This window comes from Coenobita brevimanus, chromosome 96, assembly GCF_032717465.1.
Source record: "Coenobita brevimanus isolate Jiangsu-jjx chromosome 96, ASM3271746v2, whole genome shotgun sequence".
In the NCBI taxonomy this organism is placed as follows: domain Eukaryota; kingdom Metazoa; phylum Arthropoda; class Malacostraca; order Decapoda; family Coenobitidae; genus Coenobita; species Coenobita brevimanus.
The window spans coordinates 15,320,991-15,393,079 of record NC_137049.1 but is presented as its reverse complement, the minus strand read 5'-3'; the positions used below and the strand labels follow the sequence as shown (position 1 = coordinate 15,393,079).

Below are 72,089 nucleotides of genomic sequence, written 5' to 3'. Positions count from 1 at the left end.
AAAAATGCGCATTTGGGAGGTACATGGAGTTCAAAAGAATAACTGAGAGAGAGAGAGAGAGAGAGAGAGAGAGAGAGAGAGAGAGAGAGAGAGAGACGAAATAACTATACAAACAGACACAAAAAACAGACAGAACACCCATCCATCCATCCATCCATCCATCCAAACAGACTGACAGACAGACAGACAGACCTCGAAAAAGAGAGAGAAAATTGACAAGTATTTCTGACACAATAAGAGGAACACCACACGAGAAATGGACAAGGAAGGGGGAAAGGAGGAAAGGAGGAAAGGAAGAGAGAAAAGGAATATATATGAGAGAAGAAACGTGTCAGAACATCGGAAAATTGACAGGAAAAAAAGAGTAAAAGCAAAAATATTAGAAAAAAAGAGAGGAGGAAGAAGAGAGAGGTTGAAAAGAGAGAAGGAAGAAGAGAGAGGTTGAAAAGAGAGTAGGAAGAAGAGAGAGGTTGAAAAGAGAGTAGGAAGAAGAGAGAGGTTGAAAAGAGAGAAGGAAGAAGAGAGAGGTTGAAAAGAGAGAAGGAAGAAGAGAGAGGCTGAAAAGAGAGAAGGAAGAAGAGAGAGGTTGAAAAGAGAGTAGGAAGAAGAGAGAGGTTGAAAAGAGAGTAGGAAGAAGAGAGAGGTTGAAAAGAGAGAGCATGAAAAGAGAGTAGGAAGAAGAAAGAAAGTGAAAAGAGAAGAGGCTGAAGAGAGATTAAAAAGAGAGAAGGAAGAAGAGAGAGGCTGAAAGAAATATATATAAAAACGAGGAAACAGAGCAACGGTAGGCAGAATAAAAATGCTATTAGAAAATCAGGAAAATAAAAATAGAGAAAAAAAAACAAAAAAGTAAAAATTAATGTCAGAAAATAGGGGATCAAAGAATGAGGCAGTACAACACATTATCTTGAGAGAGAGAGAGAGAGAGAGAGAGAGAGAGAGAGAGAGCGCAAAGGAGTGGTGGTGAGGGTATGTGAGGAATGCTGTTATTTGGCGTGTAAAGGAGAGTATGGAGGAATAACGCTCCTATGAGGGAGTAGGGCGTAGAGGGAGGGAAGAAGACGGGGACAAAGGGAGGGAGGGAGGGAGGGATGATTACATAGGGAGAGATAGGAGGGAGAGAGGGAGGAAGGGATAAGGGAAGGAGGGAGGGAGGGTTATATAAAGGGATGGAAGGATGATTACATATTAAGAAGGAAGGCTACGTAGAGGATAATATAGTTACACAGATGGAGGAGATGATTAACTATCAGAGAGAGAGAGAGAGAGAGAGAGAGAGAATTTCGCTGGCAATGCAATTCTTAGCGAAAATCTTAATGTAGTAACTGGACATATTATGGCTACTACAAAAACATTTATTTATTTATTCATTTATTTATTTTGTGTTCCTCTGACGTCATTGTGTCTTTCTCACTCTTTCCCATACTCTCCTATTTTTTTCTTTCCTTTTTTCCAACTATCCTTTTTATCACCTCTCTCTCTCTCTGTCTAAACTTTCCTTTCCTCTCATCCTCTCCTCCACTTTTACTTCTTCCATTCCTTCCTCCTTCCTCACACTTTCTCCTTCACTCTCCTTCACACTCCACAGATTCCTCCATCACCCCCTCACCCTCTCTCTCACACATTTGCTCCCCCCCTCCCTTCCACTCCCAGTCCTTCACATTCTTTTTCATTCACCCTCTCACCTTGCTTCCCTCTCCCTCCTTCACGCTCCCTTACTCTCCTTCCCTTCTCTAGTTCCTCTCCCTCTCCTTCACAGTCTCTCCTTCCCCCTCCCTCCCTTCCTCCTTCCACTCCCTCATTTTTACATTCTTTCTCTTATTCACATTCTCTCCCTCTCCTTCTCTTCCCTCCTCCACATTCTCTCTCTCTCCCTCCCTCCCCTCCTTCTCCATCTTCTTCACATTCGCTCCCTCATCCACCCACTTTACTCCTCACTCCCTCCTTCACATTCTCTCTCGCTCTCCTTCACATTCTCTCCCTCCTTCGATCATTCTAAAGTGCTCTCACTCTCACTCAACACCCTCTCTCACGCCTTGGGTATCTCATCTCTCTCTCTCTCTCTCTCTCTCTCTCTCTCTCTCTCATCTGATCTGTCATTAGCCTCATCTCTATCACTATTAGGCCAGTCAATAGAGGAGGAAAAAAGGCTGCAAAAGGAAAAAAATCATGGAAAGCTGCAATAAGCTTTATTGTCTTCGTAATAGGGTACTTAATAACATGTTAATTTTGCACCCCTCTACCGCCCCGGATTTGGTCGCCATCTTGAAAAAATGGCGGCGAAAAACAGTTTTATGCAAATATCTCGCTTGGGACTCACTTTAGCGGAAAATGTGTCGATACATAAAATAATCTACATAAAATTGTCTACAAAAACTCTTCTATTCATTTTTGTGATACATTGCACCGTTTTGGTGCCAGAGGTGCAAAAATGTTCGCATCTCATTTAAATATCACTTGGTAATTTTTCTTGCATGTAATATTAAAAAATGCTTTAAGTTCCTAAGTCAACTGCAGTTTTTCTTTTGTTTCAGGACTATGAAAAGAGACAGTTAACCTATCAGTGATTCCTATATTGTGGAAAAATGTCTTCATTGAGGAAATGCTTCATTTGTGAAGGACAGCTTTCTGAGGGTGTGACTCGAGAAGTTAAAGAGAAAGGTGTGAAGACACTGATAGACTACAGCATTAAGTGGAAAGATGGAAAACAATCTCAGTTAGAAGGACTGAAAAGTGTGAAAGTATATGAAAAATGTAGGAAGGTGTATACGAAAGAAAGGAGTGCTGAAACTTTCCAGTCAAGACAGGAAACCTCTCAAGTGCCTACAACGTCTCTGAGAAATCTAGTGTCAGATTTTGATTTTCTTCATGATTCCCTTTTTTGTGGAAAAGAAGCATCATATGAGTTTTTGAAAAAACAAAGCAAAAAACTTTCAAGTGAGCGTGAATCTGTGCATCGTGTAGAGACTCTTCATGTTAAGGACACTATTTTGAAAGCGGGTGAAATGAGAAATGATGAGTGGGGCAAAACAGTATGTACTCGCATGTGTAATGTAGTTGATTTAGTTGCTGCTGAGGCAAGATACCATTCAACCTGCATGAAAAAATTCTACCAAACATCTTCTGGGATGAAACGTGGTCGTCCCAAAAGTTCTACAGTTTAAGAGGCAATGACTCATGCTTTTAACTACCCGGAGGAAAATCGAGAAGAATGACAATTTACTTTAAGTGAGATTTTTGAGGGATATGAGGGTGAGCTACCAACTGAAAAAACAATAAAATCTGAACTGAAAGAAAGATATGGACAAGACATTGTTGTTTCTGTGAACAAAAACAGAAAACCTGTGGTGTGTTTCCGTGACACAGGGAACAAAATTCTGACTGATGCTTGGTATGAAAAACAAAGAAGTAATGACGAGAAAGAAGAGCGGCTTCGGATAGTAAATACAGCCGCCAAAATAAATGCTGAAGATATAAGGTCACAGATGTATGAAACTGATCAGTATCCACCACCAGATTATTTCCTAACTGACTTGGATTCTCTTATACCAGATACCCTCAACTGCCTTGTTAAAACTATTGTCTTGAAGAACAAGAAAGGAGATAAAAGTAAATGGGATAAGAAGTGTACAGCAATTTCACATGCTATCCTAACAGCAGCCAGACCAAGTTCTTTCATATCCCCTCTACAAATAAGCCTTGCTGTTCATCTCAGTCAAAAGTATGGTTCTAAGCATCTACTGAATGTACTCTCTACCTTGGGATTATGTGCTTCCTATGCTGAGGCAGCACTCTTTCAAGTATCAGCTTTGCAACATCCAGCTAGGGAACCTCAGACTGACTCATTTACACAGTTTGTATTCGACAACGCTGATATGAACATATGTACCATTGATGGATTCAACACTTTCCACAGTATGGGAGGGATTCAGTGTGTCACTCCTCCAAGTGATCCTACTTCAGATCAGCCAATCACAAGACTAGAGAAGATCCCCTGTGCATCCTCTGTTGGACAGTTTGGTCGTGTTCCCATTAAAGCAGTTGAATATAAAAGTGCAGGAGGACTGCTGCATATAGAAGTCAGGGATTTAGCAAATATCAATCCAGTTTCCACCACTGTGTCAGCACTTTGTAGAGTGGTTCTCATCCCACCCACCATTTCCAGATTTTGATAGCATTATGTCGATCAGCACAGGAGTAACAGGAGATGTAGAAACAAATCCTCATATGCGTATGATGTTGGAGTTTGTTCAATGTCAAATATTGTTGGCAGCAACTTTGCCAAAGTCAAGTTTGAACGAAAGAAAAGGGTCAAACCCTTGGGAGCTGCCATGACAGGAGTAAAAATACGAGATGTTGCATGTCCAGTTGAGCCTGAGATGTTATTTAGAAGAATTTCATTCACCAAGAACTCACACGAACTATTCAAACTTAACTTTGAGTATGAACTAGCCCCATACCCCATGTCACTTTTTGATGAATTAGGAATGCGTAAAACCAAGAAATCCACGATGTATGAAGTATTTGCACCTCTTAGTGACACAGGAATTGTTGGAGATACTGTGTGGGTGAAGGCAGGATTTATCACTATCACAACTATTATATTTCTTTTTCGAGCAGCCCGCTTGCTAGACACATTTATCTTACTTCTAGAAACAAAAACAAAAAATACTCATATCAATTACACCAAATACTCCTGAAAAACATTAAACAACATGAAAATAAAATAAAATAAATAAATAAATAAATAAGAATCTCACTTAAAATCTACCTAAAATCAAAAATAAAATTGCTCACTAAAAATAATCAAGGTAACTTACCTCAAACAAGAGGTAAAAAGAAAACGTAAAAATGGAACAGAATATGGGTAACTACGATAATACTAAATCACTCTCCTACGCTTGTCCACGGAGAAATTTAGTCTTGATACTCAGAAAAGAGAGAAAAAAAAGATAGAAGAAAAGAGGAAGACTGAAAGGAGTGAAGAAAGAATGAAAGAAAGGATGAGAAAGAAAGGAAGAAAGAAAAAGTGAAAGAAAATTGAATGGAAGAAAGGAAGAAAGAAAAAGCAAGAAAGGAAAAGGAAAAGAGAAAGAAAGGAAGAAAGAAAAAAGAAGAAAGAAGAATGAAAAAAGAAACAAAGAAAGAAAAAGGGAAAACGGAAGGAAGGAAGGAAGCCTCAGGGGAAAAGGAGAGTGCAAGACCCGAGAAAAAGCGTGAGGACCCCCGGGGAAGATACTAAAACACCTGGCCGAGCTGGAGCCATCTGTTGCGCGGGAAACCCAGAAAAGAAGGTAAAAGTAAATAAATAAATTGCAGAAAGCAATTAAGAACATCAACCCCGTAATCACTCCCTTGATGATAGGAAGGGAGGATAATTACACTTTAGCATCAGAAAAAATAAAAATAAAAATAAACCGAGAAAATAATAAAATAAAAATAAACCGAGGAAAAAATAAAAAACCGAGGAAAAAAAATAAACCGAGGAAAAAATAAAAATAAACCGAGGAAAAAATAAAAATAAACCGAGGAAACAATAAAAATAAACCGAGGAAACAATAAAAATAAAAATAAACCGAGGAAACAATAAAAATAAAAATAAACCGAGGAAAAATAAAAATAAAAATAAACCGAGGAAAAATAAAAAAAATAAACCGAGGAAAAAAAAATAAACTGATGAAAAAAAAATAAACCGAGGAAAAAATAAAAATAAAAATAAACCCAGAAAAATTAAAATAAAAATAAATCGTGGAAAAATAAAAATAAACCGAATAAAAATAAAAATAAATAAACCGAGGAAACAATAGAGAAAAAAATAAATAAAAATGAAAATAAAGCAACGAAATTAATAAAACTAAATAATAAAGCGAGGAAAAAATGGAGTGAAGATTCCAGGAAAGATAAAATATTGGACAGAATTGAGCAGCATCTGTTGGACAAATAAATAACTATTCTATCTCTCTCTCTTCGGGAAATCTAGAGAGAGAGAGAGAGAGAGAGAGAGAGAGAATAATGAAAAAGCTGAGAACAAGCTAGCAAGAACAAATGTGTGTGTGTGTGTGTGTGTGTGTGTGTGTGTGTGTGTGTGTGTGTGTGTGTGTGTGTGTGTGTGTGTGTGTGTGTGTGTGTGTGAGAGAGAGAGAGAGAGAGAGAGAGAGAGAGAGAGAGAGAAGGGGTGATGAGAAAGTGAGAGAGTGAGTGAGTGAGAGCAGCTGCTAACAAGGCTGTGCGACTTAAGCCTCCAGCGGTGGACAAATTGGCAGCTGAATACTCTCTCTCTCTCTCTCTCTCTCTCTCTCTCTCTCTCTCTCTCTCTCTCATTCATTTCCTTGCTAGCTTGTTCTTTTTTTTTTTTCACTTGTCATTGTCTCTCTCTCTCTCTCTCTCTCTCTCTCTCTCTCTCTCTCTCTCTCTCTCAGGAGGAGGGAAAAGGGTGATACACGGAAGAAAGGAGTAAACATAGAAGGGAAAAAGAGAGGAAATAGTAGAAATGAAGGAGGGAGAAAGAAAAAAAAATGTAAAGAGAAAAGAGGAAGACAGAAAGAGGAGAATGAGAGATGGAAGGAAGTAGGGAGAAATGAGTGGAGGAGAGAGAGAGAGAGAGAGAGAGAGAGAGAGAGAGAGAGAGAGAGAGGGAAGAGGTGGGAAAGGGGGAAATGAAGAAACGGAAGGAATTGAAGAGAGAAGGAACGAGAGGGGAAGAGAAAGAAGGAGTAGGATAAGGAAAGGAAGGAAAAGACAGGAGGAAAGAGAGAAGGGGAGAGAAAATAGACTGGAGGAAGGGAAAAGTTAGGGATGGAGGAAAAGAATGGAAGCAAGGGAATAAAAAGAGCGAGAAAAATGGAGAGATGGAAGGTGACAACGATGGAATGAAAGAAGGATGAAGGAAAGTGAAAAGTGGAGGGAGGAAAAGATGGAAGGAAAGAAGGATGAAGGAAAGTGAGAAGTGGAGGGAGGAAAAGATGGAAGGAAAGAAGGATGAAGGAAAGTGAGTGGAGGGAGGAAAAGATGGAAGGAAAGAAGGATGAAGGAAAGTGAGTGGAGGGAGGAAAAGATGGAAGGAAAGAAGGATGAAGGAAAGTGAAAAGTGGAGGGAGGAAAAGATGGAAGGAAAGAAGGATGAAGGAAAGTGAAAAGTGGAGGGAGGAAAGGATGGAAGGAAAGAAGGATGAAGGAAAGTGAAAAGTGGAGGGAGGAAAGGATGGAAGGAAAGAAGGATGAAGGAAAGTGAAAAGTGGAGGGAGGAAAGGATGGAAGGAAAGAAGAATGAAGGGAAAAGTGGAGGGAGGAAAGAGGCAGAGGAGGGAGGAGAGGAAAGGAAGGAAAGAAGGGGAAGGGAGAGGAGGTTTGGAAAAATGGTGGTGGGAGGGGAGTAAAAATTTGGTTAGGATAATTAATTTGGAATAAGTTTTTAAATCACCCAACATCATTAATTTACTATTAGATGGAAACCCATTAAAGAGACACATTATCTTCATTCATTCATTCATTCACTCATTCATTCATTCCCACATTCATCCATTCATTCATTTACTCACTCATTTATTCCCTCATCTATTCATTTATTCTTTCCTTCATTCATTCAGTCACTCATTCATTCATTCATTCATTCACTCATTCCCTCATCTATTCATTCATTCTTTCCTTCATTCATTCAGTCACTCATGCATTCATTCATTCCATCATTCATTCATTCATTCATCCACTCATTCATTCATTCATGTATTTTCTCGCTCATTCATTTCCTCTCCCTCTTTTGCTTCACTGCCATCCACTATTTAGTCTTTTTTTTTCATTATTCATCCATTCTTTACTCCATCTTTCCTTCTTATGTCCGTTCATTCATTCATTTATTCTTTCGTACCTTCATTCATTTACTCATTCTTTCATACATGGACTCTCATTCATTCTGTTAATTCATTTCCTTCCTTCCTTCACTGAGCCCATTCTTCCTTCCTTCCTTCAGCCATTCTTTCATTCCTTTCGTCCTCCTTCCTTCCATTCTTCCCTTATTTATTTATTTATTCATTCATTCATTCATTCATCCTTTCCTTCCTTCTTTCCCTCTGTCTCTCATCTCTTTTATTATTATTATTATTATTATTATTATTATTTGACACAAGGAATTAACTACGGTAGATAGGGAAAGAGGGAGGGAGTGTGGGAGGGAGAGAAGGAAAGAGCGAGAGAGGGAGGGAGAGAGGGAGGAAAGAAGGAACGTGTGAAGGAGGGAGGGAGAGATGGTAAGGGGGGCAAAGAAAGGAAGAGAAGGAGGTAGGAGGGAAGGGAGGGTTAAGAAAAGGAAGGAGGACGGGAGGAGTGTGAGAGGGAAAGAATAAAGGAGGTAGGAAGGAATGTGTGTGTGTGTGTGTGTGTGTGTGTGTGTGTGTGTGTGTGTGAGAGAGAGAGAGAGAGAGAGAGAGAGAGAGAGAGAGAGAGAGAGAGAGACCAATATATTATGCACAGGAAATTTTCAGTGGACATTTCGGTTAATTTTTGCGCATTTTTTTAAACTCATCCCGTTGCACTTTTCACGTCCCTATTTAATCCCCTGGCTGGTATAATTCCCTGTCATTGAATAAAATCGTCTGGCATTTGTCTGAACAAATGAGAAAAGTGTGTTCATAATGGAGACAATGTTATTATTTACCTCAATAATAATAATATAATAATAATAATAATAATAATAATGTGATAATGATAATAATAATAATGAAAACAGAAGGGAAGGAGGAGGAGGAGGAGGAGAGTAAACGCATTAATAACAGCACCCTAATAATAATAACAATAATCATATTAATAACAATAATATTAATGACAATTTACAATAATAATCATCATCATCATCATTATCCTCTTCTTCCTCCTCCTCCTCATCATCATCACCATAATAATAGTAGTAGTAGTAGTAGTCGTAATAGTAGTAGTAATAATAGTAATCATCATCATCATCATCATCATACCAATCACAATAATCATACAGCCAATTACAGCATCATAATCAGCTATTCGCACCCAGATCCCTTGTGTTTATAGGTACTCGTCCTATTATCATTGCCTCGCCCAGGTCATTATAATTAATTACCTTCATTGGTACACACTAATTAACAACATACACGAGCTAGGTATGTACAAGATTATGGGGATTTGTTATTATTATTATTATTGTTAGTAGTAGTTGTAGTAGTAGTAGTAGTAGTAGTAGTATATAGTAGTAGTAGTAGTTGCTGTTGTTGTTGTTGTTGTTTTATTACCGTATCATTATATTATTATTACTATTATTATTATTATTATTATTACTCATCCTTACACCCTAACATACAAAAATACACTGCCCCTAAAACCACGACTTCAAGGGATCTACGCTCTGCTACTTAACTCAGAAAATTAGGTAAGGTTGGTCAGTCACACTTCCCTGAGTTGCATTATGGAAGCAACAAACCCCCCAAACCAACCCTTGGACTCAAACCCTCACGGACCACATCTTACTGGATAGACTAAACCCACTAGACTATCAGGAACCGTAAGATCCCTAACACCTCCTCTTCAGCGATTTATTTTGCTTATTATACTTCCCTGTCCTCTCCTGTGTTACATAAATCCTTCCAGCATCGCCATACTCTGCACGGATAACGCACAAAAGGATATTAACCAGCCACACCCAAAAAAAAAATCGCTAGGGAAGAGGTGTTAGGGAGCTTTAACTGGTGATAATACGAACCCTGGACCAGTATTTGCCTCGATTAAGACATCTCCCTATCAACTCTTCCTCAGAGATTTATTTTGCTTATTATATGTTACTGTTGTCATCTGTCTAGCATAAATCATTCTACTATCGCCATTCTCTGTATAAGTTAAGAACAATATTAACCAGCCGAATCCAAAAATAAATCGCTAAGGAAGAGGTGTTAGGGAGCCTCTTTAACAGACATATTATGAAAAAAATGCATCTTACTACACTAATCTCTCTCTCTCTCTCTCTCTCTCTCTCCCTCTCTCGTGGTTCAGTGTCAGGAATTACCTCATCTGCCTAATAACCTGTAATAATCCTTAATTCCTTTTTCAACACCTGGACAATTACATATATAACGATGAACATTTCAATTATGCTGTTTTACCTGTATTTTTTTTTTTTTTTTTTAGGTTTTATCTGGCCAAGATTTGAGCTTAGACACACACACACACACACACACACACACACACACACACACACACACACAGCCTCACCTGCTGTAATTTCGCTCGTTTGTTGAGTAAAGTTTTTTCACCTTCTTTCCCCGTTTCTCTTATTGCATCGTAACTCATGTTGAGGAAAGTTGACAGCTTTAGTTCATATAAGTTTGAGAGAGAGAGAGAGAGAGAGAGAGAGAGAGAGAGAGAGAGAGAGAGACTGTACTTAGGCTACGTGTTCATAAAAATATCCTTGTTCAAAAAAAAATCCTTGTGAACGGATTTTGTGTGTGTGTGTGTGTGTGTGTGTGAGAGAGAGAGAGAGAGAGAGAGAGAGAGAGAGAGAGAGAGAGAGAGAGAATTACCAAAATAAACCAGCGTCCTCAACACATACATACTGGTGCGTGCGAGAGCACTGAATCGCTGTATCCCATACACTTTCACGTCCGCAACCGCCCGCCTCCAATGGGTCAAGATGCATTAAGTTATAGTGATGCAAAACTCGCTCGCACCAGCACGTATTTAGTGTGGACGCGCTTTACCTTGAAATATATATAAATTAGTAAAGTACGCAGAATGGTGCAACTCCGACCAGTGTGAACATTGTTTATATATATATATATATATATATATATATATATATATATATATATATATATATATATATATATATATATATATATATATATATATATATATATATATATATATATATATATAATGAGTTTATGGGAAATCTAGTTACATAAAGTCAAACCCAAAATTAACTTGTAAAAAAAAGGCATGTTTTATCACGTAAAAAAAAATCCATAAATTCAGTGGCAAAAAATATATTCTCATCTGAGGTGTAAAAATTCAAATCCAAAAATTAAATTCTAATGTCAAATTTTTATAAGCGAATTCCTAAGAGTGTAAAAATCAAATTCCAAAATCATGATAAGAAAATCACGTCGAAATTGCAGGTAACTTTGGGAAAATTAGCCCTAAATTAAATGATAAAATATACAGTGAATAAACAGGCGTGAAAACCAATCCTTAAACTAATTGTGGAAACTAACTTCTCAGATGAATCGCTAGCTACCACAACTACCATCACCCTCACCACCACCATCATCATACCTACCGCCACCATCACAACCACCACCACCACCACCATCACAAATACCATCACCACCATCACTACTACCCCCATTACCTTCACAACTACCACCACCACCACCACCATCCATGAATCACCACCACAACCCCTACCACAACTACCACCACCACAGCTTATCATAAACGAAATTGAAAAAAAAAGAAAAAATCTGGTCCCAAGCCACGCCCCTGTGTAACTGATATCCGGACTCCTATACCTCTCTCTCTCTCTCTCTCTCTCTCCTTGTATCCCCTTCACCTAAACTCTCATCCTTCTCCTCCTCCCCTCAATTCGCATACTTTTATTCCTCTATTTTTCTCCTACCTCCCCTCACCTTCCCTCTTTCACTTCCCTTTTCCTCCCTCCCTTCCCTTTTCCTCTCTCCCGAACCTACGTCTCTCCCTCTTCCCCTCATCCTTCTATTCCCCCGTCAATCATTTCTCTCCTTTTCCCTCCATTTCCACTCTAATTTCTTCTCTCCCTTCCCCTCAACTTTCCCCTCTCATCCCCTCCCCTTACTCCCCTTCCCCTTACTTCCCGTCCACTCTATTTCCTTCCTATATCCTTCTTTCCATCCTTGTCGCGGTGGCAGAGTGGTTAGCGTCCTGGGTTCAAAATTGCAGGTCAGAATCCACCCGAGTTCGATTCCTGGCAACTATAAGGGTTCGTATTCTCGTCGGTTAAGGATGCTCCCTAATACCTATTCCTCAGCGATTTACTTTTGGAAACGGCTGGTTATTATCAACTTGTATGCTATTTCTGATGAGCAATGTGGCACCTGAATGATCTGAATAACACGGAAAAGGGCTGTCAAGAGTAATAAGCAAAATAAATCGCTTGGGAAAAGGCGTTAGGGAGCTTCTTACACGGCAAGAGTGGGTAACAGGATGGGTAACTGTGGTAACCTGTGGCCTTGTGTCCCAGAAAATAACCCACTACAGACTCAAAGGCCGGAGATTAACACCACTGATACGGTACCACTTCACGGCTTGTCCCCCTCCTCTTCCTCTTCCTCCTCCTCTTCCTCTTTTACATTTTATCAGTCCTCTCTTCTTTCTCTCTTCCTTCTTTCCTCTCCTGTTTCCCTCTTTCTCCTCTCCGCCCCTTCTCTTCCCTTCCTTTTCCTATTCCCACAGTGGTTTTTCTTTCTTTCCTTTCTGTCCTTTCCATAGCACTTCTTCATGACTAGCAACACATTCCTGCCTTACTCCCTTGTTACAACTCAGCATTTATGATGGAGAGGATGCAATATTAGACCAATTTAATGTAAAAAGAGTATAGGAAAAGACGCCACAGTACAGGAATTCAGGCTAGGGCAGTAAAAAACCTCGCTATCACAGAAAACGGAGGAGGACGTTTGTTTTTATTTGAAGGGGGACTTCGGTAAACAGAGGCATAATTAACCCTATTGTGAGCAGAGGCGCGGAGGAGACGAAAAAAGGAGAATAAAGAAATCAGGAGTCGAGTTTTAGGAAAGTGTGATGAGGAAGTGCAATGGGGGAGGAAAAATGATGGGGGAAAGGAAGAGGGGGGGTAGGGAAGCGTGTGTGTGTTTGTGTGTGTGTGTGTGTGTGTGTGTGTGTGTGTGTGTGTGTGTGTGTCTCTCTCTCTCTCTCTCTCTCTCTCTCTCTCTCTCTCACACACACACACACACACACACACACACACAATCTTACCCTTTTTAAGAACACAATTTTCCTTAGGTCAATAGTCTTCCTGTGTCTGGCTTACCTGAGAAAATACCTGCTCTCTCCAAGCTCAGTATTATGTTAGATGTTATTCTTATTTTTGCCTGGTAAAGTTCAACAGCATAGAGAAGGGAACAAGGAGGTGGGGGAGGTGGGGAGAGAAGGGGATAGGGGGGAGGAAGAATAAGGGAGGGGGAGAGGAAGTTTGGGCAGTCTAAGGAGAGGGGAAGGGTGTTGAAGGAGAGGGAGGGGGTAGGGTGTTGAGGAGGGGGGAGTGGAGAGTGAGAAAATGATAATCAACCCTTTCGTTGCGATGGAGGCTGATACCAGACGATTTTGCTCTCTCTCTCTCTCTCTCTCTCTGTTCCATTTTTCTCACCCCACCCTTCATCCTTCCTTCCTTCCACCCAATTTTTTTCTCTCCTTCAGTGCCCTATACGTATTCCAAAAATCTCTCTTTCCCTTCCCTCCTCCTCCTTCTCTCTCTCTCTCTCTCCTTCCCTTCCCTTCCCTTCCTTTTTGCTATCTCCCTTTTTGTCTTTTTTCCTCCCTCTGTTTCCTCTCTTTCCCCTTCCGTTTTACCTCCTCCCCTCGCTCTCCTTATCTCTTTTTCCTCCCTCTCGTCCCCTCCTTTCTTTTTCCCCTTTTAACCCTTCCTCCACTTCCTCTTCCTTTTTTCTTCCCTCGTCATCCTCTATTCTCTCTTTCCCCCTCTCCCTTTTCTCTTTTTTTCTTTTTTTCCCTCTCTCTCTCTCTCTCTCATCTCCTTTTCCTCTCTTTCTTCTCCCTCTCCCACTCATCCCCCCCCCCTTCTTGCCTCTCCTACCCTTTTCCCCTCTCTCTTCCTCCTCCCTCCCTAAGTCTCCCTCACTCTCATCTCCTCCTCCCTTTCACCCCTCTCATTTTCTCCACCTCCTTTGCGTCCTCTCTCTCCTCTTTCCTCCCTCTCATCTCTCCTCCCTACTCCACGTCTCTCCCAGGCCTCCTCTTCCTCCTCCCCCTCCTTCTCTCCTTCCCCCATCTTCATTTCTCTTTCTCTCTCTTCTCCTCCTCCTCCCCACTTCACGTCTTCCCCGTATCTCCGCTTCTTCTTCCCACACACCTTCATTCTTCCACCCTCCTTCCCTCCCCTCACGTTGTCTCCCCTTCTTTATTTCTCTCTCCCTCTCCTGCTCCTCCCCACTCCACGTCTTCCCCAGGCCTCTTCTCCCCCTCTCTCCCCTTCCTTCCCTCTCCCTCTTGCTCTCCCCCCGTAAATATCCTAGGTGCTTGAGGGGCGTTCAAACACACACACACACACACACACATAGAAACAGGCGAAAGCATGGATAAAAAGAGAGTAATGAGAAGCATTACAGAGATATAAAATGAATGGATAAATCTCTCTCTCTCTCTCTCACACACACACACACACACACACACACACACAAGCACCGAAATACACAAGTCGACAAAACTACAGGTGGAAAAAGGAAAAATCCAAGAAATACACTTCATATACCAGTAAATTCAAACACAGCCAAGCAAACATATAGCCTACAAACAAGCACCGGCAAAACACGAGTAGATTATAGGGGTAGGAAAGTAGATTAAACAGGTTGCTACCGGTAGAATCACAGGCACGAAAGAAAAACACTATGCATTACTAAAAAGCCTCCACAAACACAATAAAACACACAAACAAGAGGTAAACGGGAGTAATGCTGAAGTTCATTTCCTTTTTCTCATTTCTCTTCTCCCTCATCAGCCTCGCCTCATCTCCACCAAAACCATAACCCCCACCACCATCACTATCTCCACCACCACTATCATTATCACCACCACCACCACTATCACAATCACCATCACTATCACCACCAAAATGACCATTCAACATTAACATCATTTTCACCACCTCCTTCATTACACCATTTTCAGTGCTACCATATCCATCACCAACGTCACTGCAACTACTCATCAAAATCATCACTTTCACCATCACTCATCACTGGCACCACAAAAACAAATAATTAACAAAATCACCATCGTAACCACCCCCACACCACCTCCTTTACCACCGTTCTTCACCACACACCACATCCACAACCACCACAACAAACCATTCATCACACCCACAACCACCACAACAGCCATTCATCACACCTACCACCACCACCTCAGCCTCTCAAACGTTACCTGTATAGAACCAGGTTAATAAAGGTTAAGCCGAGATAAGCAGTTTTGATGGATGAGGTCAACAACAAAGCAAAGACGAAGCAGAGGTGGTAAGAGGAGGCAATTGTGAGTAAGGGTTCTAAAGAGTTGGCAATGATGGAAGAGGACAGGGAAGTGTTGGCAATGATGGAAGAGAATAGGGTAATGATGGCAATGATGGAAAAGGACAGGCAAGAGTAGGCAATGGTGGAAGAGGATAGCGAAGTGTTGGCAATGATGGAAGAGGATAGGAAAGTGCTGGCAATGGTGGAAGACGATAGGGAAATGTTGGCAATGATGGAAAAGGATAGGGAAATGATGGCAATGATGGAAGAGAACAGGCAAGAGTAGGCAATGATGGAAGACGATGGGGAAGTGTTGGCAATGATGGAAAACAGTATGAGAGAGTACACAATGATGGAAGAGGATAGGGAAGTGTAGGCAAGGATGGAAGTGGCTAGGACAACAGTAAACAATGATGGAAATGGGTAGGCGTTGGCAATGATGAAAAACGGTACCGCAGGAAACAACAGACAACGATGGAAAAAGCAAGGACAACAGTAGGATATGAAGGGAAAGCGACGAAGGATACAGTAAGCGAGACTGATGGAAACCTGGTTAGGTTAGGTTAGGGCAAAGAAGGTAGGAATACGTTAAGGCAAGACAGGAAAACTAGAAAGAATTTGCAAGACAATGTAGAGAAAATAACCTCACTTGGGTATCTGAGTGTATTGCTTTTCCATAGATCCCCCAAATCCCACAATTCTCAATATTTTCCCTAATTTCCTTGTCCTAAAGTCCCCTTTAAATCCCACAATCCCTAACTTCCTTGTCCCAGAATCCCCGCTAAAACCCCATAATCCTCAGTCTGCCCTAATTTCCTTGTCTTAAATCCCAAAATCCCACAATCCTCAACGTCTTCCCCAATTTCCTTGTCCTAAGGCCCCTAAAATCCCACAATCCTCAGTGTCTTCCCTAATTTCCTTGTCCTAAATCCCCCTAAATCCCACAATCCTCAATATTTTCCCCAATTTCCTTGCCCGATTCCCCCTAAAATCCCACAATCCTCAAATTCTTCCCTAATTTCCCTAAACACAGCACTTTCACTACACTCCAAGACGCAGCAGGAGCAGCGGAGTATGACTGAGGACGGTGCTTGCATCTGCTTGGCATAAATTAGCAGAAAGGGAGCCGAGTTTTACAAGCATACCAAAGCAGTTGAGGGAGGAGGGAGGGGAGACACAAAAAATTACTCCTTACGCACACACAAAAGCGCTTTCTCGCCTGTATTAAGAGACGTAGTCAAACACAGTGTATTGCTGAACAGGATGTATTTAACTTGTCTTCGTTTTATTTCGCCTCTCTTCTCGCTTTATTTCGCTTTTCTCGTTTTATTTCGCATTTTCCGTTCTGCTTATTTCCAGTGGTATTTATGAAAGGAAATATATTTTAGAATGAGAATACCTTTCTTGTTTTCTCCATCTGTACATTCCGAAAGTGGATGAAATTGTGAAACCACATTCCATTAACCTTTTATTCGTATGTAAGCCTGAAAATTTAACTACGGTACCGAAATACGGCACAAACACACACACACAAAAAAGGAGTCAGAAATATTTGTCCCCCCGCAAAAAAAAAAAAAAAAAAAAAATGAAATGGCGCTCAATGAAAAAATCACCGATCACCTGGATAGGGATATATTTTCGAGGCACTGTACAGTTCTTGTGGTTTCATGAGCAGGGGCGTACCTAGAGATTTGGGGGCCCGGGGGGCTAGGTTCTTTGCGAGGGTCCCCCTCCTGGAGGGGGGGCCCCCGCAAAGAACCTAGCCCCCCTCATTCTCAAAACTTATCTAATACCTCAGCCGGGATTGTCGGGATGATAAATATATATATTTTTAAATATTAATAAACAAGCTTATAAATTTTTAAGCCTTTGGGGGGCCCCCCCTCAATTGGGGGCCCGGGGGGCAGTTTCAAACAGCGCCCCCCCCCCCTCAGGTACGCCACTGTTCATGAGTGTCACTTTGACGGGAGTGTTAAGGGGTGAGTCTGGCATGTGTCTAGAGTGTGCCTCTGAGGTGCATGTGGTGTACAATCGCCTCCATTTTTAAGCACAACAAATGGTGCTGTGCTGGGGTTCTAATAAGGCTCAAGTGTAATGGTTTACGTCTTTCGTCTGTTGTGTACTGACTACCGATAAAGTATCTTAAAAGCTGCAAAATAAATGTACCTGAATTACTATCAGGTAAAAGAAAAAAAAATCAAAACCCAGGAGGCTAAGCGGACTGGTCACAGTATATTTTGAATAACAATATCATAAAGGAAGAGAATACAAATAAAATTGAAAAGAAGCGACATAGTTTTCTTACAGAGAGAGAAAAAAAAAGTGCACATACCCCATCTGACGTTACAGTATGACGAGCTACCCTATTTATCAACTTTCCTAGGCTTAAGCTGTATAAGACTGACTATATACTTCTTGCCTTCGCCCATACAGTTACAAAGGACTTCACAATTATATACAGTAAATATTTAAGCGACAGGAAAAACAAAATTTATATCAATAATCAGCTAGGGGACTTGCTTACTCTCCACGAAATGGTTAGGATACACTACAAATATGACCCAGACTCCGCTCAGTATTCTCAGGACCTTCAAAATTTAAGAATATCAAAGAATAAAGAAGAAAAACAATCTCAACAACAGCGCAGACAATACGGTACAGCCTACTAAATGAAAGAGGGGCCACCTATCAAATATTAAGATGAAAAAATCTAAGTGCTTTTTTTCAGACAATTTACGATGGTGTAAACTACATTTCTGAGAATGAGGCTAATCCGTCTCAAAACACAGTAGATACATAAGTTACTATTAGCACTTATACGGGTTGCCTTAAGAAATTTTGTTGATTCCAGCATATCCATGAAACAGAAAGCTCAAGATGGACGGCGATGGAGGGGAAAAAATAAGGGTGTTCCCCTGTCTCCTTAACGATCACTTTTAATAACGAATTAAATAACTAAAATAGGAAATAAACTTCAACAACCGAATTACTAAAAAGTTAATTATACTTCCGCACAGCAAGAGCAGTCCCTCTCCTGAACACCCTGTTCCAGCATCTTCGCAACCAGGCTTTTTTCCCCAACATTATCACATTTATCTTTTTTCAGTTGTTTCTCTAACATGTCATTTATTTTCCGACAATATCACACTTACGATATTCCTGTGTTCCCCATTTTCCCGTTAATCTGTCTGTGAGCTACACATATGTCCGCATGTCCCAGTCACCGCGGAAGAGCTCGTGGCATTATAATTTCTAACAATAAGGCTACTGATGCATGTAGAAACTACATGGGCATAGTTAATTAGAGAGATAAACAGACGCGCATGAGTGAAGTTATCAATAACAATTAAAGGCATTTGGGTACGGAGTTAAAAGGTGAATGAATGGATTTCAATGGACAATGTAAACAATGGAGAACGTGAATAAGCTCAGGTCTCTAAGGATTTACTGAATAAATAGTACCTCTTCGTGTTTTCGTTTCATCTCCTGGTGTGCTGGGGATATTGAAGAGTGCCTAGCTGACGTTCAATATCACTGATGATGAAGGGGGGGGGGGATGCAACACAAATAATTCCGTACGCCTACAGCACTCCATCTTCGACGACGCCGATCTTGTCACTGTTGCCAAATCAGTGAGTTGGTCTCTAATAGGCCTCCATAGCTTATGCTACATTAAACATATTTAGGTCAGTGGACGAGTGGTTGGGCAAACAAAAAATTGACAAACATGACCGAGAAGTAATTAGTGTAATCAAAGTCATGAAAGGCTAGAAACTTACGAAAATAATTTCTCATGTTTCCCACAATGATAAAACGCTACTCGGTTGAAGTAAATTTTACGTCTACGATTTTCGATGTCCTGGCATGAATAACAACGTGTCTTATATATGAGCACTTATATTTAAATGTCAGGAACATGTTAGGAGCAAAAACTCAGCATTACATACGCACAGGGCTGCGAAAGAATGGATAAAAGTTATGATCCCATGTATGTCTGATAGCTTCTCCCTGTTGGTGCTCCAACAACCAGAATGTTGCCAACTTGTCTCGATTGCAATAATTTTATTATGTCCAAATATCACCACTCTCGTGTTGCTAATATTTTCCTTAAATTCATTCAATCGGCTTAGAATGTCCACAATGAGTACCTATGTGCATCCCATCACAAGATAAAGATAATTCTTAACGCAGTTGCACACACAGTAGCCCTTACCCCCAACCACTAACGATCTCCACTACCTCCTATACCCTTTTTACACCAGTTTGGCCTAAAATTCTCATCTGCCTTGGGTTCTGAGCTGTAACACGGATTAACACTAGAATACGGTGCCATTCACGAAGATGGGTTAAGTAAAGGTTACTGTTGGCTTTTTACAACAAAACTTCGTGGGGGAAAAAAAAAAAAAAACTGCAAAAAGACGAAAATCGGGCCCAAGCTGGTGATTCCTATGACATTAGAATACGGGTGATCACATTGAGGATGTCACATCAGAATGCTGATCGGTGTTTTGCAAGAAGGTTACTCCGAGGGTAACCACTGGACTGCTGTAATGCATTTCAACATTTCTAGGTCATGCACGCACTTCCCTGAGGTGCAGAAATCTTTGAGAAACATGATTTAAAATGAGAAAGGAGGCTTCAACTTCCCTCTGATCTCACTGGGGGACGGGGGCTTATGAATCAGAGGAGAAAGAAGCTTCTGAAACCCTCTTACTTTCTAAGGGAGCATCCACCTGAGGAGAAAAGAAGCTTCAGGAACCCTCTGATCTCCTTGTGGGACATAATCAGTGAGAGGAAGCTTTAGGTATTCCATAATCTCTTTGGGGATATGAATCAAGGAGGAGAATGGAAGCTTCTGGTTTCTCTGATCTCTTTGAAGGACAAGAATCCAAGATGAAAGCAATTTCTTGGTACAATGAGGTACAGAAGTTCGGCTGCCATTCCACTGTCTACATAACATTTTGTGCAAGTCCATTACTTTTCCTCCTAATCCATCATATCAGCAAGAAGCATCTATGAACATGGAATATCAAGCCCCGCAACTTACTAGTACAGTACAAGACATGACATATGAGTTCAACATTTGAATCGGAGTGTACAATTCAACCCTCGTGTTAGCTCTTATGACATCTCTGCCACAAGAGTTAAGTTGGATTTAACCCATGTGCTAGACACTAGAACTACCACATCCCAATGTAAATTTATTTAATAAAAAACAAGCTTTCTCATTCTGTACACATCACATCAACTCCTTAACTATAACAGATTTACCCCCCAAAAAAAGGAAAAAAAATCTCTCAGACATATAGAAAAAAAAATGTAGAGAGGATTTTTGGAGATTGTTTCTGACATCTTCAACAGGAGGAGCCATGTTGATACTGAAAGAATAACATGATTGTACATAATTCCTGATAAAGAGTTAAGGGATTTAGAAAACAGGATATGGCTGGAGAGAAAACTTACACCCCTTATTCAAGCTTGATAATTTAATAAGGCCAAATGCTCTTATAATACAGGAACAAATACAAGAGGTACAAAACACAGACATACAGCATGTTTGCTAATTCATCACTAAACAAAATTTAATAGGCTTTACAACTTATAAGTGATGATACTGTACAGTACTGCACGGTATTTAACCCCTCCGATCCAAGTGACCAATTCTTATTTCGTTCTTGCTACCTTCAAATTTATTCAGAGTAAAACAGACCCGCAATAATGACAGGGTCACTGAAATCTACATACAACTCCACCAGTTCCCAAATTTTCATGGACTTGAGGAGAATGATGTAGCTTTCATTAACTCCTTCAGTATGAGGCATTTCCCAAGCTAAATAAAGGCATCTTGAAGTACCACAAATAAGAAAGGCAGTATCGGAGTGAAGGGATTAACAACCTCAGATGAACAAAGCCACACCATATGGCAAGGTGACACTAAGGGTCATTAACACGGGATTTTTGTAACACCTCTTCCTCACCAAGTAATTTTAACTGTTGCACCTTAACCCTCAGACCGCAAAATTACTTTCTGTTACCATGCTCTGTATTCTGGGTAACACAGACAATTTCAGTACTCTGGAGAGTAGTAAAAGGGACCAAAACTATTATAAGGTTTCATTATTAAGGATTTAGTTGAGAATAAAAGGCTATGTTATTGAAGCTCACAAAAGATGATTTATTCAACTCAGAAACTTCCCATAGCCAAAGAGTCGTTATCTTTATCTGTCAATAACAGAATGATATAAACAGAATGAAGAACATAAAAGGACATATATGTAAAATTTATCCCTAATGAAAAAGTTAGCCATAAATAACATACAAAAGCATGTATAGGTGTAATTTGCAAAACTTATAGCAGAGGAAGAAGAGCTACAAAATCTCCCATGACACTGAAAATATGACCCTATGAACACAAGTGATGATGTAATGAATGATAAATGAACTATCTGCAGATACAAAGAACAAAATGCATCAAAAAGTCTGCTGAAGTGATGAGGAACATTGTGTAATATTTCTCACAGCTTATATCATTATGGCAGGTGTGTTGATACCTCACATAAATAACCCAGTAACCCCTTGTACCCAGTGATGTAATATTTAGCTCATTCTTGCTACTTCCAGATGATTCTGTTTAACTTAGAACAGACCTCCGATAAAGAAGGGGTTGATGAATGCTACATCTTAATTCTCCAATTCAAAAAGTCTTTCTACAGCCAAATAAAATCATCTGGTGATACCAATAATGAGACATAATATACATCATAAGCTTGAAGGGCTAAATCACTGGCTCGTATACTCATCAGCTGAGAAAGCTCCCTACTATCTCTTTTTTTACCAGTTTAATTCTGTACAAGGCACATTAATGACTTCTTGTTTGTTATTTATGCAATCTATGTCAATATCTAAAAAGACATAAATGACAGACGAGTCCATAGCAATGTGTAATATACAAAATAAATCGCTAAGAGATGTTAAAAAGCCTCCTAAATTGACAAGAATACTGCCTTGTATCTCTCATAAATAATCCATCCTATTTGAGCTACATAACTACAAAATATAAATCTGTATATCTCTGACTTTGTACACCTTGACTACCCGGACTCAAAACTACAAATCAAACTCTGCTACAAATGCATCTACCATCTTTCAACACGATGGATTAGTACTTTGCATGAGAATTCACAGTACATGTAGTCCTTGTTATAAACCACCTTCTTTAATACTTTTCTTTATACTGATTATGCTCGGCTATTATTTTTCCTCATTCTTACTATACATTTGGAGATTATTATTATTTGGCTAAGCAGGGACTGACTCAAATGAACGGGTTAGACGCAGCCTTCATTACACCTTTCCCTGCCTGCATGCTTGCCTAATGCTGAATAAAGCCATCTGGTGGTGGCTACAACAAAACCAAAAGTATATCACCAGACTGAAGAGGGTAAACTCCACAGTATATTACAGAACTGATGTCCCATTACAATTTTTAAAGCTGATTTGCCGTTCACACTACTTAAGTACCAGTTGTATGGAAAAACATTACATATTTTGGAAAACGTCCCAACACAGTGAGGATTGGTCCAAGCAAGCATTATTATAAGCACAGGATGTATTCTAAAAAATCAAAATATTCTCCATACACCCAATACTGTAATTTGGGGGAAAACTGGCAAATTAGCTTTATATATAATAATGGAACTTCAATTGGCAATTCTTCTGTAATTTATTGTGGCCCTAAACCCATCAGTCTGACAATGGGTTTATTACTTATCTGTGCTGCCTTCAGACAATTTTACTGAACCCTAGGAGACCTCTTGTGGTGTGGGGACCAATGAATCTTTTTTCTAACTTCTCCACATCAAAAAGTCTCTCCAATTCTGAATAAAAGGATTTGGTAGTAGTAAGAATAAACTCAAAAGTATGTCATCATACTGAATGTGTTAAATGCAGAAACAGCATCGAAAGAGGCTGGTGAAGGATGCCTTCACATGATGGCATCAATATAGCCAGACAACTCCAAATACCATGTTATGTAAACTTCCATAAAGTCCCTCCCTGTCCCCTGAATGGAGAATGGTGAGCTGCAGGAATGTGCAACTTCAGCCTCCAGTCCACCAGGTTCACATCCAGATGAGCCCGCGGTTGCAACCACCACTACTGATAGAGCATTAAAAAAGGTGCCTTAATACAAGCTCTTACTCTACAATTGGCACAAATCTTGTTCTCTTACAACAAACCTTATACAAATGGCCACGGTTCTGATACTAGAGGACCTTCTGAATTAAGCAATGAATTTGTTTTATGATCTTGAGTCCAGATTTGACTTTTAGCCCGTTCTTCCCTGCTTGACAAGGCTTAGCAGAGAAAATATATACATATAATAGAATTTTCCTCATAGGAGAATCTGTGTTTGACCCTTCTGGTGATAAGTGATAAAGCCTCTGAGAAAATGCTGAGACATGAGTTATACAATATGTGATAATTCAAATGGTATTATGATGAATAAATATATAACCTCAAACCATGTTACAGTTTTAGAAATGGTATATCTCATGCAGTAAAACAAACACCCATCTAAGGCAACTAGCTCTCTGAGACTGGCATTGTGATTTTTAAGGTTAGACAGGATCTTGGCACAGTCCTCCCCAGTTTTATATTTACAGGCAGACTTCAGGTTTCCAGCAGCATCTTCAAATGAAATAGCTTTGTTCAGTAGTTTCAGAGTTACCTAGATTCCACTGCATGTCACCTGTAAAGAAAACCATGCAGTCAAATATCAACAAAAACAACACCACAATGTTGCTGGAAACCTGAAGCTATCTATAAATGCAAAACTATGGGAACTGCCCCACTGAAGTCCACTGATCACCACACAGGGTTGAGAATACTGATTGTCCACAAGCCACAGGATTTTCACATTTCCTTGCACCATGCTTCCACGCTAAGTAAGCTAACAATAATTTCTCATCAGTTATAGGCCAGGCACTGGTAGTTGGGAGATGAGATTAGTACAATCTGTACTGAGATGAAGTACAGTGACAATGACCTAATTCATATGATATTACAAAGCCATGAGTTTCACCTTTTTCATTTGGTGATGCATACAAAACTTTATTCTTCCAACCATCAAGCAATTCTATTCAACTTAGGAGAGATATAAGCTAATGGATCAGATACAAATAAATTCCATTAATTCCTTCACTACATAAGGTCTTACCCTAAATGAATAAACCCATCAGACAGTAGCAAGAGATGGGTACAGAGTATGTCATCAAAATGATGTGTTTAAAAATCTGTTGTATTTAAAAGCTGCAGTGAGTTAGTATTCTCATCCACTCAATCTGTAACCTGAGATCCAATAACTGTCTCCATTTTCAGACACACACAAAAAAGATAATTCTAATATATCTTATTTTCATACTCTAGTGCCATGTTGATTCATGTCTGTGACTCATGACTTACCAAACCTGACTAACAATATGTAGCTTGCACCTTAACCCCTTCAGCATTTTCATAATATCCTTGCTATCTCCAGATGACTTTATGCAGCTAAGGAGACACTCTTTGACATGGAGGGGCTGAATCTGACCTCCATTAACCCTTTCACTACAAGATATTACTTCAAAACTGCATAAAGTATTCTGTTAAGTGGCAAGATGAAAATGAAAGGAATGTCATTCAGCTGAACACTCATAAATATGGAACAAACGGCACACTGGCAAAATACGGTATCACAGACAGGCATTCACTCACTGCCAGCTTACAGTATATATATATATAGTCAGGGACAAAAATTCACCTACTGTTCCACTGCATCTACTTCATATTGACAACATGCCTGTCAAGTTCCTCCTTCATCACATCAATGAGAATTATCTATGGAGGGAGAAATATATCAAGCCTCTCTTACCAGAAGAATATCAGCCGTAATGGAAAATAAGAAGAAGAGGTGAAATACTAGGTAAACTTCTGTCCCTGAGTGTAATTTATCAGGCTATAAATAACAACAAAAACAGATGGTGGTCAATTATTTAAGTTCATCTTTTCCTCAGTCACTTTTGCCAACCCTCCCCAAACCACTTATAGGTACTAACTGATGACTTTACTGACTACCTGAGCACTAACATGAACACATACTGCAATGGATTTCCCTACAACATTTAATGAGCACCAATGGCATCCATTTCTGAAGTTGGAACATTACTCTTGCACATCAATATGGAAACATCACAGTTTAAATACTGAAACATTGATAATAAAAAAAATCAGTGCTGTACTTCTGATATTTAAGAAACACTGCATGTCAATTAATTCATACTGGAATCTTGTATTTTACATTCTAATTGTGAAGGAATCATAACTCACTATAACCTAATTCATCATCATGTTACACATCGTACTGTTCTGTGTGTGCTGAACTGGTTCTAGAGATCGAATGCAGAGAGAGATCGAACTGAATTCAATAAATAAAGAGCTGCTTTTATTGCCCAATGTGGCTACTAAAATATTTGCTAATGCAGTTAATACAGGAGGTCTATGCGGATGGTAATGTAAGCCTCAGCATTTTTTTTTTTTTTTTTAGTACTCACCCTTATTTTGCACCTTTCCCTGCAGTATCTTATAATTTCTACTGAGAAAAACTGAACATCAAATTAGGACAGTTAATACTCAGCCTGGATTATTGGGTAATATTCTAAGTGGTTTTGGAGACCATAACATCTAACCCAGTGATATATTCTGCACATTACACCTAAATATCCACTTGTATATTACTGATGCAAACTTTGTCATTTTTAAAATGACATAAATAACATGTTAGCAAATTTTAAAGCTTAATTTAAAGAATTGCTAAGGATGAGGTGCCATGATGCCTCTTCAGTCATTTAGAATATGACCCTTTATGCTGAGATCTGCGAACATTCATGACCATCTGACATTGTACTGACTGTGTGATGTTTGGCTCAAATGCCACAGCACAGGAGTTATGAGTCATGTACAGGCAGTCCACATTATAAGAATGCATCCACACCAAATGCCTGGTGGTGCGAGTGGGAGGTTTGCAGAAGTGTAACCCATGCATGAAGAACATCACACCTTTTTCCACACACATGGTATTACAAAGTGGTGGAAACTAGTAAACTGACTTTCTAGGTAGTAATGGAGCTTCAATATACAATTTTTCTAAAAATTACTGTGAAATTAACATCAAAAGAAGCATCAAAATAAAGGCAGCATTTAACATGAACTTACTGTGGCATTGTATCCCTGATACAAAGCCCAATCTAGGTATATGTGAGAGGTACTATCTACAAGCAAACTCTGACTGAGTCAGTGAATCTATCTGATGACATTATTAACAAAAATTTGGAATCAGAAGGCTTGAATAAAGTGTGAATGATCTGTGTAGTCTATTTCACTTAGTAAACAGTGTGAAATTTCTCCTACAATTGTGAATTATCTTCATTTAAGTATCAGCCCTCATTTAATTTTTTAGGCACCAGCTACAGTTGGTATGATGATGAGGAGGAGGACCACAACGATGATGATGATGATGATGATGACAACGATACAAGCACTTACTCCATTTATTCACAAATGGACCTCCTCATGTCTTTATATACTGTATACAGTAATCATACGAGGCCTAATTTGAGTATACACTGTATCTGAATATGAGAATAAACAACACACCCAAACAAACTTACTGCACTATTGTATATGACAAATGACTGTAACTGTAACCACATTTCGCCACAAATGACAAGAAACTGCAAAAATCACAGACTGGTCACCGCAGCATACATTTTCCCAGCCAGCTGACCACTGACCATATTACCACCCTTATAACCTTCATAAAATATTAATGGTGATGGTGCCCTTACAGACAAACTGTGACACTTAAACAGACCAGACCACATCTACATGAATGCAATATCATACAAAGAACTTCATAAACTTTGTCACACTCTGTAATTTCAATCATTACTTCAAACCCTGTGATATAAAACTCTCTTTGATCCCCTTTACTATGATGATACAGTTTTCATCTTATGCTGGTTATCTCCAAACAATTACTTTCATCTTAGGAAGGATCTTTATTAACAAAAGGGTTAATGAAGGCAATACTTAAATCCTCCAGTTTGAACCGTTTATCCTGAGGTGACTGAAATCATTTGGAGATTTAAAAAAAAAAAAAAAAAAAAAATCTCTAGACTGAAGGGGTTAATAAAAGAGGTGAGACATTTGGGGTGATCAGGGGTAAGGAGACAGATGATGAGAACTGAGGGGATCAGAAAGAATGGGGGAATGACTGTTGGCATTACAAGGGTGCTAACCATTTCACTTACAGCGCACTGATTTAACTTGAAAAAGATCCCTAATCTTTTTCACCTCAGTTGGAGGCCAAGTGTTGTTAGACTGTGGACTGATTTGACTAGTAACCAAGGAGACTTATTCTACCTTGTAACCATGACTCATCAAATTTCATGCTACTGTGACTTAGTCTTAAAGTTGTGGGAATGGCCCAACTCATTCATGTGAAAACATACGGGCTATAGATCGACACATATTTTTCCATCTTACTCAAGTTAGTTAAAATATTTTAGTCAAGGTAGAGAGGATACCTGACTGTGAAGGAGTTAGTGAAGCCAGTTCCTAATCTCTCTTATTCAAAACCCATTCTCTAAACCAAGTAAACTTATTGGGAGATAGTATGATTAAGCTAACAAGTGAGTCATCAGAATGTCGATGCGGTTTGGAGAGAAGCAGGGAAAGATACCAGGAAATGAGTACAGTATATGTCTCTGGGAAAGTGAGAAATGGTTGAGCATAAAGGAGATACTGTAGAGAATTAAAGGAGAAACAAGAGAAGGATAATAGGTCACAACTGCTTGCTCAGGAGAAGGATAGGGACTAGAGGGTAAAAACTGGACAGTGAGGAACAGAATATTATGATGTGGTCTGAGTTTTTAAATGGGACAGAAAGTTCAGGAGAATTATATGAACCAGAGGGCAGAGGTGGGACTGCGAGGGAGGGGACTGGATGGGGTCTGCATCAAATAATGGAAGAGAGAGTGTTGTGGGAGAGGAGTGGTGATGTGACGAGTAGCAGGGCACAGTGGGTGAATGCCAGGCAGCGTGGGGTCACCTCGGATCAGCTGTTTCTATGTTAATCTGTGGAGAAAATAACATAATACAGATGTTCAGTTTTCTTTATTAAAAATAAATCATTATTCCACCTCTAACTTTGCAAGGAAAAAAAAGTATCCTAGACAATGTAAATGTACCATATACTGTATACTGAACTGTAGTCTGAATTGTAAAGGTGGCATAAAAATGTCAACAACTAACAAAAATACTTTACTTTCTTTGCAACAGTTTATAGGACAACTAGCAAAAGGTGTCATATTTCAACTGAAAGCTCTGTTTCCATACAGTATTATACTTAAATTAATAAACTGTCCTTCTCCCTCTCCTTCTAGGCACCTTACCTCACTAAGAATGGCCCAGTTGTCGCTTTCCATGTGGACAGTCAACCGCAGTGTCTTGATGTCCCCTAGGCCCTCTGCTATATTGCCCTCTGCTATACCCATGTCATCAAACTCACCTGCAGGTTCATAATCTTTGTTCTTGATATCTGTTTGTCCTTTATTTGCAATAAAGTCTACAGTGATTTACAGAAAAGTTGTCAACTACAGTTCCATTGCTGCCCATTAAGCTTATTTGCCAGCTTCTCACAATTTCTAGCACCCGTTGTATGTATTTGGAGAAAGCATATGACAGGGTGGATAGACAACGAATGTGGAAAGTATTAAGGATATATGAAGTAAATGGGAAATTGCTGAATGCCACGAAGAGTACATATGAGAGTGCTAAGGCTGCAGTGCTTGTGGATGGTAAACTGAGTGAATTTTTCTATCTGAATGCTGGATTGAAACAGGGATGTGTCATGTCCTCATGGTTGTTCAATCTGTATATGGATGGGGTTATAAAGGAGATATAAGATAGAACAGTGGATGATGGAGTGACCCTAATAAGAGAGGGCAGTGTTTGGAAACTCCCAGTACTGTTATTTGCAAATGATACCATATTGTTAGGTGAAGACGAATGGGAACTGCAAGGTTTGAGGAATGAGTTTGGAAGTGTGTGTAAGAAAAGAAACCTAAAGGTGAATGTAGGGAAGAGTAAAGTTATGGTCTTTGAGAGAAGTGAAGTCACTGAATGTGCAGTGAGGCTGGATGAGGAGGAAATGGAAAATATGAGTGTGTTTAAGTACTTGGGTAGTGTGATGAGTAAGGATGAAAGTTTAGAGGGTGAAGTGCCTGAAAGGGTACAACAGGGAAGAAAGGTTGCTGGTTCTTTGAAAACAGTGATAAGGAACAGGGAAGTGAGCATAGAAGTAAAAAAGTCACTGCATGACAGTATCGTGATACCAACTCTAACATATGGAAGTGAAGCTTAAACCTTGTTGGAAGGACACAAGTCAAGAGTGACTGCAGTGGAAGTGAGTTATCTGAAAGGGGCATGTGGAGCATGTGGAGTGAAATGAAGAGACAGACTAACAAATGAGGATGTGAAGGAGCACTGTGGTGTGGATGTGGATGTGACAGTAAGTGTTAGGAGAAATATACTGAGGTAGTCTGGCCATGTGGAGAGGATGGAGAGCAAGAGACCAACGAGGAGAGTGTATGCAAGTGAGGTGGAGGGGGGGAGAGAGAGGGGGAGGCCAAGGATGAGAAGGAGGGATGGAGTGGAGAGGTATATGAGAGAGGCGGGTGTGAGCTGGGAGCGGGGCAGTGAAGTGGCATTGGATGAGGCAACATGGAGGCGATTTGTTTGTGGCCACCCTATATGGGATTGAGGTGTCTGGCAATAGATAGATAGACAGACAGACAGTTGGATGGAAAAAGTTATACAGTAATATTTTTCAATCAATAACTGGCATATCAAGAGGACTAGTTGTACTGCACTGGGGAAAGTAAAAAGGACTAACTGAACCACATAGGAGAAAATGAAGAGGACTATAGTAGGACTCGCCTAAGTTTGCGGCTGAGGTGTGGCCCGCACCTGTGTACAGTGTTGCCACGTTTTCTATACCGTTATCTCTCTCTCTCTCTCTCCTGGCGCGAGATGTGAGCCACCCTGAGTACTTTTGATTCTTTTATAAGTTGTTTATAATTGTGCTTTCATTTGTTAATTTGGTTTTGTTATATTTAGTGATACTGTATTTATCATTTTTTGTATACGGCGACAGATGACCCGTTACTGCAGTACCACGATTGATTTTCATTCATTCATTCTCTTTCCCCTTCCTCCATCTCTCTCTCAGCCTGACAATGCCTCCACCACCACCACCCCGTCATGCCGACAATACATTCAACCTTGCCCCTCTCCTGCCTGCCTCTCTCTCTCTCTCTTTTATTGCAAGAGACATTTTGGATATTTTCTTTTACATAATATTGTATATATTGTAAATTTGACATCATTTCCACACCACCCCTGAGATAAAGGCCACCGACTGGGTGTGGAAGTGTTGCCGCTCACGAGTGAATAATGTTTTTTTTTTTACTTCAGTATTGGCATATGCTTACTATTTTGTCCTACATATTAGCTTATGTTATAAATGTGATTATTCTTCACCCTTAAAATTACGGTAAAAGCCAGTACATGTGAGCATTTTTCCCTAGCAACACCTGTACAAGCTATGCTTGGGTCTTACGGAGGGGTACGTACTTTACCTTAGGCCAGACTGGGTGTGTCAGTGTTGCCACTCACAAGAATTATATGAATTATTTCTTTTACTTTGGATATTGGCATATTTCTTCATTTTTCAGGCTCATTCTCTTATATCCATAACTGTAATATTTTTACCCACCCTAAAACTACGCTAAAAAACATTAAAAGTGCTGTTCATTATGAACTGTACAATATGTATGCCATGTTTCTGTGTTACTGTATAAATATTTTATGCATAATAAGATTACTGTTGATTCATCCATCAAAATACACAAGTGTAAGTTTTATTCATCTGAATTTATCGTATTTGTGTTGCCTTGTACATAAATAGCTTCCGTTTCAGATCGCAAGTTGGGGAAACATGGCACCATTGTACACAGGTGCGGGCCACACCACAGCCGCAAACTTAGGCGAGTCCTACTATAACTGTACTGCATGGGAGAAGGTTTTAGAAAGTAGTAAACTGGGAGAGCGTAGATGCTAACTGTAACCTCTGTTGGAGTTTTTAGGTGGCCTCTTCTTTGCTTCTACTAAAAAAGGTATTATTCTGACTTCATTTTTGAAATTGACAAGTAACCTCATTCAGCCAGGGGATGTCATTTTCATTCAAGTCTTGCTGCTAGTAGATTAATTTATTCAACTTAAGAAGTCCTCTATTGGTAAAGAGGTTGATGACAATTTTCTGTAACTCCAGCAGGCTGAAGACTACTGTATCTTCTAAACTGAATAAGCCTGCCTGGGGACACAAAAAATGAAATCAATATACATCAACAGATTCAAGGGAATAATATAACAACAGACCTCTTGGACTAAAAAATTAAGAGAGTCTTGGGCAGTCACTAGCAGCAACACCATCTAAAAGAAACACTAACAAAGTACCAGTTACCTCTGAAAACCACTAAAGTTACTTTGTATTTTATATCTACCACCTTAAAGAAGAAGAAAATCACCAGGTTCATAATGAACAGCATCTTAAATTATGAGTCTCGTGATTTAGTCCTCTAGCAGACAGAATTCCCAACATATGCCCCTTACTCCCCTCCCTATCCTCCAAAAGAATGATGATGGACTACAAAAAGGGAACTTCAGCCTGCTGTCCGGAGTCTGGGGTTGCAACTACTACTACTACTATTACTATGACCAACCATGATAGGTAACAAGGGCCCAAACCTACCAACAATGAAGAAGCCATCTTTTGTGGGCTTGAGTCTGGGAGATGGCTTGGCTGGCGGCCTAACAGGCTCCACCTCTACACTGGTATTGTAAAGCCGGTCAGAAGGATGCTCTACGTTACCACTTCGGAACAGATAACTGGTGTAATGGGAAGAGAGCAACAAGTGTTTTTTAACCTGATAAGGTTTTACCATATACAGTACCGTACATACAGTAATGACAGACAGATACAGGTAGAAACAGACAGACAGGCAGATAGATACATATACAGTTGATACAGGCAGACAGAACTAGATAATCAGATCCTGCTATGTCAGTCTGTCTGTCTGAATACAGTACAGTATGGGCATAACTACAGCCATTTACTGTTATGCATGGTTATTACCTTTTATAGTTTGTGTAACTCATAACACTGCTTTTTTTATAAATGGGCATGTTTAATACAATACTGTAACACATCATACTCTATTGACAGCCCATCATCTAATCAGTGACATATCTGGTATACAGTTTCACACTACTGTATATGATTCTTTCACACTGACAACATTACACATATTGTAATTTTACCTCTCTCTACAGCCCACGAAATGGCCCTAAGCCCTTTGTCATACTTAACATCAGACACGAGACAAAGCACTCTTGATATATGGGTTGCATCGAGATGTCATTGCAAATACTGTATTAACCTTGGTATTTTTTACTACAGAAAGCCCTCGTTTTATGACGAGGATGCATTCATCACATAATAATTTATTGCATATCAAATCAATCATAAAATGGGCTCAATGGAGATATGCTTTAGGCCAGGTGTCACCCATCCAAAAAAGTCTACAAACAAGTTTGTGTCTCAACTAAACTGTTACTTATTCCACTTGACTGCAAGTCACTTGCAGCTTACCACTAAAAATAAAATTAAAAGCAACCTTCCAACTCACCTAAGCTAGTAGTTACTTCACTTCACTGCACTTTACTTGCTGTCTGAACTGCAACACCACACTATTGTTCCATCACTAACACACTCAATAGAGATGAGCACAAGGATCATCTTGGAACAAACAAATGACTTTCGACTTGAATGTGGGGTGATCATAAGGGCAAAAACAACAATCGTTTATTGATCAGCGAGTTTTCGTATGGGGATCATAATGACTGTATGAGTGAGAATTCTATATAAAAAAAGGCCCTAACTTTTTCATCATTTAAACATTTAAATGCAAGCCAGTTCATCGTATAAAGAGGATTTGCTTGTCCTCAGAATTTCATAAACTAGCAAAATACAGCATGCTATAAGGTCTGTGGTACCAACTTAATGAATTCAATTGTGTGTAAGGAATTTACTCACTGTGATATCCATTGGACCCCAGATACATGAAACTGTTTTTACTGGGCATAAAACAGAATGTATGAGGGACAAGTTTCAGAATAAGGCCAGATATGCCAGAACAGCAATAACACTCACCCTTTTAGTGTGACAGGAGGCTCAAAGTGGAAAAGGAATGTATCGCCCTGCTGAGGAAGGAGACCCCAGAAGTAGGACTCTCCTCTGTATGCTCGCTGAAGGGTGTAGGTCTTGTAAGGCTTGATCTTAGTCTCAACAACTGCTGGTGGGTTGTTGTGTGGGAAGAACAGCTGTATCTTCCAAAACTGTTTGTCCTAGGGGGAGAAATTGGAAAACAGAAGGGGTTAAGTAAGGGACAGAATAGGAAATGAGCAACAGTTGCTCATGCTGAAACAAGAGAAGCCCAAACATTAATTATAAACTGGGAGAGACAGCAGGCTCAAATTTCCAGACATCCTAATCCTTTACTTCCCATGTTTATCTCAGTATCACATTTTTTACACAACAAGCATACAGTTTCCCTTTCACAATGAAATAATTCTCTCGGGAATGGAAGCATACATTCCCCTCTCACATCCTTTGACTAATGCAAGAAAGCCTTGGTTTAATCGCGCTTGTTCTAATGCTGTCCGCAACAGGGAGAGGGCCTATAAAAGGTACCAGAGCCAAACCATCTCCAAATCATATCTTGTTTATGTTTCTTCCCAGAATCATGCCAAAGTTGTTCTTTGCTCTGCTAAAAATAATGATCTCAACGCTACAAATCGAATTCTTCCCGCTCCTTCTGATACCTTGCCAAAAACCTTTCTAACAACTTTACCTCATCATCCTCCCCTCCCCTTCTCTGTTCTGATGGCTCTGTAGCTATTTCTTCTACTGATAAAACAGATCTCTTCGCTCAGACTTTCTCCTCCAATTCCACCTTAGACGATTCTGGTGCTGTTCTTCTTTCATCACTTCCCCCCCCTCAGACTTCCTCATGGCTGGCATTAAAATTTTCTGCCATCACTGGCCTCAATACTAACACGGCATATGGGCCTAATGGAGTCCCTCCTGTTGTCCTCAAGAACTGTGCTTCTGTGCTTACACCCTCTCTAGGTAAACTCTTTCGCCTTTGTCTTTCAACTTGTACCTTTCCTTCTTGCTGGAAGTTTGCTCTTTCAGCCAGTCCTAAAGAAGGGTGACCATTTCCAACCCTCTAACGATCGTCCAGTTGTTTTAACATCCTGTATCTCAAAAGTTTTCGAGTCAATTCTTAACAGAAAACTTTTAAATCATCTTTCCTATCATAACTTTCTTTCTGATCATCAGTATGGGTTCTGTCAGTGACGCTCCACTGGCGATCTTCTCACCTACCTTTCAGACTCCTGGTCATCCTCTTTCTGGACTTTGGCGAAAGCTTTGCCATTGCGCTTGACATCTCAAAGGCTTTTGATCAAGTCTGGAATAAATCTTTAATTTCCAAACTGCCCCCTTACGGTTTCTATCCTTCTACCTGTGCCTTCATCTATAGCTTCCTTTCTGGTCGTTCAACAGCCGCTGTTGTAGAAGGCCATCGTTCTTCTCCTAGATCTATCAACAGTGGTGTTCTTCAGGGCTCTGTCCTATCACCAACTCTCTTCCTTTTATTTTATTCTAAGCTGTACATCTAACCCTATCCACTCGTACGCTGATGATTCCACCCTTCACCTTTCCATTCGGCTCCCGCAACTTCCATCTCAACAGTTACTTCAACAAACAAGGGATGAGGCAATGGCAAACCTAATGTCTGACTTGGCTCGTATCTCTTACTGGGGTAAAAGTAATCTTGTTGTTTTTAATACATCAAAAACTCGTCGTTACACCTATCAACCCGACACAATCTTCCAGAGGAGTACCTACTAATGTTTAATAATATCCAGCTCAATCCTGCATCATCCTTGAACATGCTTGGGGTTTCATTCACTCGGGACTTATCTTGGAAAGATCATATTGCATCTCTTGTAAAATCTGCTTCCAAGAAATTGGGTGTGCTAAGCCGACTCCGTACCTTCTTTACCCCTGCACAGTTGTTAACTCTAAACACGGGTTTTATTCACCCCTGTTTAGAGTACAACTCTCATGTGTGGGGAGGCTTCCCATATACAGCTCTTCTCAACAGGGTGGAGTCAAAGGCTTTTCGTCTCATCAGCTCTCATCCTCTTACTGGCTCCCTTCAATCTCTGTTCGCCGCGCTGTTGCCTCTTCATCTCTTTATTATCGCTACTTCAATGGTCACTGCTTCTCTGAACTGTCTGCTTGCATCCCTCCACCTCTACGACGGGTGCGTAGCACCCGTCTACAGTAGCAGAAAACTGTCATCCCTTTTCTGTCCAACTCTCTAATCCAAGAGTTAACCGTTACTCTCAGTCCTTCATTTATGCAATAGGTCAACACTGGAACTGTCTCCCTCTGTCTGTATTTCCTACTTTCTATGACCTCCAGTCTTTCAAACGCAGTGTGGCCACACATCTCGAAATGAACTGGTCTCGAATTTGGCTCTCTTTTGTATTGTTTTTGTTTTTTCTTTGAAGGAACAGTTTGCGGGCTCCGGCCTTTGGTTCCTTCTTTCTTGCATTAAAAAAAAGCAGGGGTTTTTACCTGCTTCTCAACACGCTACTGAAATGAGAACAATTTTTTTTTTTTTTTAGCTCCTGTTTATGAAGAGCATTTGGAAATAATCCATCACTGCTGTCAAAATATTAATACCAAAACGGCCATTATGTATATTGTCTTGGCCTCTCCCCACCCCCACCCCCACAGTTCTACCTCATCCCACCAACTTCATCTCCCACGCCCGTTTCTTTATCCCCCCCCCCCTCGTTTTTCATTTTTGCAGGAATCTTTGGCATTAATCTTGGCTGCACTGCAACCAGTAATCCTGCCACAGCCATTTCCACAGGGTACACTCTCCTGCCCCAGCCCCACCGCCCACCAACACTCCAGTCCGTCCCACCCACTGCTTTGCTCACCAAGGCCAGTACTCTGCCCGCTCTTTGATGGTTTCATGGGGCGACGCAGGTCACCAGATCAACCAACGCCCTGGCTCATTTCCTGTTCCCTCTCTCTAGACAAGTTTACTCAGCACAGCAGCGACCTTTTCTAATGGAGGGGTTAGATATAAGCTTCATTATCTCCTTCACCACTTACAGCATCTCCTTAGTTGACTGAAATCGTCTGCTTGCATCAAGGATAAAACAAATCTTGTGTCCTCGGGTGTAAACGATTAACACGCACCCGCTTACCAAACTATATTATGATCCGATTTATGCATGTTTGTTGGTTTGTTTGTTACCGTAACACAGCAAAAACGGCGCAACGTAGCGCAAGTTGTGTTAGAGCAAGGTACCGTTAAAATGCCCTAACTTGGAGAATAAAACAATTTCCAGTCCAGTCGGGCAACGGTTCCCGAGTTATGACTCATTTCTGGCCTTTTGACATCGAGCGGAGGCCCCCGAAGGCCGACTTTAAGCGAGTATGTACAGAAGCATCGATCACCTGGATGCCATCGTCCCTATAGTTCATTCACCTCAACTTGGCCCAGAGGTTCGTCCTTATGAAGCATGTTTCCCGTAGCTCACTGGCAGGATAAGACAATACGACGGCTCTACATTCCTTCCACAGCACTTTTTCGTGACTAGCATCATATCCAAGTGTTAGTCTCTTACCACAGCTCAGCATTCATGATGGATAGATGGTAAATTTAGGCCAAGTTAAAGTAAACAGGGTATAGTATTCAGTACTGATATTTTACTAATGATAATCCTATTGGAAGAACAAATACCAGGTACAGTCGATCACAAAAGTATGGGTGCACACTCAGCACGAAGTAATTTGACACCATGGACGACGGATACTGGAAAATACCTAATGCTTATTCACAACGCTGGCAATTTTTTTTTTTTTTTTTTTCCCACAAACACCACATACATCACCTGCCTGGGACAAATCTCCAGTTTTTATTATCACAGCAAATTCAGATGATAAGTAATCTTCTTGAGAGTGTGTGGGTAAGGTGGAGGGGGGAGAGGGAGGAGGAGACCGAGGATGATTTGAAGCGATGGAATAGAGAGGGATTGTACAGGAGAGAAGGGGGGTTTAAGTTGGGGAGATGGCAGCGAAATGGCAGGGGACAGGGTGGCATGGAGGCGATTTGTTTGTGGCCATCCCTTGAGGTATTAAGATGTCTGGCTATAGACAGACAGACAGACAAACAGAATTCACACGCTATATCGAACAGTTTGGACATCATCGCAACCATACTGCAAGATATTTTTTTTAACCGTACATTTGTAGCTGATAATATCGCTCAAATTTTCAGTTGAACAATTATTAAACGTGTATGACGTGGGTGGCCTGGTATGTACCCGGGCATTTACTACCTCAGTACAGCTGTACCTGTGACTATAGCAGGACGTTTGTCGTGATATACTGTGCTGCTGCTTCATCTTCTCCTCCTCCTCCCCCTTCTTCTTATTATTATTATTTATACGCAGTTTGTCTCTCTTTTGTTACACATACCTCAACTTTTCTTCTACAAAATGTAAATACAGGAACATTCCTCTTGATACAGTTTTGGTACTGAAAGGAATATTTTGACAGTGTAACTCTCATCTGGTACACGTACCTAAACTTTTCTTTTACACAATGTAGGTACAGGTACATTCCTCTTCATACAGTTTTGTTACTGAAAGGATTTTTTTTTTTTTTCATAACTGCTGAGTATTTGCTTAACTTTGATAAAATTTGGAAATAAGAGGAACATATATTGTAGAGAAAATTATCACCGAAATACAAACACCGCTGTGTACAACTGATCCTGTTTATCATATCTTCTGTACCTTGTACCTTTCAGCAGAAAAATCAGCTTTTCAAATACAGTACAAAAGTCTCATCTACCTGGAGCCTTGTAGTCAAACAAATGAAAATAGCCAGTTGTAATAAACCATCCTGGTTGATAATAGGATTTATGTTGGGCAATTAGAGCTTTGTTGTCAAAACTAATATCTGACCCTAATGAACACTTTATACCATTAATGGCAAAATTCAAAGACTGAAAAATCCATGACCACATGACAGAGTGAGCATGGAAAGTTACAGGAAGCAGAGCAGTGAAAGGGTTAAGCTGATTTTTGTCGTCATCATTGTCATATATTAATTTTATTCTTAAAATGATTATAACTTGGCTGCAACACAGTACACTCCAATCGCAAGTAATATAGTAATCACAGACTTGACATTTACTGCGGAACTTAAAACCGCAGTATTCAAACAATGTTTGCATGTATGCTTGCACAATTGTCTGGCCGCTTTCCAAAAGTCGCACTTTTTCCCCTTCTGCCTCATAAATGACCCAGACTGACACCCACCATCATGCAATCACTATAACAACACAACATACGACAAGTAAAGAACATTAACATACACATATAAATAGCAAAATTTAGGATGCATGCTGGTATGATGATGTTGCTTTTGTGTGTGTGGGGGGGGACGCTCACAATCCACTCAACGTAGTGCTGCTTTCGGGTGTCTGCCCTTTCCTCTCCTCCATCCGTCTTTCCTTCCATCCCCTGCTGTCTTTCTTTCCTCGTCCTTCTGCCTACGGGTGACTTTACACTCCCTCTCCTGTCTTTCCTTCATTCTTTCTTCCTTCTGCCTGTGGATGACTCTACACTGAGAGACAAGTCAAATGGTTTCCTGTTCACCAGGAAACCATTTACTATGCTGGGTGGTAACCACATAACCAAATTCTGGCGCCTGATGATTTAGTGGGTAATTACGGCGCTCCAATCGGATTGAGCCGGTGAAGGTTTATATCCAAGGGATGGTTGGGGTTAACTGCTCACGTAAAGCCACTCAAGGAGGAGTAAGGCTGGTCACTCTCATCTTAAATGTCAGGACCAACTTGCCTAGCCCCGGCTCCTACGCTCCTTATGGGCCAAAGCAAGATTGGATGATTGACAGACGGATGGATGTATACCGTATAATATTCTGAAAAGCTAGTTAGACTTGAAAGATCAAATCACTGGGGTTCAGATAAATATAAAGCAGGTGGATCAATATTTTTGTCCGCAACTGTACACAAACCATAACAGATTCCTAACAAATGAGAGGCGAAAAAAGACAATGGTTTATGCAAGTGTTCGGAGGCAGAACAGACGTGAGCTGGTGTGGGTGTTGGTGTTTGGTGAATATATGTGAATCAGTGAATAGTAATTGTGTGGGTGTTGGTGTTTGGTGAATATATGTGAATCAGTGAATAGTAATTGTGTGGGTGTTGGTGTTTGGTGAATATATGTGAATCAGTGAATAGTAATTGTGTGGGTGTTGGTGTTTGGTGAATATATGTGAATCAGTGAATAGTAATTGTGTGGGTGTCGGTGTTTGGTGAATATATGTGAATTAGTGAATAGTAATTGTGTGGGTGTCGGTGTTTGGTGAATATATGTGAATCAGTGAATAGTAATTGTGTGGGTGTTGGTGTTTGGTGAATATATGTGAATCAGTGAATAGTAATTGTGTGGGTGTCGGTGTTTGGTGAATATGTGAATTAGTGAATAGTAATTGTGTGGGTGTCGGTGTTTGGTGAATATATGTGAATCAGTGAATAGTAATTGTGTGGGTGTTGGTGTTTGGTGAATATATGTGAATCACTTAATAGTAATTGTGTGGGTGTTGGTGAATATTGTAAATCAGCAATTAAAAATTGTGTGTGTGTTAACAGTACTTAGTGAATGAGTCACTGAATAACAGTTGTTTGAGTGTTGGTATGGTTTGTGAAGAGGGTTTACTGAATAACAGGTATCAGTGTGTGTGTGTGTGTGTGTGTGTGTGTGTGTGTGTGTGTGTGTTACTGAACAGCTTTTATAAGAGTATAATAATCTCCTGGTTTTCCCTCTTCCTTTTAAGTTCTGGATCCAACACAGTGCCCATCGCTTATATAGTAGGGGGGAAAGGATGATGATGATGATTACGGTGATGATGATGACCTTTGTGCAGCTAACGATGATGATGATAATGATGATGATGATTACGGTGGTGATGATGACCTTTGTGCAGGTAATGATGATGATGGTGATTACGGTGGTGGTGATGACCTTTGTGCAGGTAATGATGATTATGATGGTGATGTCGACCTTTACGCATGTACTGATGATGATTATGGTGGTGGTGATGATGACTTTTGTGCATGTAATGGTGATGATGATCAGCAAATGAGGCAGCACCTACAGTTGGACGTCGATGGCTTCGTTGCAGCGACCTCTCGTAGCTTGTGATGCTGTACTATAGTGAAAACAAAGGAAAAAGAAAGAAATAAAGGGCGAAAGAAAGACAAGGAGAAAGAAAGTGAGAAATGTGCAAAATAAAGAGAAATGAAGTAAAATGTGAAAGAGAAGAGAAGGAATAAAAGTAGACGGTCAGACCAAAGAGTTGGCCTGGGTACAGGTGTAGTAGTGTGCCAGGCCGCTCCACCTTACTGCATCTTGTGTCCTACCTCTGTCCTAGCTTGTGATGGCGTTATATAGTGGTGGCTTTGATCTAATGCAGCCAGTGGTGGTTGTGCTGAGTTACCATGATGATGGTGGTGGTGGTGGTTGTGGTGGTGGTGGTTATAACTATAGATTAAAATATAGTACTACATAGAAAGAACAGATAACAGGAGGCCTACTGGCTTCTATCCAGGTTATCTGTTGGGGAAAAAGAGAAAAGTATAGAACAGGAAAAGACGTTCCCTTGCCCACCACACCCTCCGACCACAAGGCAGGAGAAAGAAGAACACCGTGTTCGTTGAAAATAATAATAATAATAATAAAAAAAAGGTTTCATTAGGAGAGACAGAAATGAAATACTGTACAGTACGAAATCTGTAATCTACAGCTGTTAAAATAAGACCACACACAGATAAGTAGGGTAAGGCCTTGTGTTTTATGGGGGTTACGTTACATGCACACCCACGAGAAACTAATTTCCGCTAAGTAATGAAAGCTTTATAAAATGTCTGCCACAGCCATAATTTACTATGTAATGGCCTAAAAACCTTTGTAGTGGCCCGAAACATCACCAGACATTACTATATACTTCTTTAAAGTGTATTTTGAGATGATTTACCAACACACTTTGCTAAATTCTGCCAAAATACAGTTTAAACTTGTACATTTATGATGGTTCACTCACACAGGAAAAACCGGAGCCGGCAAAGTGGAGTACCGCGAAAGACGAGGCTGACTGTACTCGTGTGACTGTCGTCAGGATACACGTCAACCTGGAAATAAACACACGCCATTACTTATTGACTAGAGTCTACAAATATTTATCCCAGCCAGGTTTGTAATGTATCTATAGTTCTTGCACTAACCACTGTTGCTGTAGTATATTCCATTGCATTAAACACACGCCATTATTTATTGACTATACAAATATTTATCCTGACAAGTTTGTAGTGTAGCCATACTCCTTGCACTGCTGCTGTAGTTTATTAGACTGTTCATCTACAGGTAAAGCAGTTTTTCCCTATATTAATATTCCACTTCTTACCATGAATTGTAGTCGTAGTGTCGTACTGTATATCAGACAAAATATTCACCACAGCAGTCCACCAGGGTCATGTTAAGGCTGGGGATACAAATATTAAGCTACTACTATCATTCTTTTTATTTATCATATTCTTTTAATTATACCTATTTTCATCATATACTTTATAATACCTTACGTAATATACTCATGATACTTTCTCTTACTCTGTTTCTCTCAGCCATTCTGTCTGTATATAATACTGTGTCTATTTTACTTTCCAGTATTGTATTCCAGCTGCCGCCAAACGATTGTATTCAGTTCAGAGTGAGTCATGGCATCCTGAGAAGCAACGTAAATTGGACAACATACTAATGCCACGAAAATGAGCAAGAAAGACGAGATAGGATAAGAGCAAGAACAAAAAAAATACAGTATGTAAATAGAAATGGGTGAAAAATAGCAAGAAAAGGCGAGATCTGGTAGGAAGGGTGAAGGTGTGAACTGGGTACAGGTGTAGTAGAGTGCCAGGCCGCTCCACCTTACTGCATCTCGCCTCCTGCCTCTCTTGTTGCTTGTGGTGATAATATTGTAGCCTAGATATCTTGTAACTATGGTGGTGCTGGTGGTGATAACGATAGATAGATAGATGGATGGACATACACAGATAGATTTGATTGGCAGATATATATTTTTTTTTTATAACAGAACGGAGGAAGGAAAAACAAATGGGGAAAAAAAAAAATCCATACACCAGATTACTGGTGTCCTCTGTTCATAAAATATCTGTAACAGTTAGACTTGAACAGTTGTGGGTTGAAATTTGGAGGAAAACAACTCTGGGGAAGCGAATTCCAGAGAGATGCAGTTCGGGGAATGAAAGAATTCTGATAGGCAGGAGTTCTGCAATATGGTTGAGTGACATTCCAGTCATGAGCGCTACCAGATGCCCGTGTAGCACAAGGGAAGGCATGGAGAGGTGGCACCATGGACGCAACTTCGTCTGAGCATTTGCCAAAAAAATATCTGTAAAATAATGCAAGGGAGGCAACATTCCTTCTTACTTGCAGGGGAGGTAGTTTATATGTAATGGCACGGTTGTTAATGATTCTAACAGCTTTATTCTGAATTTTGTCTAGTTGTCTTAATGCAACCTCTCCACAACCATTCCACAAGGGTGAGCAATATTCAAGCTGAAAGCGCACATGACTCTTATAAAGTATAGCTAACTGCTCATCGGCGAAGAAGTTACGGACTCTGTACAATAATCCAAGTTTCTTTGAGGCGGTTTTAGCAAGTGATCTGACATGAGAGGTCCAGCTGAGGGCACTGTTAAGTGAGACACCAAGAATTTCAATACTTTTGGAGATGGGAATATTAGCAGCACTGAAGGTAATGTACGAATCTGGCAATATCTGTCTATTAGTAAACTGTATATATTTAGTTTTACTAGCATTAAAAGAGACAAGGTTGTTTTGTCCCCATTCACTGATTGTAGCTAGATCTTGATTTATGGAGATGGCTGTACTGAGTTGAGAGGTAGAGATATTAGACTTTGTAAATGGATGTCTGAGTGTGAATGAACTATGTAGTGTTGAGTCATCTGCATATGAGTGAACGAGATTGTGAGTGACAGATAAGAGATCATTAATATGAACCAGAAATAGGGTTGGCGCCAGAACTGATCCCTGCGGCACATCGGCGTTGAGTGGAAATTCGAATATACATCATCTACTTTTACTCTTATTTTCCTGTCACTAAGATAAGACGAAATCAAAGGAACAAAAGACGTTAGTCCATAGCAAGGGAGTTTGGACAGCAGGGAACGGTGCCATACTCTGTCGAAAGCTTTAGAGATATCAAGAGCTACTGCATGAGTTTCTCCAAAAAGATCAATTGATTGATGGATGGTATGAGTTAAGAGATTGAGTATGTCAATGGTGGATCTTTCGTGGCGAAAACCGTATTGTCTATCACTAATTAAGTTGTTGGATTCAAGATGTTTAACAAGATGCTTATTAATTAAAGTTTCAAATACCTTACCAAGAGAAGATGTGACAGCTATTGGTCTGTAATTGGAGGGGTCAGACGAACTTCATTTCTTCGGAACTGGGTGGATATTGGCTTCTTTCCATGAATTTGGGAATAAAGAAGTACGTATGCATAGTCTGAATAATTTGGCTAGGACAGAGGCAAGTTCAGGGGAACACTTTTTCAAAACAATTGGCGGAATTCCATCTGGGCCTGGAGCTTTGTTGGTTGGTAAATTGTCTAGGATGGATTTTACGAATCTTGTCTGTATTTTAAGTGGGGCAATTTCGGGAGAATCAAGTTCTAGTACTGAGACATTCTGGCTGGTATCATCTATGGTAGAGTTTCTTGCAAAGGTACTAGCAAATCAAACTACATAAATGGCATAAAACAGGACGCTTACATGATATACGCGAAATGAATCATCATATGAACAAGTGCTGTAACGCCTCCAATGCCACCCAGAACATGGACGAATGATAAAAATGGCTGACCTTCCTTGTTGATGGCGTAGGGGGAAGCCGATCAGTCTACCACCTGACCCTTCGCTTGACCCAGCCTCCACCTGTCTCCTGTACACCTCGAGACGGACACCACCACCAGGCCACAAACATCCAATCACTTGTAGTTTCGAAGATCACACGAACGCACAGAAAAAAAATAAAAAATCATAATACTTCACTACCCCACCACAACCCCCACGGCACTGAACTCAAGACTGGCAGCCGCAGCGTGGCATGCTGGCAGCGAGATCCTGCCGATGACGGGAAAAGCAGGGGTGACAACCATCCCGTGCCAGGGCGTCAAAAACCACACCGTAAACTTTCTAAGCGTCTGTAAATCAGTCACGCCTAGTACTAGTTAATTACTACACATTGGGTTTACTAACAGTGTTATATAATTTCTTCATGCCTAAGCGACTAATCTGCTGGAGTACAGTGGAAGCAATAATCATCCTTGATTTATTAGACCGTCCGAAATATTGGTACTCTTGATCTGTTGGACATGCGCGGCGCAGCGACTCATATTGCCACCGCGGGTCTATTTAAACATGCATCACGGGTTAGTTGTGTATATATTTTACATATTTTGTACGTTGTTATAACACCGAGTCAGTTAAATAAAGAAACAATACGATATTTTCTGTCTATTAAGGAAATATATGACACTTCAGACGTCACATTTTGAAACACTGCACGATGCTTTTGAAAATAATATCCGGCAACTTTTCACGTATGTCCTTGCCTTATTATTATTATTATTTATTATTATTTCTTTTTTACGGCATAAGAAGGAATTCAATACGACATAAACTACTCTCAAGAACTATTTACCTTTGGAAAAACTGCGAACAGCATCAACGCTCATTGTACAACCAGCGATCACCTGGCTGAAACGATGTTACTTGATCGAGTGATATTTATACTATGCAACAGCAAGTGTTCACACTCCAGCCCAACAAAAATAGTTGTGTGTTTAGATGTGTGCTTGTGTGGTGTTGTGAGCAGGTAAGTAGCTGTGTAGTCAGATGTTTGTGTGGTTTGACGTGTGGTTTTGTCAGCAGGTAAGTAGTTATGTGGTTAGATGCTTGTTTCCGTGGTTTGATGTGTGGTGTTGTGATCAGGTATGTAGTTGTGTTGTCAGATGCGTGCTTGTGTTCTAAAATGATCAGTAGTGTGGTTAGACGTGTGGTTGGATGCAAGGTTCCGTGGTTAGATGCCTGACTGTGTGGCTATAGACGAGGTTGGGCTGAAGTTAACGAATATTCTGATTGCAAAAGGTCTCATGTCAAAACTTGGCACACACTTCCTGTTGGATGTGGTGATGGAAGGCGCTACATGAAATACAGGATGGGACATTTATATCTACAGCATTTCTTAGTGTTGAAATATAAAGTTGTGGTGATGGAAGGCGCTACATGAAATACAGGATGGGACATTTATATCTAAAGCATTTCTTAGTGTTGAAATATAAAGTTGTCGTGATGGAAGGCGCTACATGAAATACAGGATGGGACATTTATATCTAAAGCATTTCTTAGTGTTGAAATATAAAGTTAGTTCACAACACATATACTGTGCATAGTACATGGATGAAAACATGTCAAAGACGAAGTAGTGACGTGACAGTTAAAAAAAAATTACATCTGGCAAACGGGTGTCACTGGAGTTTTTGTATCACGACAGCGAATTAGCAGACTGCTGATTACTGCATGCAATGTTGCTTTATCAACAGTGTGACAGGGAATTAGCATACTGCTTATTACTGCTTGCAAGTTTGCTTTATCAACAGTGTGACAGCGAATTAGCATTCTGCTTATTACTGTTTGCAATGTTGGTTTATGAAGTGACAGCGAATTAGCATACTGCTTATTACTGCATGCACTGTTCCTTTGCCAACAGTGTGACAGAGTATTAGCATACTACTTATTACTGCTTGCAATGTTGCATTATCGTGTCAATAATTGCAAGGATGTTTGTCATACACGCCCAACACTCAGGCCTTAAATGTACTGTATTATGCCAGCCCCGCCTCGGGTGAGAACACCACTACGGGGGTGATATACCACTGGCTGTTATCGTTATCTGTGCCCCGCCTTGGGTGCCAACACCACTACGGGGGTGATATGCCACTGGCTGTTATCGTTATCTGTGCCCCGCCTAGGGTGCCAACACCACTACGGGGGTGATATGCCACTGGCTGTTATCGTTATCTGTGCCCCGCCTCTCACCTACAGTACAGTCTACAAACGCAATGGGTCATATTCTCCTTCTTTTAGCAATTTTCCCAACACCTATTCATAAACGATTTATTTTGCCCATTACGTACTTATATTCTCTTGTATGTACTGATGCAAACACTGTGGAATTACAAAGATAAATAGCATACAAAAGGATACAGGGGTGTAATTTGCGACCTAAATCACTCAGGAAGATGCGTTACGAAGTGTCCCATACAAAGAAGCTGCGCCTCAAAGTATTCCGTACACAGGCTCAGCAGCTGTTTGTATCAGCCAAGAAAAGGGAAAGAAAAAAAAATGAGAAAGAACGAAATAAAGAAGATGCAGAAGAAAGAAAAAAGAAGAATAAGATGATGATGATGATGAATGATCGTAATCAAAATAATAATCATCAACTTCAGCCAAATACCATCCTCATCATGATACTGCCGTCCTTCTGAAAACCCGGGCCAGTAAAACACAGCAGCAGGATAAACTGCCATCAAAGTAGCCAGTGAAATGCGCCACACGAACACAAGGCAAACTAGACCAGCATTTGTACACCTGGCAGCCCAGCAGGGGTTTTTACCTGCTTCTCAACACGCTTCATAGATTTTTTATTCTTTTTAGCTCTTGTTCATGAAGAAAATTTTGAAATAATCCTTCACTGCCGTCAAACCATCAAGACCAAAACGGCCATTTTCATTGTGTATATTGTCTTGGCCTCTTCCCACCCCCACCCCAACAATTCTACCTCATCCCACCCAATTCTTCATCTCCCACGCCCATTTCTTTACCCCCCCCCCTCGTCTTTCATTTTTGGAGGAATCTTTGGCATTAATCTTGGCTGCACTGCAACCAGTAATCCTGCCACAGCCATTTCCACAGGGTACACTCTCCTGCCCCAGCCCCACCGCCCACCAACATTCCAGTCCGTCCCACCCACTGCTTTGCTCACCAAGGCCAGTACTCTGCCCGCTCTTTGATGGTTTCATGGGGCGACGCAGGTCACCAGATCAACCAACGCCCTGGCTCATTTCCTGTTCCCTCTCTCTAGACAAGTTTACTCAGCACAGTAGCGACCTTTTCTAATGGAGGGGTTAGATATAAGCTTCATTATCTCCTTCACCACTTACAGCATCTCCTTAGTTGACTGATATCGTCTGCTTGCATCAAGGATAAAATAAATCTTGTGTCCTCGAGTGTAAGCGATTAACACGCACCCGCTTACCAAACTATATTATGATCCGATTTATGTATGTTTGTTGGTTTGTTTGTTACCGTAACACAGCAAAAACGGCGCAACGTAGCGCAAGTTGTGTTAGAGCAAGGTACCGTTAAAATGCCCTAACTTGGAGAATAAAACAATTTCCAGTCCGATTGGGCACATGTTCCCGAGTTATGACTCATTTCTGGCCTTTTGACATCAAGCGGCCACCGAAGGCTGCCTATAAGCGAGTAAGTACAGAAGCATCAATCACCTGGATGCCATCGTCCCTATAGCTCATTCACCTCAACTTGGCCCAGAGGTTCGTCCTTATGAAGCATGTTTCCCGTAGCTCACTGGCAGGATAAGACAATACTAAGGCTCTACATTCCTTCCACAGCACTTTTTCGTGACTAGCATCATATCCAAGTGTTAGTCTCTTACCACAGCTCAGCATTCATGATGGATAGATGGTAAATTTAGGCCAAGTTAAAGTAAACAGGGTATAGTATTCAGTACTGATATTTTACTAATGATAATCCTATTGGAAAAACAAATACCAGGTACAGTCGATCACAAAAGTATGGGTGCACACTCAGCACGAAGTAATTTGACACCATGGACGACGGATACTGGAAAATACCTAATGCTTATTCACAATACTGGCAAGTTTATATATATATATATATATATATATATAAATATATATATATATATATATATATATATATATATATATATATATATATACACAAAAAAAAAAAACACATATATCACCTGCCTTGGAGAAATCACCAGTTTTTATTATCATACATACTCAGGTGATAAGCAATTAATCTTCTTGAGAGTGTATGTGAGTAAGGTGGAGGGGGGAGAGGGAGGGGGAGACCGAGGATGAAGTGAAGGGATGGAATGAAGATGGATTGTCCAGTAGAGAGGGGGGGTGTAAGTTAGGGACAGGGTAGCGAAATGGCAGGGGACAGGGAGGCATGGAGGCGATTTGTTTGTGGCCATCCCTTGAGGGATTAAGGCGTCTGGCTATAGATAGACAGACAAACAGAATTCACAAGCTATATCGAACAGTTTGGATATCATCGCACCCATCCTGCTCGATTTTTTGTTAATCAACCGTACATTTGTAGCTGATAATATCGCTCAAATTTTCAGTTGAACAATTATTAAACGTGTATACCGTATAATATTCTGAAAAGCTAGTTAGACTTGAAAGATCAAATCACTGGGTTTCAGATAAATATAAAGCAGGCGTATCAATATTTTTGTCCGCAACTGTACACAAACCATAACAGATTCCTAACAAATGAGGCGAAAAAAGGCAATGGTTTATGCAAGTGTTGGGAGGCAGAACAGACGTGAGCTGGTGTGGTTGTTGGTGTTTGGTGAATATATGTGAATCAGTGAATAGTAATTGTGTGGGTGTTGGTGTTTGGTGAATATATGTGAATCAGTGAATAGTAATTGTGTGGGTGTTGGTGTTTGGTGAATATATGTGAATCACTTAATAGTAATTGTGTGGGTGTTGGTGAATATATGTGAATCACTTAATAGTAATTGTGTGGGTGTTGGTGTTTGGTGAATATATGTGAATCAGTGAATAGTAATTGTGTGGGTGTTGGTGTTTGATGAATATATGTGAATCAGTGAATAGTAATTGTGTGGGTGTTGGTGTTTGGTGAATATATGTGAATCAGTGAATAGTAATTGTGTGGGTGTTGGTGTTTTGTGAATACATGTGAATCAGTGAATAGTAATTGCGTGGGTGTTGGTGAATATATGTGAATCAGTGAATAGTAATTGTGTGGGTGTTGGTGTTTGGTGAATATATGTGAATCAGTGAATAGTAATTGTGTGGGTGTTGGTGTTTGGTGAATATATGTGAATCAGTGAATAGTAATTGTGTGGGTGTTGGTGTTTGGTGAATATATGTGAATCAGTGAATAGTAATTGTGTGGGTGTTGGTGTTTGGTGAATATATGTGAATCAGTGAGTAGTAATTGTGTGGGTGTTGGTGTTTGGTGAATATATGTGAATCACTTAATAGTAATTGTGTGGGTGTTGGTGAATATTGTAAATCAGCAATTAAAAATTGTGTGTGTGTTAACAGTACTTAGTGAATGAGTCACTGAATAACAGTTGTGTGAGCGTTGGTATGGTTTGTGAAGAGGCTTTACTGAATAACAGGTATCAGTGTGTGTGTGTGTGTGTGTGTGTGTGTGTGTGTGTGTGTGTGTGTGTGTGTGTGTGTGTGTGTGTGTGTGTGTGTGTGTGTGTGTGTGTGTGTTACTGAACAGCTTTTATAAGAGTATAATAATCTCCTGGTTTTCCCTCTTCCTTTTAAGTTCTCGATCCAACACAGTGTCCATCGCTTATATAGCAGGGGGGAGAGGATGATGATGATGATTACGGTGGTGATGATGACCTTTGTGCAGCTAACGACGACAACGACGATGATGATGATGATTACCATGATGATGATGACCTTTGTGCAGGTAATGATGATGATGATGATTATGATGGTAATGTCGACCTATATGCGTGTATAGATGATGATTATAGTGGTGATAATGATGACTTTTGTGCATGTAATGATGATGATGATGATCAGCAAATGAGGCAGCATCTAGAGCTGGACGTCGATGGCTTCGTTGCAGCGACCTCTCGCAGCTTGTGATGCTGTACTATAGTGAAACAAAGGAAAAAGAAAGAAATAAAGGGCGAAAGAAAGACAAGGAGAAAGAAAGTGAGAAATGTGCAAAATAAAGAGAAATGAAGTAAAATGTGAAAGAGAAGAGAAGGAATAAAAGTAGACGGTCAGACCAAAGAGTTGGCCTGGGTACAGGTGTAGTAGTGTGCCAGGCCGCTCCACCTTACTGCATCTTGTGTCCTACCTCTGTCCTAGCTTGTGATGGCGTTATATAGTGGTGGCTTTGATCTAATGTAGCCAGTGGTGGTGGTGCTGAGAGTTACCCTGATGATGATGATGATGGTGGTGGTGGTGGTGGTGCTGAGAGTTACCATGATGATGATGATGATGATGGTGGTGGTGATTATAACTACAGACTAAAATATAGTAGTACATAGGAAGAACAGATAACAGGAGGCCTACTGGCTTCTATCCATATTATCTGCTGACGAAAAAGAGAAACGTATAGAGCAGTAAAAGACGTTTCCTTGCCCACCACACCCTCCGACCAAAAGGCAGGAGAAAGAAAAATACCCTCTCCGTTGAGGGGAAAAAAAAAAAAAAAAAGTTTCTTTAGGAGACAGAAATGAAATACTGTACAATATGTTTGTGGTAGGTGGGGGCGCTCACCATCCACTCACTTGATGTAGTGCTGCTCTCAGGTGTCTGCCCTTTCCTCTCCTCCGTCCTTCTTTCCTTCTATCCTCTGCTGTCTTTCTTTCCTTCATTCTTACCTCGTCCTTCTACCAATGGGTGACTTTACACTCCCTCTTCTGTCTTTCGTACCTTCATTCTTTCCTCTTCCTTCTGCCTGGAGGTGACTCTACACTGAGTGACAAGCCAAATGGTTTCCAGTACAAGAAACCATTTACTACGCTGGGTGGTAACCATATAACCAAATTATGGCGCCTGGTTTAGTGGATAATTAAGGCGCTCCAATCAGATTGAGCCGGTGAAGGTTTATATCCAAGGGATGGTTGCGGTCTATTGCTCATGTGATGCCACTCAGGGATGAGTGAGGCTGGTCACTCTCATCTTAAATGTCAGGACCATCTTGCCTAGCCCCAGGCTCCTACGCTCCTCGTGGGGCGAAGTAGGATTGGATGACGGACGGACGGACGGACGGATGAAATCTGTAATCTACAGTTGTTAAAATAAGACCACACACAATGTCAGAATACTGTCACAGATAAGTAGGGTAAGGCCTTGTGTTTTATGGGGGTTACGTTACATGCACACCCACGAGAAACTAATTTCCGCCAAGTAATGAAACCTTTATAAAATGTCTGCCACAGCCATAATTTACTATGTAATGGCCTAAAAACCTTTGTAGTGGCCAGAAACATCACCAGACATTACATTATACTTCTTATAGTGTATTTTGAGATGATTTACCAACACACTTAAATTCTGCCAAAATACAGCTTAAACTTGTGCATTTGTGATGGTTTACTCACCCAGGAAAAACCGGAGCCGGCAAAGTGGAGTACCGCGAAAGACGAGGCTGACTGTACTCGTGTGACTGTCGTCAGGATACACGTCAGACTGGAAATAAACACACGCCATTACTTACTGACTAGAGTCTACAAATATTTATCCCAGCCAGGTTTGTAATGTATCTATAGTTCTTGCACTAACCACTGTTGCTGTAGTATATTCCATTGCATTAAACACACGCCATTACTTATTGACTATACAAATATTTATCCTGACAAGTTTGTAGTGTAGCCATACTCCTTGCACTGCTGCTGTAGTTTATTAAACTGTTCATCTACAGGTAAAGCAGTTTTTCCCTATATTAATATTCCACTTCTTACCATGAATTGTAGTCGTAGTGTCGTTCTGTATATCAGACAAAATATTCACCACAGCAGTCCACCAGGGTCATGTTAAGGCTGGGGATACAAATATTAAGCTACTACTATCATTCTTTTTATTTTTCATATTCTTTTAATTATACCTATTTTCATCATATACTTTATAATACCTTACGTAATATACTCATGATACTTTCTCTTACTCTGTTTCTCTCAGCCATTCTGTCTGTATATTATACTGTGTCTATTTTACTTTCCAGTATTGTATTCCAGCTGCCGCCAAACGATTGTATTCAGTTCAGAGTGAGTCATGGCATCCTGAGAAGCAACGTAAATTGGACAACATACTAATGCCACGAAAATGAGCAAGAAAGAAGACGAGATAGGATAAGAGCAAGAACAAAAAAAATACAGTATGTAAATAGAAATGAGTGAAAAATAGCAAGAAAAGGCGAGATCTGGTAGGAAGGGTGAAGGTGTGAACTGGGTACAGGTGTAGTAGAGTGCCAGGCCGCTCCACCTTACTGCATCTCGCCTCCTGCCTCTCTTGTTGCTTGTGGTGATAATATTGTAGCCTAGATATCTTGTAACTATGGTGGTGCTGGTGGTGATAACGATAGATAGATAGATAGATGGATAGATTAGATGGATAGATAAATAGAGAGAACGGAAACAAAGAACATTAGAAAAAAAAAACTTGTAAATGGAAAATGAATTAATAAAGGAAACAAAGACTGGGAGAGAGAAAGAAAAGTAAATGAAAAAATGAAATGACAAAAATAACAAAGAAAGGATTAAAAAAGAACTGAGAAGAAAACGAAAGAGAAGAACAGCATACAAAGCGAAGAAAAACGGAAAAGAAAAAGGAAATGAGAAAGAAAACCTAGGAGGAGCGCAGCAGTAGTGATGGTTGGAACTGAAGACACCTTTATAAGAGTCCCAGATCACTGCACCTTACTTCACCTTGGCTCCTACTTCACTTGTTGCTTTATTGATGTAAAAAATATAGTAAAGAAAGAAAGGAGAGAAAGACGATGGAGGGAAAAATATAATGAAAGGAAAAAACAACATAGGAAATGAAAAGAAAAATGGAAGAAAAGAAAAACAAAAAAGGATATAAAGATAATGAAAAAGGGAAAAGGATGACAAAAATGAAGCCAAACGTGAAATAAAGGCAGGAAAGGGTAAAGAAATAAAATGCGTTATAAATGGTAAAGGTGTTAACTCAGTACAGGTGTAGTAGACTCCCAGGCCGCTGCACCTGACTTCGTTTCGCTCCTGCCTCTTTTATAGCTTCTGATGTTCTAATATAGTAAAGAAAGACACGAGAAACGATAAAGAACACAAAGGAAACGGGAGGAGACGGAAGGAAAGAAGTGAGAAATGCAGATAATAAAGAAAGGTAACAAAAGTAAAAGGTGAAGTAGAAAGGATGGAAAGGAAGGAGAGTGTGCGTGGTCTGGCACAGGGTTGAACTGGGTACACCTGTGGTAGTCTCAGGCCGCTACACCTTACTCCATCTTGTCTCCTACCACTCTTGTACCTTGTGATGCCCTGATATACTGCTGCAAGTCATCTGATACATGTAATTAAAAGGAGGAGGATATTGGCATTAGTGAAGATGGTTAGTCGATTATATGTTAACTGTTTGGAGAACGATGATGATGATATTGATATTAGTGAATAAGTCGATTTTTTAGTTAATGGATGATGATGATGATGATGATGAAGAAGGTGGTGGTGGTGGTGGTGGTGGTGGCAGCAATATTAATAATAATAATAATGATGATGATGACATTCGTACTGATAAAGATGATTAAGTCGATTCTGATGCTAACTGACTGGAGGATGATTAATAACGATGGTGAAGAGAAGAAAGAGAGAAAACGAGTGAAAAACAAAATGAAAAGGAAAAGAGACAATCAAAACGAGAAGGAACATGAAATCTTTAGTAATAAAAAGAAAAAAGAACGACTCACCGACGACAGAAAAAAAAATAAAAAGGCAAAAGCTTGAACTTGTTACACCTGTAGAAGTGTGCCAGGCCGCTCCACCTAATTTCATCTCGCCTCCTGCCTTTCTTGTAGCTTGCGATGCTATCATTTATTGCCTTAATATTTGTAGATGATGATGATGATGACAGTGACTGAGATGGTGGATATGATAAAAGGGATAGTGATCCCAGCGATGAAGATGACAGTGACTGTGATGGTGGATAAGATGATAAAAGGGATAGTAATCCCAGTGATGATGATGACAGTGACTGTGATGGTGGATATGATGATAAAAGGGATAGTGATCCCAGCGATGATGATGACAATGACTGATGGTGGATATGATGATAAAAGGGATAGTGATCCCAGCGATGATGATGACAGTCACTGTGATGGTGGCTATGATGATAAAAGGGATAGCAATCCCAGCGATGATGATAATGACGATGGTGAAGATGATAGCACCGGTAAAGTAGTTTGGTACTAATGATAGAAATTTTATTTCCTATTTCCTCCCACCTCTCGTAGTTTGTGATGATGTATTACTACGCTGCAAGAAAGGATGAAAATAATTTATAAAAAGAATTCAATGAATGAAAGAAAAGGAAAGGGAGATAAAATAGAAAAATATACATAATACGAAAAAAGAAATACAAAGAAAAAGATCTAATATACAAAAAGTGCGATCAAACGAAGACAGGAAAAGGAAGAATAAGAAAAAGCCGAGGTAAAAAAAAAAAAACTTACGCATAACCAGAGAGACGGGGGGGGGGGGAAATAAAGATTGAAATAAAAAGGAACACGGTGTGGTGGCGGGTGTTAACTGGGTACAGGTGTAGTAGAGTGCCAGGCCGCTCCACCTTACCTCATCTCGTCTCCTGCCTTTTGTAGCTTGTAATGATGTAATATACTGCCAAGATCTAAGTGCCTGACCATGGTGATGAGGGTTGCTGTAATGATGATGATGATGATGATGGAAAAGGTGAAGTTGATTTAGTTTACCATTGAAAATACTGCTAATTTCATGGATATTAATGGTGGTTATGATGATGGTGGTGGTGATGATAGTGGTGGTTGTGATGTATATCAGTTTAGCTGTAACGACAACCTTACATTATATCGCCTCTTAACTCTCTTGTAGGCTGTGATGTAATATAATGGTTACCATGAAAAAGAATGAATAAGAAAAACGGAAGTGTCTAAAATGAGAAACAAACAGAAAAGAACAATAACTTAAGGAGGAAGAAAGAGAAATTATGAAGAAAAAAGAAGCAAAAGGGGAAGCGAATAAGCATATAAAAGACAAAGGAACAAGTAGGAAAGAAGAAATAAAGAAAAAATGATATGGCAAACGAACGCTATCGAGTGTAACAGGAAACATTACAAGAGTAACATGAAAAAGAATAAAAGAAAACAAAGAAGGGAACCAAAGAGAGGCAAGAACAAAAAACAGTAATGAGAGAATTCAAAGTGTGAAACCAGAAAGGAAGAAGAGAACAAGTAAAAAGTCAACAGTTATAAGTGGTGGCAGGAGGTGTGGGCGGCGTAGATGGCAGGTAGGACACGTGTAGTAGTGTCAGCCGCTCTACCTTCCTCCATATCGCCTCCTACCCATCTTGCTGTTTATAATGCTTTAATACTCTGTACATTTTATCTTGGCACAACACTGCCATCTCTCCATCTTGAATGCTGAGCTGTAACAAACGAGTCTAGAATATAGTGATAGTCATGAAGAAGTGCTATGGACAGGATGTACAGCAATAGTAGTCTTATTATACCATTGAACGCCAAGAAATTTTATGCAACATGACGGAAATGATAATGATGACGTTAACCTCACTTCACCTCACCTCCTGCTGCCCGTGTGGCACGTTATGACAGAATATGATGGAGGAAAAAAAAAGAAAGGAGGAAAAGAAAATGACAAAAAAATAAAAAAATAAAATGATGACAAAACGAGAGAGAGAACAAAATTAAGAAAAATAATGCGAAAGCAACGAAAAATGTAAAAAAAAAATAAATAAATAAAAAAATAAAAAGATCAAAAAGAGAAAGAAAGGAGGAAAAGGAGAAAACGCGTGTAAGAAGAGTAAGATATAAACACTGATTAAACAAAAACGAAAAAAGGAGAAAGGATGTGTGAATGACAAAAGAAATGACCGAAACAGGGTTGAACTCGGTACAGGTTTAGTTGAGTGCCAGGCCGCTACACCTTACTTCATCTCGCCTCCTGCCTCTCTTGTTGCTTGTGATGATGTACTATAATGGAGAGGCAAAGACAACCACAATGAAAGAATATCATGATGATGATGATGACTGTGTTGGCGATGACTGTGATGGTGGTAGTGATGCTCGTTATTTTGTTGTGATGAAAACAGTTATATTGAAACTGATGATGATGATAAAATCTTGGCTCTTTACAAATGATATGGACAATGGTGGTAATGATGTTGAATCATGACATGGGTTGGCTTTGATGATGATGGTAATGATGAAAAAAGGAAATGACCGCACTGTCTCTACTCTGGCACCGTTGCAGAGCCAGGCCATTGGACTGTGGCCAGTCTTGGCCTGGGTTGCAGAGCCAGGCCGTTGGACTGTGGCCAGTCTTGGCCTGGGTTGCAGAGCCAGGCCGTTGGACTGTGGCCAGTCTTGGCCTGGGTTGCACAGCCAGGCCGTTGGACTGTGGCCAGTCTTGGCCTGGGTTGCACAGCCAGGCCGTTGGACTGTGGCCAGTCTTGGCCTGGGTTGCAGAGCCAGGCCGTTGGACTGTGGCCAGTCTTATCCGCCCCCAAACTCTGGTGGTGGACCTCCCCTCAGGTCCACCACTTGGTAGCGGGGGCAGTGTTTTCCGGCTGCATGCCCTTGCTGGTGCTAACCCCTGTATGTTGTGGGGTACGTTGTATGGCATGTATAGTGCATATAGAGTTGAGCAGTGCATGAGATAGTTTGAGAAATGGATGGTGGATGTTATGTTCACATACCCTCCATGTTAGTACCACACTGAAAAAGGTCAGCAAAGGAGGATGGTCAGGATATCCTGGTGGCTGGTCAAACAGAGGCTCCAGCTGTCCCTCACCAGCAATCCCATCCCCCTTGAGAGTACCACCCTGATCGGCTGGTGCTACAGCCTACTCCCTACAGAAGTAGGGCGTAGGCTGTAGAAGTAATATATAGCTGGCGCAACCCGAGGATCGTTTCAGCGTGAACCCGGTGGACTTCAGAGTGAAGCTGCTCTCTTCCTGCAGCTCACCATCCTCCTTTCAGGATCAGGGGAGTTGTGGGACATGTGTGTACTCAAGCAACAGACCAGCTTAGTTATATCAGTGCCACCACATGAAGGCATCCCTCTCCAACACCAACCATACCCTGTCCTGACATTCATTCACGTTGCTGACCTGGGAAATTTCATAACATCTCTCCCTCAGTGATTTATTTTGCCCATCACACCTCCATATCCTATTGTATAATACTCCTGTAAACCATGTTGATAACAGTAGGATATAAACAATGAATTAGAAATACCTGTAATATGTTCTATGCAAGGGAAACTGCTAGGGAAGAAATGCCACAAACTCTCTTCTGTCAACGAGAATATGGCAGGCCAACCCGCTGACTTTTTTTTTTTTTTTTTTAAATGCGAGGAAGAAGGAACCAAAGGCCATGAGCCCGCAGTAACAGTTCCCTCCAAGAGAAAAACAAAATACAATAGACAGCCAAATTCAAGATCCGATCATTTTGAGATGCCTGGACACACTGCGTTTGAAAGACTGGAGATCATAGGCAGCAGGACATACAGACAGAGGGAGACAGTTCCAGAGCTGACCTGTTGCATAAATGAAAGACTGGGAGTAACGGTTAACTCTTGCATTAGAGAGTTGGACAGAAAAGGGATGAGAGTTTGCTGCCAGACGGGTGCTACGCGCCCGTCGTAGAGGTGGAGGAATGCAAGCAGACAGTTCAGAGGAGAAGTGACCATTAAAGTAGCGATAGAAAAGAGATAAAGATGCAACAGTGCGGCGAAGAGACAGAGGTTGAAGGGAGTCAGTAAGAGGAGGAGAGTTAATGAGACGAAAAGCCTTTGACTCCACCCTATTGAGAAGAGCTGTATGTGGGGAGCCTCCCCACACATGAGAGTTGTACTCCACACAGGGGCGGATAAAACCCCTGTATAAAGTCAACAATTGTGCAGGGGTAAAGAAAGAGCGGAGTCGGCTTAGCACACCCAATCTCTTGGAAGATTTTACAAGAGATGTAATATGATCTTTCCAAGATAAGTCCCGAGTAAATGACACCCCAAGCATGTTCAAGGATGATGCAGGATTAAGCTGAATATTATTAAACATTAGTGAGTATACCTGTGGAAGATTTTGTCGGGTTGATAGGTGTAGGAACTGAGTCTTAGATGCATTAAAAACAACCATATTATTTTTACCCCAGTCAGAGATACGAGCCAAGTCAGACATTAGGTGTGCCATAGCCTCATCCCTTGTTTGTTGAAGTAACTGTTGAGATGGGCGTTGCGGGAACCGAATGGAAAGGTGAAGGGTGGAGTCATCATCGTATGAGTGGATAAGGTTAGATGTACAGCTTAGAAGATCATTGATGAATAAAAGGAAGAGAGTTGGTGATAGGACAAAGCCCTGAGGAACACCACTGTTGATAGATCTAGAAGAACGATGGCCGTCTACAACAGCAGCTATAGAACGACCAGAAAGGAAGCTAGCGATGAAGGCACAGATAGAAGGATAGAAACCGTAGGAGGGCAGTTTGGAAATTAAAGATTTATGCCAGACTCGATCGAAAGCCTTTGAGATGTCAAGTGCAATGGCAAAGCTTTCGCCAAAGTCCCGAAAGGAGGATGATCAGGAGTCTGAAAGGTAGGTGAGAAGATCGCCAGTAGAGCGTCCCTGACGGAATCCGTACTGACGATCGAAAAGAAGGTTGTGATAGGAAAGATGCCTTAAAATTTTTCTATTGAGAATTGACACGAAAACTTTTGAAATACAGGACGTTAAAGCAATTGGACGATAGTTGAGGGTTAGGAGTGGTCACCCTTCTTTGGGACTGGCTGAATAAGAGCAAACTTCCAGCAAGAAGGAAAGGTACAAGTTGACAGACAAAGGCGAAAGAGTTTGCCTAGGCAGGATGCAAGCACAGAAGCACAGTTCTTGAGAACAACAGGAGGGACCCCATCAGGCCCATATGCCTTGTTAGTACTGAGGCCAGTGATGGCAGAAAATACATCAACTGAAGAAATTTCAATGTCAGCCATGAGGAAGTCAGAGGGGGGAAGTGATGGAGGAACAGCACCGGAATCGTCTAAGGCGGAATTGGAGGAGAAAGTCTGTGCGAAGAGATCTGCTCTATGAGTAGAAATAGCTACAGAACCATCAGAGTAGAAAAGAGGAGGGAAGGATGATGAGGTAAAGTTGTTAGAAAGATTTTTGGCAAGGTGCCAGAAGGAGCGGGAAGAATTCGATTTGGAGAGTTGAGAGCATTTAGTATGAATGAAATTATTTTTAGTAGAGCAAAGAACAGACTTAGCACGATTCCGGGCAGAAACGTAAAGACGATGTGATTCAGGGGTGGGTTGGCTCCGGTACCTTTTGTAGGCTCTCTCCTTGTTGCAGACACCATTAGAACAAGCGTGATTAAACCAAGGCTTTTTTGCGTTAGTCAAAGGATATGAGAAAGGAATGTATGCTTCCATGCCCGAGAGAATAACCTCTGTAATGCGCAAGGCACACTCAGATGGCTCCCGGCCATGGAAGCAATAATCATTCCAGGGAAAATCAAAGAAGTACTGCCTGAGGGCCTCCCAGTCCGCGGCTCCAAAATGCCACAGACGACGTTTCCCTGGAGGGTCCACAGGCCGTACCAGAGTGATAGGACAGGTTAAGGTAATAACGTTGTGATCGGAGGATCCCAACGGAGAGAAAAGATTAACAGAGTAAGCAGAAGGATTAGTTGTGAGGAAGAGGTCAAGTATGTTGGAGCTCTCTCCAAGGCGGTCAGGGATATGGGTAGGGTGCTGTACAAGCTGCTCTAGGTCATTAAGGATAGAAAAGATGTAGGCTTGTTCACCAGGTGGATCCGTGAAAGGAGAGGAGAGCCAAAGGTGGTGGTGAACATTGAAATCTCCTAGAATGGAGATTTCAGAGAAAGGAGAAATGGATAGAATGTGTTCCATCGTAGAAGTAAGACAGTCGAAGAATTTTTGATAGTCAGTAGAATTAGGGGATAAGTAAACAGCACAGATATATTTCGTCAGAGAATGACAGGAAAGCCAAAGCCAGAGTGTAGAGAATTCAGAAGAATCGAGTTCAGGAACACGAGAGCAAGATAAGTCATTGCGTATATATACACAACAGCCACCTTTGGCTTTGAAATGAGTATAGAGAAAGTAGGAGGATACAGAAAAGGGTTTGCTGTCAGTTGCCTCATACAGTTGAGTCTCCGTTAGAAAAAGAAGGTGAGGTTTAGAGGAGGAGAGGTGGTGCTCAACAGAGCGAAAGTTAGAGGAAAGGCCGCGAATGTTGCAGAAATGAAGAAGAGAGTCAGACAGTGGTTCCAAGCACCTCGTCATCACCGGGAGAGGGGCGGATGGTGGAGGCATTTATGGTCCCCCCCCCCCTGGGGACTCCGAGGCTTGGTAAAGAGACGCCATTTTAGTTAAATTTTGAATAGGAAGTGTAGTGTGTACTGTGCATGTAGTTTGGTGTAGACAGAAAAATTTGTACTGGAGAGCATGCTGGCCTAATCTCTGTGTAACTGAGACACTGAAAAACTTCAGCAAAGGGGGATGGTCAGGAACTAGTCCTGAGGGCTGATGAAACGGGAGCTCCAGCACTCCCTGTCATCAGCTTTCCATTCACCTCGGGAGTACTACCTTGCTCGACTGGTGCTACAGTCTACTCCTGCCCACAGCCTTGTAATTCCTATATATCTCCACAGCACCTTCCTTGGTACAAGCAGTTACAACCTCACCATCTGCAATCAGCAACTCCCAGGGCAACTCAGATATAATATCTCATGGCAGTTCTCCATGCACCATGATAAACAGAATGGAACCCCAGACAGACCACAGACGTGCACCAATTCTTAACGTAACGACCTATACTCCGTCCACTTTAACTTGGCCTAAAATTGCCATCTACCGGTATCTTAGATGCTGAGCTATCACACGAGATTAATGCTACAATATGGTGACATTCAGGAAGAAGTCCTATGGAAAAGATTCAAAACATACAATTTTGCAAATTATGTAAGTTCAGTGCCATCAATTCTCTTTGTATCTCAATCTGCATGATTTCAGTAACCTGTTTCTTTATATAATGCTTTTATATTTAACATCATCTAACTTCTCCCATTTAATATAAGTCTGAAACTGTTCTCTACCTCTTTCAACCTCTGGCAAGTGGGTATTTTCCTCTTCATCTACTTATTCCTTTTACTGTCACTGTTTAACTGAACTTTGGAATTTAAGTGAAGTCTTTTCCTTATCCTCAGTTTAGTTATCTAATCATTTTGTTGATTTGCCTTAACATGGAATCACTTGGTACATCAGCTTCTCTCTCACTTAAAGCTTGAAACATGTTATTTGAGACATTATTATACAGTACTAACTGTGACACCAGAGATCACAGCAGCTGTCGCTCCTTCTTGCACTTGGGTAAAAACAATAACAGTTTACACAGGAGCATCTCCCTCTAGCTGCACTAGCTGCTCCCCCACCATCCTTTCATACCATATTTCATTCTATCTGGTTATTTCTATACTGTAACTTGGGTTAAAGATACTATATACATTTGATCTTTTCACTGCACAACCCTGGTATTTGGACTGTTGTCAAATTAAGCATAATGACTTATTGCTGCCTTAAGCTTTTCAACATCAGAATCTCTTCATTTGTATTCTGGAAGCTACTGGTAATGTTTACCACCAGTCCTTAATGCCTGTGTCTTGGTTGAGGTCACTGGTGTGAGTGTGTAGTATACTGCTGGATCACACTGGCATCTGCCAAGAGAAATGTCCAGAAAATTTATCAAACAAAATTTTTTTGATGAGGGACTTGCTCAACTGATTTAATTATGTGTAGTATTAACACAAAACATCTTCCAGAACTGCAAACTGCAATGTCCTGAGAGATATGAAGACAATCTTGGTTAAATATCCTGGTTGGTTCTGAATCATTTTGGATGACAAAAATTGGAGCTTGGTTTTACTGAACACGATTTTCGATCCGATCCATCAGCATGGAAGAAAAATTACATTTTTAAATATACTGTAGTACGATACTGACCCGACAGCACCATTTTGTTGTATGCTGGACACTTTTTTACCTACACTACAACACAGTGTTAGTCTATACTATGTCTGTTGGTGCTGTGTTGGAGTAACTCACATTTTGGTGTTGTGTACAGTAGGCTATATGGCATACGAGTGTACTGATTCCCCACCTAACCTAACAAACCAGGTTCACCACCACAGGACACAGTTCAACTGATCCACTGTGGTTGCTGGTGTGGTGCTTGAGCAATTCACAAAACAGAAACATTACTAAATAACAAATATCACAAACTATGACTGTCCCTTAAAAAAAAAAAAAAAAAAAAAAAAAAAAAAAAAATCAATACTTTGCCACACGGGCACGACCTTTCCATATTTCCTATTGAAATTAATCCTTCACAGGTGACTTATGTTTCATGGATTATCATAGTTACAGGGCGTTTTTTAATAATGTTATCTGTGAAATATGTAAAGACATGTTTATGTCACACATTCCATCACCCACATAAAGGTACCACCAAGAGGCAAACCTTGCTGACAAACTCTACAAATGCATGTCTTACTTTTGGCATAAGTAAATTCCCAACTGATATGTTAGGTTTGGAGAATTTCAATTAAGTTACTGTAGGATTAGCTAGGTTGAGATGGGCTTGGATTGGTTGTGTGAATAGGTTAGGTTATGACAGATTAGATTTATTGTTAGGACTCAAGACTGGGATTTGGCCTGACAGATACTCAAGGGGTCTCTAAGCTACGTGGCAATCCAAGGTGGTTAAAATCACGGGGGGTGGGGCAAAGACCCCGTTAGAATAGGTTAGGCCTCCTCTCATCCTGTTTCTCCCATCTTTCCTGTCACTTTTTATTACTCTTCTTTCCTCCAGGTGGCTTTACATTGATATGGTAGGTGGGGGCGCTCACCATCCACTCACTCGATGTAGTGTTGCTCTCGGGTGTCTGCCCTTTCCTCTTCGGTCTTTCTTTACTTCATTCTTTCCTTGTCCTTCTGCCTAAGGGTGACTTTACACTCCCTCTTTTGTCTTTCCTTCATTCTTTCCTCTTCCTTGTGCCTCTGGGTGACTCTACACTAAGTGACAAGCCTAATGATTTCCTGTACACCAGGAAACCATTTACTACGCTGGGTGGTAACCATATAACCAAATTATGACGCCTGGTGGTTTATTGGGTAATTACAGCGCTCCAGTCGGATTGAGCCGGTGAAGGTTTATATCCAAGGGATGGTTTGGGTTATTGCTCATGTAATGCCACTCAGGGATGAGTAAGGCTGGTCACTCTCATCTTAAATGTCAGGACCGAATTACCTAGCCCCGGGCTTCTACGTTCCTCATGGGGCAACGTAGAATTGGATGATGGATGGATGGATGGCTTTACATTGAGTGACCAGCCTAACGGGTTCCTATAAGCCTGGAAACAATTTAAAAGGGTGGGTGGTAACCATAACCAACCCATACGTGTTCCTTAAGTGTCACCAAATGGTACGGTAGAGGGTTAGTGCTCCTCCCGGCAAAACAATCTTCTCAAGACAAAAGGCCACCCCTTACGGGATTATGGCGTCTGGCTAAAGATAGATAAGATACGTTAGGTCTGACTGGATCCTTTGGTTTGGTATAGAGTTCAATGTTTGATGCACCAACGTGTCCTGTTGGCAAGATAGTAATCAACGTATCCAGTCAGTAAACAGGCTCCCACAGCCAAACTGGCGGCTTCCTTAAATACTCCAAACAGTATATTTTATTTTTCATCTACACTTTTTGCAGTTTAAAATAACCAGATAACTATCTATGTTGCATATGGTAATAAAATTACTTTCCTGAAGATCATGAGATTGTAAGAAGACACTTGCAATCACCACGACCATTTGCGATATCAAAATATTAAAAAACATAAAATGAAAGTTCGTCCATTAAAAAATGGTTATAACATATTAAGGAAACTTAGAACACAGGAAGAAATATAGGTAAATAAAGAGAGCAAAGTGTATTTTTCCCCCTTTGGAGCAGAGGGGCCTAAGGCTGGGCTGGTGTAGTGCAGAACACTTAAGGACAGGAGGCTGACCTACGCCCCTGGTAATGTCTACAAGACAGAAATACTTGTGGGACTCCAACCACAGTGCACAGCCACAGGCCACTGTGCATTCTGACCCAAAAGCTCTACTACCACACCAACATTAAAAGGTAACAAAAGTGGTAACAAAGTAACAAATAACTCAGCACACAAAGTATACTCCCTCTGGCTACCTCTGGGACTTGAACCACAGCACATTTTGATCCGAGGGCTCTACCTCCACGCCACCATTAAAAAAAGTAACAAAGTGGGTAAAAAAGTGAGTTACATGTAACATCAAAGAAAGTAAATGTCCCTCCAATAAGACAGAGTAAACTGAGAGTAACAAATAACATCAGAGAGTAATGTCTGTCCATAGAGATAATTCTCAGCACTAAGCAAAAAGACAAAACAAAATGTAGATTCCATTAAAGTAAAACAAAAACTTATAAGATGAATCAAATCACACCAGGTGTAGGGGTGGGGCCTGCCGCTGTGTGGGGTGGTGGTAAATCACACCAGGTGTGGGGGTGGGGCCTGCCGCTGTGTGGGGTGGTGGTAAATCACACCAGGTGTGGGGGTGGGGCCTGCCGCTGTGAGGTGGTGGTAGCGGTGCACTGAGGGACACTTGGGTGTCAAAACGACACCTCTGTGGGAGTTCAGCCTCTATACACCTCAAAGGTGTCAAGGTTTGGGAGAAAATTAAGGATAGTTCGTTTCGTATCAAACACTTGCCTAGAACTGAAGTAAATTGCGTTCCTTACAATTATATAAAAGACTGTTTCATTCGATATATACTTACGTAGTCATAAAAGTTTTTGAAAAAGCAATGTAATGCTTTAAAGGCGAATAATTAAACAACGAAACCTCTATTTCAGTATTTCGCGGGTGGCGGTTTTTCGTGTACTGTTTTCATTCTTTGCATCACGTGTGTATACGAGCCTTGCTGTCCTCATTCAATTCTCACTTTCTAGGCAATTACATTGATAAATACGGATTGTGTAAGTAATGTTCAGAGCACTGGTATTATAGGGTACTTTATGGTATTCAATATTCCTTAACTTTGGTGAAATATGAACGAGAGAGGCAGATTCAGTTGTTCTTTTTGTAATTATGAGAGTAGGCATTTTAACAGACTCTCACTTCATTATAAGTACGGCCACGCTTTATACGCAGGCTTTAGATTACAATGTATTGTTAGTGGCTGCTATAAGATGTATACCAGTGTAAGATCTTGGCGTAATCATATAAAGCTTTAACATCCTGCTTTTGCTCAGGAGCATTTTCAGTCCCCCAACACAGTATATAGCGCTGAAATATTGAACAGTGATGTAACAGGTACTGAAGATGCAGCAGACCTTCCAGTTGATGAACAGAATACTCCAGATGTGCAAAATCAATTAAAGCCAATATTGAATTATGAGAAGGTAGTAGGTAATATCAGGCTTACTCTTAGAGAAGAGCACAAAATTCCAACATCATCCTGTAATGTTACTGCTGGTAAAATTCAGGAACTGCTTGATGTAACTCAGTCTGACCTCTGTGACAAAATAAAGAAAACACTGACAGATGCAGAAATTAATGTAGATCAAGTGCCAGGATTAAGCCAGATTTTATGTGCTCAGTCGAGTGCATCTAAAGCATGTGAAATGTTTTCCCAGAGTAAGAAGCTGGATCGGTTTGTATCTGTCTCAGTCGTTCATTGCACCAACTGAATATGTATTGGGAGTTGGAAGCACTGGAAAATCTGATACAGTGCAGTATATTTCTCTTCTTGATACACTTAAGCAGATGCTCAAACATGAAGATATCTTGGCTCAGGTTTTGAATGATCAGTCTTCTCGAGATAATATCATTCGATATAAGTGACGGAACCATTGTTAAAGAAAATCCCCTTTTATCAGATAATCCATCAGCTCTAAAAATAATATTGTACTATTATGATTTTGTAATTTCAAATCCACTTGGTAACAAAGTGAAAAAGTACAAAATAAGTGCCTTTTATTTTGTACTTGGAAATTTGGAGCCCAAGTACAGGGCACATCTGTCTTTGATACCTTTGGTAATACTTTGCAGAGGTATTCATGTTCATAAATATGGCATAGATGCTATTCTTTCACCACTCCTCAATGATCTAAAAGCTTTAGAAAATTGTGGCATTCACTTTGAGTATGAGGGAAAAAGTTTTAATCTGCACGGAACTTTAACTGCTGTTGTTGCAGATAATTTAGGTGCTCATGTTATTGGGAGATTTTTTCAGAATTTTGCCACAAGTTTGCGTCTGTGTAGGTTTTGCAATGCTACAAGAGAGTCTTTGCCAGTACATTTCAGTGAGCGTGATTTCACTTTACGAACTCCTACTACACACGACGATCAAGCAAGACGGATTGAACAGATGCCTCATCTAGCTGCAGTGTATGGCTTTAAAGGACAATCATGTTTGAATCAACTCCAGAACTACCACATAATTCAGGGGCTTCCATGTGATATTGCCCATGATTTACTAGAAGGTTTGATTCCCGAAGTTATTGGTAATGTTGTACGCACCCTTGTAAATGATGGTCACATAACTCTTGAGGAAATAAATGAAAGAATATTGAGGTTTCCATTTTCTGAAGGTGAAAAAAATAACAAACCACAGCCCTTTCCTGACAGTATGGCACATTTCAAGGTCAGACTTACAGCTGCTGAGGCATGGTGTTTACTTCGCCTTCTACCATTAATGATAGGTGATAACATTCCGGCTGAAAATGCTTCTTGGGAAATTCTCTTGGATTTATGTGATGTTGTTAATTTTCTCTCGTGAGTTTTCAAAGGCAGACATACTTTACATGAAAGAAAGGATTGATTCATTTCATGAAGAGTATCATGCAGTGTATCCAGAAGAGAAAATGAAGCCCAAAGGACACTATACCTTGCATTACGGTACCTTGGTGGAAATGTTTGGTCCATTAGTTCATTTATGGACTCTTCAGTTTGAAAACAAGCATCAGTATTTTAAGGAACTGGTGCATAGAACAAAAAACAGAACTAATGTATGCAAATTTCTGGCATATAGACACCAATGTCACCAAAGCTTATTAATGAATAATGAAAGTGTATTGGAGTCAGAGTGCACTACCACTGGTGGGGATACTATACCTGTTCGGCTTCTTGAGGACAAAATATTTTCTTTGTTGCAACCTCTTTTAGGCAATAAGGAAGAAGTATATCAAGCACAGTCTATGACGATTGATGGAACCAAATATGCTTCAGGTGGATGTGTTATTATTTCCACTAAACATGATTATTATGCATTTGGAAAAATATGCAGCATATTCATTATTGGAGGAATAGAATACATACTGTGTCAGGATTTAAGTGTCATAATGTATTGCAGGCACTACCATGCTTATTTGGTTGAAAACCTTGACACTTTCAAACTTATCAAACCTCACGACCTTTTGGATTTCCATCCCTTGGGTATTTATTGGAAACAAGGGAAGTACTATGTTACATTGAAATATAATGTGAGACATGACTAGTTTGTAGTACCTTGAAATAGAAAAATGTAAATATACTGTGTACTTTTTTTCTACAGTTTTGTACAGTAGCTACTATACCTGTACTGCCTACATTTTATTGCTAAGTTCATAAAATAATGGCCCTCTCATGATTTTGTATTAGTATAACGTACTGTACAGTAGCCTAGTCCTACAGCATTCAGAGGGATCAGTTTTTCCGGGCTTTCCTTTTCACAAATAGTGGTACCTTCATTTTCTCTGAAGCTGTAACTACAGCAGAAAAAAAAAATAAGGGTTAAGTGATTTTCATCATCTCGTACTTGACTACATTTTACTTTTTATCAGTCTTATTATTTTTCATATTAACCAGCAGCAGAGATTTAGCAAAGCCTAACTACAGGGCTCCTTGGAGGGGCAGGTTACCTATTTGTGGCTGCTCAAAATTAACGAGTAACTCTGTGACATACCTCGTGAATATGGCTGGACAACTGCACTGCCATTTTACTGTTGTGTCTATCATGGATTTTATAGCTACTTTATATTAACAATGACAATTCAAGTTTACATTGTACATCCTTAGCTGAAAATTCAGCTGCCTGGAATTACCTAGAAACAATATAAATACTTGGCACCAGGGCCTGTGAGAGCTGCCCTTGGGCCCCGGGTAGGCTATAGTGAATGTTACAAGCCCCTGAACTTTTGGCATATTGACCTACCTGTTCCCAAGTTAACAAACAATATAACAGTCATAATTAAAGATGCAATGTTTTTAATTCTTAATATCATACTGTACTCTATGCCAGCATGTGAAAAGATGCTTGGTTTATTTCTTTATTGGATGTGTGTATTTATTATTGAACATTTACCACTTATTAATTACAAAAAGCTCCTGGCTTTCTTTGTGGGCCCACTTTTGACGCAGGTTCTGGTGTTTTGGTAACACTAACATCCCACCACCACCACCACCACACACACACACACACACACACACACAGGCCCTGGTTGGTATTGTACTTCCAGTTAAAGCGATATAGTCAGGTTAATCCTATAAGTATCTGTAATTTTACTCTTGCCAAATGAAATCACAAACTTTTTAATAAAGTGCAAGATAATTTGATGTAAAAAGGTTAAAGGTAACTTGCATTTAGGCTACCAGAATTATAATAGTGTATATACTGTAGATTTCGATTAATATCTAGCTGTAAGGTGGCCTTAAGATTTTGAGTTGGAGCTTCGCCTAGTAGCTTTCTGGTGAAAGTGATAGTGTACACACTCTTTACCATAGCAAGGCTCTCTCTCTCTCTCTATACTGTATGTATATATATATATATATATATATATATATATATATATATATATATACTGTATATGTACACACACTGGTATATAGTGTGTGTTTTTGTTTTAAAGTCATGGTATTTATTTATGTTTTTTTGTACCAAAAACCATGCTGGACTAGATTAGTATGATAACTAGTAATTACATTTAGCCTCTGCTCTGAACATTCCTTCATACTGTAATTTACTCTTTGATGACTTCAGCAGTTACTGTTCTGCTAATACGACCCAGACAGAATTAATGTTATATATATTTGTATTTTCCTATTTTTCAAAATCAGATTGACAGTGATGGCTTATATGTACCACGTAAATTGCATTGGGAAGAAGAAAATCATTCAGACCGAAAATAAAGAGAATGTCCCAAGTGCAATCCAGGAGGCCTTTGCTTTGAACCAAGAAAGCATCATGTCTATTCAGTATTATGATGCCTCGTGGAATGACTGGGTAGACATCGATGAGATGGAGCAACTTCCAGACAAAGCAAAGCTCCAGTGCTTTGTTACAGTGAATGTTGAAGTTGAAAACAGCAGTCCAGTGGTTAACACCACCACCATTAGTAGGTTAGTACTTCTTTCTTTTTGTATTGCAGTTATATTACAACCATATTCTTCTGTGGTAATTATGTTCTTTAAGCAAAATAGTTCTATTCATCAGAATGTTAGGGATGGCATAGCAAGCTCTCTCAGGCCTCATTACCATGCTAAGGTTATTTGATATTGTGCTATGGATGGTCACAGGTAGTGTATTTAATCCTGTGCTATTATATACCACCAGATATTTGTTCTGAGATGCTAGGTGGAAAAGTACTTAGACACAGGTAGAGAATTTTATGCTGCCTTCATGGATCTGGAGAAGGCATATGACAGCATAGTTAGGCAAGGAATGTGGAAGGTGCTGAAAATATATGGAGTGGATGGGATGTTACTTTGTGCTGTGAAGAGTAAGGACGAAAGAGCTAGGGGCTGCAGTACGAGTGTGAGGAGCACGTGGAGTTACTTGGAGAGTTAGATTGAGAAATGAGAAAGTGAAGGAGTGTTGTGGTATTGATGTGGATGTGACTAAGAAAGTTATGAGAAATATGTTGAAGTGGTCTGGTCATGTGGAAAGGATTGAGCATGAAAGACTGACTAGGAGGGTGTATGTTAGTGAAGTAGAGGGGGAGAGGGAGACTGAGGATGAGATGGAAGGATGTAGTGGAGAGATATATGAGAGAGGGGTGAGATGGAGGTAGGGCAGCAAGATGGCGAGTAACAGGGTGACACGGAGACGATTTGTTTGTGTCCATCCCTTGCGAGATTGAGGCATTGGGCTATAGACAGATAGTATTACTGTATTTACACTGTATCCACACAAGGGATGTACAGTACAATATTGTGTTGGGAGTTGAAATGCACCATTGATATAAATTGCTTATGAAATAATGACATAATCTTTGTGGTACTGAGTTAATGTGATATGAATTGTTCTTTCCAGCCCAGATTTACAGCAAAGATCTGACCCCACCGATTTGATTAACATCCCAGAAGGCAGTTCATCTTGTGCCACAGGAAACCCGAGCTGGCCAACTCCTTTCCCCATAAAGGAGTATATGTTTAGAAAACACGTATGGGATAATAAGCTCAAGAACAAGACTCCATTAAACCGTACAGAGAGAGGCCACCTTTTGGATTCCCTCTACGAAGAATGCATTAAATATTGCATGTAAGTAGGTGTACAGGTTTGGAAACCTGATTAATAGCATATGCCCCCAAAGTTTTGCTCCTTAAGGTTTGACTAATGGAATTACCTGTAAATGTTGCAAGAGGGTTAGTAGACTGGAGAAAAACTGTGTAATTACTTTATTTACACACACACACACACACACATTAATACCTCGATATATGATACCCTTAGATGCGATACCCCGGCTTAATGATCGGGGTAGAAATTGCACCATACCCCGCCTAACGATGGCCAAACCCTGGTTTAACCCGCCCCATCACAACCACTTTTCTACCACTGACTCCCCCCAATCCCGACCATTTTTGGTTTTTTTTTTTTTTTTTTTTTTTTTTTTTTTTTTGCTCAAACCTCCGCTTTTGGTGAGAAACATCGAAAATTCATAGAGAAATCGCTCACCTGAGGTTTAAAATACTCGATCCAGGTAGGAGTACCTCCTTACCTTACAGGGTATTCTATCTGGCTGGCTGCAAAGAAAACGAGTTCTATGGGAGGATAACTATTCTACACCACTCATAAACGGTATTTATTTATTTGGTACAAATTTATATGTAGTACGAGAGTATATTGGTTTTCAAACAGTAATATAGGCATTATAAGCATTGTTTCACTCACTAACTCACCACCATTCCTGACCTTTCTTTGCCACATTACCTGATCATCATTTCT

At 40.3% G+C, this 72,089-nt stretch overlaps 1 protein-coding gene across 1 annotated transcript; it reads right to left on the bottom strand.

The window, feature by feature from the left end:
• Positions 1–19,927: 19,927 nt before the first annotated feature.
• On the bottom strand, positions 19,928–69,067 carry LOC145413469 (alpha-1,3-mannosyl-glycoprotein 4-beta-N-acetylglucosaminyltransferase A-like). The gene is made up of 5 exons (XM_080283167.1): positions 68,987–69,067; positions 33,625–33,818; positions 32,164–32,300; positions 28,745–28,917; positions 19,928–19,987 (listed from the first exon to the last, which is right to left on the bottom strand). The coding sequence occupies exons 1-5, from the start codon at positions 69,065–69,067 to the stop codon at positions 19,928–19,930; spliced, it is 645 nt and encodes a 214-aa protein (XP_080139293.1).
• Between the last annotated feature and the right edge of the window lie 3,022 nt (positions 69,068–72,089).

What these genes read in the sequence shown, in the direction of transcription:
- LOC145413469 (XM_080283167.1), bottom strand. Translation starts at nt 69,067, where the DNA reads ATGCCAAAAGTTCAGGGGCTTGTAACATTCACTATAGCCTACCCGGGG. An exon ending in CTCACAGGCCCTGGTGCCAA is followed by an intron (nt 33,819 to 68,986) that starts GTATTTATATTG and finishes TTCTCCCCCTAG; the next exon opens with GACAAACAGTTTTGGAAGAT. An exon ending in ACTGGGCCATTCTTAGTGAG is followed by an intron (nt 19,988 to 28,744) that starts GTAAGGTGCCTA and finishes TTTTCTCCTCAG; the next exon opens with GTGGATGCTCCCTTAGAAAG.